At 39.4% G+C, this 60,948-nt stretch overlaps 2 protein-coding genes across 5 annotated transcripts; one reads left to right on the plus strand and one right to left on the minus strand.

Moving 5' to 3' along the window:
* Window positions 1-42,186: 42,186 nt before the first annotated feature.
* Window positions 42,187-44,908, plus strand: LOC112750378 (uncharacterized). 4 transcript variants are annotated; one of them, XM_025799085.3, is made up of 6 exons: window positions 42,533-42,779; window positions 42,985-43,100; window positions 43,339-43,469; window positions 43,633-43,721; window positions 44,195-44,344; window positions 44,481-44,908. In XM_025799085.3, exons 3-6 carry the CDS (start codon window positions 43,358-43,360, stop codon window positions 44,634-44,636), a joined length of 507 nt encoding a protein of 168 aa, XP_025654870.1. In that variant the 5' UTR covers window positions 42,533-42,779; window positions 42,985-43,100; window positions 43,339-43,357; the 3' UTR covers window positions 44,637-44,908. The 4 variants fall into 4 exon arrangements, with proteins under 4 accessions (XP_072072423.1, XP_072072424.1, XP_025654870.1 ...); XM_025799084.3 differs by having other exon boundaries at window positions 42,676-42,779; window positions 43,323-43,469; XM_072216322.1 differs by having other exon boundaries at window positions 42,187-43,100; window positions 43,323-43,469.
* Window positions 44,909-48,044: 3,136 nt separating this feature from the next.
* LOC112750375 (beta-1,3-galactosyltransferase GALT1) lies at window positions 48,045-53,716 on the minus strand. The gene is made up of 9 exons (XM_025799081.3): window positions 53,368-53,716; window positions 52,275-52,490; window positions 51,396-52,197; window positions 50,368-50,603; window positions 50,000-50,281; window positions 49,643-49,771; window positions 49,394-49,573; window positions 48,859-48,966; window positions 48,045-48,749 (listed from the first exon to the last, which is right to left on the minus strand). Exons 2-9 carry the CDS (start codon window positions 52,305-52,307, stop codon window positions 48,537-48,539), a joined length of 1,983 nt encoding a protein of 660 aa, XP_025654866.1. The 5' UTR covers window positions 52,308-52,490; window positions 53,368-53,716; the 3' UTR covers window positions 48,045-48,536.
* Between the last annotated feature and the right edge of the window lie 7,232 nt (window positions 53,717-60,948).

The raw sequence follows: 60,948 nt of genomic DNA on the forward strand, positions 1-60,948 counted from the left end.
CATGCCAGCCTTTAGGCGTGGCACGCTGGTATAAGTTTCCAGAGAGGATGAAGGAGGCCAATTACATGGGGCGTGCCACTTGGTATCGAAGGCGTGGCATGACATTCACCATTCTTCACTTAGGCGTGCCACTTGAGTAGCCAGGTGTGGCACGCCAGTGTCATTCAGAAGAGAAGCATTGGGGCGTGCCACTTGAGTTCGTGGCGTGGCACGCCAAACAGAGCAACCACTCACTCACAAGAGGGGCGTGGCACGTTAGACCCTGGGCATGCCACGCTAGTTCAACTTTCCAGAGAAGCCTAGCCAAGCATAAAGCAAGGGCGTGGCACGCCAGACCTTGGGCATGGCACGCCAGTACAAGTTTCCAGAGGCAAAGAGAAGTGAGAAAGGCAAGGGGCGTGCCACTTGAGTTCGAAGGCGTGGCATGCCAACACAAGAAATCTACTATGGCGTGCCACTTGAGCTCGAAGGCGTGGCACGCCAAGGTTGAAAGAGGGACGAGTGTGCCACTTGAAGGATTAGGCGTGGCACGCCAAACTGGAAATGAGGAGCACGTGACACGCCAGCCACACGCCAGCTGAGAAGTCATGCTTATTGAGTGTTTTCTTTTCCCTCGAAAATGTAATTTTCTTTTTTCACTTTTGTGATTCCTTTATTTTAATAGGAGCAGTATAAATACCCCCAAGGAGTACTGAAGAAGGGGGTTAAGCAATCAGTTTTAGATCCACTTTTACACTTCACTTTTGAGTACCTTTTGAGCTATGAGTAGCTAACTTCCCTCTCATTGAGGGAGGGAGCTCTCTTGTACTTGATGGATGAATGATAGTGAAATCCTTCTTCTCTTCATCTTCTCTTTGATTTGCTAGAAGGAATTTCGTTCTTAATGCTTAGTGTTCAATTATCTTGGGAAAGAGATTGAATGCAATTGGGTTTCATGGGAACCTTGGGAAAGAAAACATGAAACCATGCTTGAAATCCCTTCTCACACTTGAGTAAAATCTGGGTTTTGGTGTTTGGATATGTGATATATAATCCTCCCTCTACATGGACCTATGATGGTATGTGGTATAATCAGGGACCAAGCATATCTCTCTTCATGAGCAATTAGACCAAGGAATTGGCTATTGATCAAGATCTGAGAGATTGAGTCACCAAGTGATTGGGGCTCAATCAATCATGATTGCCAAGAAGTCAATGAGTTGCATGATTGAAGAGGATATAAGCTAGATTTGATCCAAAGAGACAACATCTCCCAATCTCAATGAATTTCCCCATTCTTATCTATCCATTTTTTATAGCTTAATTTTACATTCAGTAATTCCCCATTCCCATTTACATTCAAGTCATTTATGATTCTGCACTTTACTTTCTGCCATTTATATTTCTACACTTTATTGCTTTTCTTTATATTCTAGTCATTTTCATTTATGTCATTTACAATTCTGCACTCTATAATTCTATTGATCCGCTTGACTAATTCATCAATCAATTAAAACTGGTCGAATTTGCCAATCTCTGTGGATACAATCCCACTCTACTGTGGGTTATTACTTGACGATAATTTTGGTGCGCTTGCCAAAAAACGGATTCACCAATTTTGAATGGGTGTGAATTCCAGTAATCAAGTTTTATGGCGCCGTTGCCGGGGATTGGCTTAAATTTGACAGTGATTAAATCAATTGGAGAGCTAGATTAAGCAATTTAAATTCCTTGTTATTTTATCTTTTTTTTAGCATTTTTTATTTTTCTTTGAGTTCTATCTCTTTCTTCTTTGATTATTCTTATCATTCGTATTTTCACTCTTCTAACTATTTGATTAATTGCATCACTCTCGCTAACATTCACTCTAACAAGAGTAACTTCCTTACTCAATTTTTTTTCTTTCTTCTCTTGTTTTGCCTTGCTGATTGTATGACAGGTAGAAGAAGCGGGGCTTCTTCTTCCTTTGATTCTGAACCTGAGAGGACCTTCCTTAGATTAAGGAGGGAAGCAAGAAGGAAAAGAGTTGTTGGTGCTGAGGAAGAGGAAGAGTATTTTGAAACAAACATGAATGAGAACATGGAGAACCATCATGAAGAAGAAGCACACAACCATGCCAAAGAAGGTCCAGTAAATCATGATGGGCAAGAGAGGAGAGTCTTAGGCTCTTATATCAACCCAAATCCAGGAAATTGTGGCAGCAGCATCTTAAAGCCAACAATTCATGCCAGGAATTTTGAGCTGAAACCTCAGCTCATCACACTCGTTCAGAACAATTGCTCGTATGGAGGAAGTGCCCAAGAAGACCCTAATCAACATCTCAGCACATTCTTGAGGATATGTGATACTGTAAAGTCCAACGGGGTACACCCCGACATCTACAAACTACTCTTGTTCCCTTTCTCACTCATAGATAAGGCAGCAAAGTGGTTGGAATCATTCCCCAAGGATAGCCTAACTACATGGGAGGAGGTCGTGAACAGATTCCTTGCAAGATTTTACCCTCCACAAAGAATCATTAGGCTGAGAGCTGATGTACAAACTTCAGACAACAAGATGGAGAAATACTCTATGAGGCCTGGGAGAGATTCAAAGATCTGACAAGAAGATGCCCACCAGAAATGTTCAATGAATGGGTACAACTACACATCTTTTATGAGGGACTATCCTATGAAGCAAAGAAGGCTGTGGATCATTCTTCAGGAGGATCACTCAACAAGAAGAAAACCATTGAAGAAGCCATAGATGTCATTAAAACTGTAGCTAAAAATGAGTATTTCTATGCTTCAGAAAGGACTCATTAAAAGGGAGTGCTAGAGCTCAACACTGTAAACGCTTTGTTAGCTCAGAACAAAGCAATTGCAGCTCAAATAGCAGCTCTAACAAAAAGGATGGAGGCTAACCAAGCCTCAATTATTCAGGACCAAACTCCCCAACAAGAAGGGAATGCACCAGGATCTGAAGGTGACTGAGAACAAGCAAATTATGTGAACAATTCATCCAGACCACCATATGACCCACACTCTAAGACATACAACCCAGGTTGGAAGAATCACCCAAATTTTGGGTGAAGAAATCAACAAAACCACAACCAAGACCACAACAAGCCTTATTCATCAAATCAGCATTTCAACCACAATCCCAACCATCAAACAGGGAACCATAGACCCTACCATAACTCACAAAACACATCATACCATAGTAACCAGCCCATACACAACAACCTCAACTAAGATGCACCATCCTCAACTATGAAACCATGCGAAATCAAGAGCAACTTTGAGAAGATGGAAGCTGCAATAGCACAACTATCCTCACAAATTATAGGAGCAGTCTCTACCCTCATGGACAGACAAGCACAAACTGACAGAAGGATAGATGCTAATCAAGAGGAATACAGGTCAAATCTAAAAAATCAAGGCACAGCAATCTCAAAGTTGGAAGCACAAGTGGGGATTTTATCCAAGCAAATCCCACTTTCCACACACACGTTTCCTAGTGATACTATGGCCAACCCAAGAGGGGAATGCAAAGCCATTACTCTAAAAAGTGGGAAGGTTGTAGAAGAAGGAACCCCAAGCAAAGACAAGCATGAAGAAGTTGCAGCAAAGCATGGGAACAAGGATGAAGAAAAAATCCCTGCTCCACCTCCACCAAAACCAGTCTTGAAGCCTTATGTGCCAAAGGCACCATACCCACAAAGACTGGGAAAAGATGGGAAGGATGGCCAGTTTTCTAAGTTCCTAAAGATCTTCAAGAGGCTCCAAATCAACATACCATTTGTTGAGGCATTAGAACAAATGCCACTCTATGCTAAATTTTTGAAGGAGCTTATAACCAAAAAGAGGAACTGGAAAGCAAAAGAAACCATAATATTGACTGAAGAATGCAGTGCCATCATACAGAAGAAGCTGCCTCAAAAGCTGAAGGACTCAGGGAGTTTCCAAATTCCCTGCATCATAGGAGACATCACCATTGAGAAGGCTTTGTGTGATTTGGGAGCTAGCATAAATCTTATGTCCATGACCATGATGAGAAGGATGAAGATTGAGGAAGCCAAGCCAACAAGAATGGCACTCCAATTGGCTGACAGAAGATTTAAGTTTCTACATGGAGTGGTGGAAGACTTGCTAGTGAAAGTAGGAGAGTTTATCTTTTCTGCTGATTTTGTTGTGCTGGACATGGAAGAAGAGGTCAACACCTCGATTATCCTAGGAAGACCATTCCTAGTTACCGCTGGAGCCATCATGGATGTGCAAAAAGGGGAACTAGTCTTGAGGTTGCATGAAGAGAAAATGGTCTTCAATGTCTTCAAAGCAATGAGTTACCCCAAGGAATCCATAGGAGAATACATGCTGGTAGACACCATGGAACAAATAGTTCAAGAAGTCTTGGAAGAAGAACAATGTGGAGAGGCCATTGAGCTGGAACAAACACCAGATGGAGAATCACCACAAGCAACCATGAGAAACTCAATCATGCCAACCATTACAAGCAACAAAGATGCAGAGCCACCAAAACTAGAACTGAAAGCACTACCACCCAGCTTGAAGTATGCATATCTGGATGCTAACAACACCCAATCAATGATCATAAATTCAAGTCTGAGTAAGGAACAAGAAGAGGAGCTCATCCAAGTGCTGAGACAACACAAGGATGCCATAGGCTGGACACTTGCAGATTTAAAAGGGATCAGTCCTTCAATGTGTATGCATAAGATCTTGCTTGAAGAAGATGCCAAACCCTCAAGACAACAACAAAGGAGGCTGAACCCAACTATGAATGAAGTGGTTCAGAAAGAAGTGTTGAAACTATGGCAAGCAGGGATGATATACCCTATCTCAGACAGTCCTTGGGTAAGCCCGGTGCAAGTAGTCCCTAAGAAGGAAGGGATCACTGTTGTGACAAATGAGAAGAATGAATTGATACCCACAAGAACAGTGACCGGATAGCGTATGTGCATTGACTACCGAAAACTTAATGAAGCCACACGGAAGGACCACTTTCCCTTACCTTTCATGGACCAGATGCTTGAAAGATTGGCAGGACATGAGTACTATTGCTTCCTAGATGGGTATTCGGGCTACAACCAAATTGTTGTAGACCCCAAGGACCAGGAAAAAACTTCATTTACCTGCCCATATGGTGTTTTTGCCTATAGGAGAATGCCCTTTGGATTGTGCAATGCACCTGCAACATTCCAAAGGTGCATGCTCTCCATTTTTTCAGACATGATTGAGAAGTTCATAGAAGTATTCATGGATGACTTCTCTGTATTTGGGAACTCATATTCTGATTGCCTACACCATCTTGCTCTTGTGCTAAAAAGGTGTCAAGAAACCAACCTAGTTTTAAACTGGGAGAAGTGCCATTTTTTGGTGACCGAAGGGGTGGTTCTTGGTCACAAGATTTCAAAAGATGGTCTAGAAGTGGACAAGGCAAAAGTGGAAGTAATTGAAAAATTACCTCCACCTTGCAATGTCAAAATAATCAGAAGCTTTTTGGGACATGCTGGGTTCTATAGGAGATTTATCAAAGATTTTTCAAAAATTGTAAAACCCCTTAGTAACCTACTTGTCTCAAATACTCCCTTTGTTTTTGATAGAGAGTGCATGATAGCCTTTGATGAACTTAAGAAGAAACTCTCCTCTGTACCTATTATAGCACCACCAAGCTGGGATCTTCCATTTGAACTAATGTGTGATGCATCTGACTTTGCTGTTGGTGCTGTTCTAGGACAGAGGAAAGACAAGCTAGTACATGTTGTTTACTATGCTAGCAAGGTTCTCAATGAGAATCAAAGAAACTATACCACCACAGAGAAAGAACTTTTAGCCATAATTTTTGCTTTTGACAAGTTTAGATCATATCTTATTGGCTCAAAAATAATTGTGTTTACTGATCATGCAGCACTCAAATACTTGCTTACCAAACAAGAATCTAAGCCCAGACTAATAAGGTGGATATTGTTGCTCCAAGAATTTGATATTGAGATTAAAGATAGGAGTGGAGCAAAGAACAAGGTAGCTGACCACCTCTCAAGGATCCCACAAGAAGAAAAGATACAGCAAGTAGCAGTCAATGAAAGCTTTCCTGATGAACAATTAATGATGATTCGAGTAGCTCCTTGGTTAGCAAACATAGCCAACTTCAAGGCTATTGGGGAGCTACCTACTAACATCAATAGGCACATGAGGAGGAAGCTAATCAAGGATGTCAAACACTACATCTGGGATGATCCTTATTTGTTCAAAAAGTGTGCTGACGGAATCCTAAGAAAGTGTATACCCCATGAAGAAGGGCAGGAAGTACTATGGCAGTACCATGGATCTGCATATGGAGGTCACTTTAGTGGAGAAAGGACAGCAGCAAAGGTACTTCAATCTAGATTCTACTGGCCAACATTGTTTAAGGATGCCAAGGAAATGGTGTCAAGATGTGATGAATGCCAAAGAGCTGGTAATCAAACCAAGAGAAATGAGATGCCACAGCAATTCATACTAGAGTTGGAGCTGTTTGATGTATGGGGGATTGATTTCATGGGACCCTTCCCAACCTCCTACTCAAATAGCTACAGATTGGTGGCTGTTGATTATGTCTCAAGATGGGTAGAAGCCATAGCCACTGCAACAAATGACAATAAGGTTGTGATAAGCTTCTTGAGAAGAAACATTTTTAGTAGATTTGGAGTCCCAAGAACTCTCATTAGTGATGGAGGGACACACTTCTGCAACAAACAACTCGAGGCACTCCTTCTCAGATATGGAGTGAAGCACAAAGTGGCAACTCCATACCACCCACAGACCAACGGGCAAGCTGAAATTTTCAACAGAGAGCTAAAAAGAATCCTTGAAAAGACTGTTGGAAGCTCAAGAAAAGATTGGTCTAAGAAGCTGGATGATGCACTATGGGCCTACAGGACAGCCTATAAAACTCCCATTGGGATGTCTCCATACCAACTGGTATATGGCAAGGCTTGTCACTTGCCAGTTGAACTTGAACATAGAGCCTTTTGGGATCTAAAGATGCTAAACTATGATGAGCAAGATGCTGGAGAAAAGAGATTAATGCAACTCAATGAGCTGGAGGAGTTTAGGAATCAAGCATATGAGAATGCAAAAATCTACAAAGAGAACACAAAAAGGTGGCATGACCAAAAGATAGCAATAAGGGAGTTCACTGAAGGACAGAAAGTGTTACTCTACAACTCAAGACTCAAGTTTTTCCCTGGAAAACTGAAGTCTAGATGCTCAGGACCTTTCACCATACTCAAGGTGTTTTCCTATGATCATGTGGAGCTCATGGAGAACAAGACTCAGAGAACTTTTACTGTCAATGGCCATAGACTCAAACACTACTTGGGAGGCTCCTTAGAGGAGCAGGGAGAGAGCTACAAGCTCAGCTGAAGATGAAGAAATGTCAAGCTAATGACAATAAAGAAGCGCTAGTTGAGAGGCACCCCAACACTTTATCCTTTTTTGATTTAGTTACTTTTCTTAGAAGTAGTTTAAAAATTTGTTGCATTAGGTAGTTTAATTTTCAATCTTACATTGCCATATTGTAGAACCTATGCACAATTACTCAAGAGGGGGGGTGAATTGAGTATTGCAACAACAATGAATGTTTTTGTGAAAGTTAAAGACAATATACAAAAGTGTTATTGTACTAGTATTTTTCCAAGAGCTTAACTCAATTGCTAAGCATTTATAAGGAGCTTTTACTTTCCAATAGACACCAACTCAAATAAATTGATCAAGCTTTTCACCAATCGGACTTAAGCTATTCCTTAAGTACTTACGAAGCTACTTTTCGATCACAATTTATTTGCTCAAAGGTAAAAGACAATAATATTGAAGAGATGAGTTTGGAGAGATGCAAACGCTATTTAGAGTGGTTCGGCACAATCCTTGTCCTACGTCCACTTTCTTTCTCAATCGCTATTGAGAAGTTCCACTATTGCCAAGCTTCAAGGTGCTCGCGCAAAACCTTTTACAATCCGAGTCCTTAGTTTCTAACACCTCACGGTATATGATCACCACTCGTATACTAACCCACTCCACTTAAAGATACCTTCTCTAAGATTTGCCTTGAGTACTTAGTATACTTCTTTGGTATCCTCACCGACTATAGTGTTTATAACTCTTGACTCAACCTTGGAGATCACACTCCAATTTACAAAGTGTACAAGAAAATAATTCTCAAAGAATTGTTGAGATGAAATGAGTACTCTCTAGAAGAGTGTATGATTACAAGTTTAGCACTATTGAACCAATTGATATTGCTCTCTCAAATTGTGTATTATAACACCTTAAAAATGTGTAGAATGAAAGAATATGAACAAGATAGTTTGCAAATACTCACGTATATGAAATAAGGCTTCAATCCATCTATTTATAGACTCCCCAAACCTTAGAAACGTTGGGGAGTTAATGGGATGGAGCCTTTTTGTCAAAACTAGCCGTTTTTTATGTTTTTGAATCATTTGCATCGATGCATAACACTTTGCATCGATGCAAATGTGTCTTTGAAGCTGAAATTTGAATTTTCAGCTAGGTTGCATCGATGCAAACATCTTTGCATCGATGCAACAAGTCGTCGCATGCTTTGTATCGATGCAAGATGAGTGTGCATTGATGCAAACCTTAAAGAATGGCTTAAAATCACTTCAAAATACTTAGGATTGATCTCAAACTTGTTGGAGTCAATTCCTATGCTTTTGTACCTTTGAAAACAAGTTTTAAACCATTTGGCTAGCATCGAATTGCAAGATGTGCATATGATATGATAATCAAAACATTTTGTGAGTGTGTGTTGAGAGATTTAGCAATTGGTTCTTAACAAGAAGTTACCTAAGTTCTAAGACACTATACTTGTCTTCAAATGTTGTGGACTTGAGTTTCTTGTTGTTGTTGTGTTGCTTTCAACTCTTCATTCCTCAACGTTGAATGTTGGTTGATCTTTCAACATGCTTGTTCATTCAAGTTGTTTGTTGGTTTGTCTTTCATGTCGTTTGTTGGTTTGTCATTCATCAAAACCTACGAATACAAACTTCGCATACAAGCAACATGATTTACAATTTCCCCCTTTTTGATAATGACAAACCAATTTTGAGGATATGCATTTATTTTGAAAGCAACAATAATGCACTTTGTTTTATAGAAAGCTTTGGAGAAGACTTCAAAAAAAAATTTGCAGGAGTTCCCCCTAGATATGTGCATTTGTTCCCTTAAAGGGCGTTTATCAAAGAAAACGATTTAGATATCAAAGTTTTTGCTTAGCGGAAGTCTTTTTGAAATCATTGTTTCGCAAACTTATTTCTTCTTTTCAAATCCTCAAACTTCTTCTTTTTCAAAAGTTCAAAATTTCAAATATCCTCAAACTTTTCTTCCCCCTTTTGACATTATCAAAAAGAAAGGAGTTTGAAATGTGTCATAGAAGCATGCATAAAACAATGAATTTTTTTAAGTTCAATATCTCTATTAATCTCAAGGATGAGATATTCCCCCTTTAAAAAAGAATTTGATTTCCTCTTTTTATATATAACAAGCATGCATAATTCCCCTAAAGAAGTGAAATATATCAAGGCATGCACATTAACTTAAAATAGGGGTACCAAGCCTATTTTGAGTTATTCACCAAATAAGCATACAAGCATTAATCACTAAACAAAATTATGAAGGAAATATCAAAGTATTTAAACCATAATAGAAATCCTTAGCTTACTAGGAGTTAGTTTAACAATCCATATAATCAAATAAACATAAAGCAATAAAAAGTGACTTGATGAAGAGGAGACAATCAATCTTGGTCTTCATCATCATCATTATCCTCTTCATACGGTAGGTGGATGCCGAAATGCTCATATAAGTCATCAATACGATGATCCAAGCGACCCGTGCGATGATCTACACGAGACACACGACGATTAAGTACTTCAAGTTGCCTACCATGCTCTACTTCAATCCTTTGGATGTTTTGGTTGATGGATTGTAATTCTCTCATTACATCAACCAAGGAGGGTGGTTCTTGAGCTTGAGGTGCTTGTGGAGGAGCTTGCTCTTGAGGACCTTGTTCATCAACATTTCTTCTTCCCATTTTGTTGAGAATATGAGTGTTGATACAAGATTGAGGTGGTACTTCCTTGGCAATCTCATTTGATATATTAATACCAACATAATCAAAGACTTTAGACCATAGGCAAAGGAATCCTAATCCACCATTCCTATCCTTCATCTTGAGCCTAATCATATGTTGTACTATAAAGTATGGCCAATTAATCTTAATCCCATTCATCATAGCCCACATGACAATCAAATCTTCATCATTTACATTCGCATGCCTGGATATTCTAGGTTGCAATACATAGGTGACTAGATATAACAAAGTTCTATGTTCCGCACTCATTGAATTGCAACTAATTTTGGAGTGAGCTCCTTGTACAAGGTTGAACAAATGCATGGCATTGTCCTTTGAATAACCCCATTCATCAATTGGGGTTTTACCACCTTGAAACAAGTCACCTTGATTTGGCAACTCCCAAATGGTGGCTAACTCATCACCATCTAGCCTATAATCCTTTCTTCATATCTTGAAGAATAATGTGAAATTTGATTCATCTTCCTCATTAATCTCAAGCATGAGTGTACTATAGGCTATGGCAACTAAATCCGGATAATATTTACTCTTAATTTGAACAAAATCCATGAGGCCTTGATGAACTAGAATAGCCTTAAGAGTATCAAACTTATGAATGACAAGAAGGGTCGGATCCAAATACCTCGGAGGAATTTCCTTTCTTCCGGCGAGCCTTGCCTCATAGAATTGAAGATCTTCATTAGAAGCAAAGTACCTTGCCAAAGGATGATCATTTGGAGGTGGAACCACACTTGAAGAGCCTTTTGACTTCTTGATGGTTCTCTTGATTCTAGGCATTGTGGATGATTTTGTTTTATGGGTTTTGTAGAGGAGAATGTGGGGACTTCAAATATGTAATTTGTTTGTAGTGGGTATCTAAGTTTTGTGAGTTGTATGAAGCTATATGTGAGCTTGTTTTGGAGGTTATGGAGGTTTGAATGTGGGGATATGAGTTGTGAGGTTGAAGATGATGAAAAAGTGGGATTTTGTTGCTCAAAAATGCCAAATTCACGTGTTTTTGTGCAATTTGGTCGTGTTTGCATCGATGCAAAGCTTGGTTGCATCGATGCAACATGCATCATTTTGCCCAAAATCACCAAATTTTCATCCTTTGGTGGTTCTTTCTTCAATCCTTTGAGTTCCATCATGTATATACTCACTTAAACTATTATAAACTTTAATTTGTTGATCCTCCATTGTTTATAATCTTCAAATTCTTCAATCTACCTCAAGATTAATCACTCATTCATCAACTCATAAACCTACAAAACAATGGCTAATTGGATATCTCCAATGCTTAAGTTAGTAAGAGATACAAAAATAGCAATATAAATACAATGAATTCAAACAAATCATATTAGATTAGAATCCAAGATACCAAGTTCATTTTGGATGTTAAAAAAACTTTCTTTACATAAAGGTTTAGTGAAGATGTCCGCTAGTTGTTTACTAGTTTCGACAAATTCAATAACCACATCACCCTTTTCAACATGGTCTCTTATGAAGTGATGTCTAATCTCAATATGCTTGGTTCTTGAATGTTGAACCGGATTCTTGGTTAAATTTATTGCACTAGTATTATCACATTTGATAGGAATGTGATCAAGCATGAGTCCATAGTCCACAAGTTGTTGTTTCATCCATAAAATTTGGGCGCAACAACTACCGGCGGCTACATACTCGGCTTCGGCGGTAGACAAGGCTACACTTACTTGTTTCTTACTATGCCATGAAACAAGAGAGTTTCCTAGCAAGTGACAAGTGCCGCTAGTGCTTTTCCTATCCAATTTACAACCGGCAAAATCGGAATCGGAATAAACAATCAAATCACAAGTGGATCCTTTCGGATACCACAATCCAACATTTAATGTTCCTATGAGATACTTCATAATCCTTTTCACCGCACTTAAGTGAGATTCCTTAGGATTAGCTTGGTATCTCGCACACATGCATACACTAAACATGATATCTGGCCTACTTGCCGTTAGATAAAGTAATGATCCTATCATGCCTCTATACTTCTTTACATCTATGTTTTTACCTTGTTCATCTTTGTCAAGGTAGCAAGTAGTGCTCATTGGTGTGTCCATTGCCTTAGCATTGTCCATTCCAAATCTTTTGAGCAATTCCTTGCAATATTTGGTTTGGCTAACGAAAGTTCCTTCTTTTCCTTGTTTGATTTGAAGACCAAGGAAGAAGTTGAGTTCGCCCATCATGGACATTTCAAATTCACTTTGCATGAGGTTTGAGAAAAACTTGCAAAGTGATTCGTTAGTTGACCCAAATATTATGTCATCGACGTAAACTTGTACCAAAAGGATATTTTTGTTTTCAATCATGATAAATAAAGTTGTATCAACCTTCCCTCTTCTAAAACCCTTTTCTATTAAAAACTTGCTCAAACGTTCATACCAAGCTCTTGGAGCTTGTTTAAGACCATAAAGAGCTTTCTTGAGTTTAAAAACATGATTAGGATTTTCATAATCCTCAAAACCGGGAGGTTGTTCAACATATACTTCTTCTTGAATGAAACCATTAAGAAAGGCACTCTTAACATCCATTTGATAAAGTTTGAAGTTATAAGAGGATGCAAAAGCAAGTAACATCCTAATAGCTTCCAATCTAGCTACGGGAGCATAAGTTTCGTCATAATCAATGCCTTCCTCTTGATTATAACCTTTAGCTACCAATCTAGCTTTGTTTCTAACAATTGTACCATTTTCATCGAGTTTATTTCTAAAAACCCATTTTGTTCCTACAATTGTTTGATTACTTGGTTTAGGCACCAATTCCCAAACGTCATTTTGTTTGAATTGGTTAAGCTCCTCTTGCATTGCCATAGCCCAATGTTCATCATCAATTGCTGACTCAATGGTAGATGGTTCAATTTGAGAAACAAAAGCACTATATGTAAATAAATTTCTAAAAGTGGATCGAGTTGTTACCCCTTTCGAAACATCACCAATGACGTTGTCTAGAGGATGATCCTTTGAAGTACGCCAGTCCTTTGGAAGTGCATTTATTTGTGCTTGTGATGGTTCAATTTCTTCAACTTGAACACTATCCTTTGTTGAGCTTGTAGAGGCTTCATTTAAATCTTTTTCTTTGTCTTCACCATTCAAATTTAGTGAATCAAAGTTTTCTACATTTTCATCAAAATCTTTTCTAGCACAACAACGGTTAGTTTCATCAAAAGCGACATGAATACTTTCTTCCATAGTCATGATGCGTTTATTATATACTCTAAAAGCTTTGCTAGTTAAAGAGTAGCCTAAGAAGATTCCTTCATCATCCTTAGCATCAAATTTGCCTAAGTTATCTTTTCCATTATTTAGAATAAAGCATTTACAGCCAAAGACGTGAAGGTGGGAAATATTTGGCTTTCTTCCTTTGTACAATTCGTACGGTATTTTCTTAAGAATAGGTCGAATGATAATCCTATTCATAACATAACACGCGGTACTAACCGCATCCGCCCAAAAGTACTTAGGAATATTAGCCTCATTGAGCATAGTTCTCGCCATTTCTTCTAAATGACGATTTTTCCTTTCAACCACACCATTTTGTTGTGGTGTTCTAGGAGAGGAAAAATTATGCTCAATGCCATTTTCTTCACAAAAAGTTTCAAAAAGATTGTTTTCAAATTCTCCACCATGATCACTTCTAATAGATGATATATGCAAATTCTTTTCATTTTGAATAACTTTGGCTAATCTTTTGAATGCTCGAAATGCATCACTCTTGTTTGCTAGGAACAAGGTCCATGTAAATCGAGAGTAATCATCAACAATAACTAAAGCATAGTAATTGCCACCAAAGCTCATAGTCCTAGAAGGACCAAATAAATCCATGTGCAAAAGTTGTAATGGCCTTGTTGTTGAAACAATGTTTTTGGATTTAAAAGAGGCCTTTACTTGTTTTCCCTTTTGACATGCGTCGCAAAGGACGTCTTTTTCAAAACGTAGCTTTGGTAAGCCAATTACTAACTCTTTAGAGACCAACTTGCTAAGATGGTCCATGTTAGCATGAGCTACTCTACGATGCCATAACCAAGTTTCATCATTTTTACTAACAAGGCATTTCACATCATTTGAGGAAACTTCATCTAGATTAATCATGTATACATTGTCAACACGGTGCCCAATTAGCACAATTTCATTAGTGTCTTGCCTTTTTATCAAACAACATTTTGAATCAAAGGTGACTAAGTTTCCTTTGTCACAAAGTTGGCTAACACTAATGAGATTATGTTTGAGACCTTTGACAAGTATAACATTATCTATGGAGGTAGAAGAATTTTTACCAACTTTTCCAACGCCGATTACTTTGCCGGTGTTGTTGTCTCCATAGATCACGTTTCCTCCATTTGTAGGCTCTATTGCGGTGAACTTTGATTCATCGCCGGTCATGTGTTTGGAGCATCCACTATCAACATACCAATTTGTATCCTTAGCTCCAACACGTACCTACAAAACAATTAAAATTGGGATTTAGGTACCCAAGTGAATTTGGGTCCTTGATGGTTAGTATGAGCATAATGCCCATAAGGTGCCCATCTCGTATCTTGACTACGAAAGTTTATATGTTTAATTCTAGTAAAGCATATGGGGTGCTATATGACCTACTTTATTACAATAATGACATATGACATTTGGATTATGCATCCTATGCATGTTTCTAAATGGTTGCCTAGGTTGTTTCCTAAATGCAACATCTTTTGATCTATATGCATTGTGATTATAATTTCTAAATGAAGCATGTTGAGGAGGATGTTTAAAGGCTTCATTCCTTTTAGGCATGCTTGCCTTTTGGGCTTGCGGTTGCCTAATAGGAGTTTTAGTATTTTTAAATTTTCCTTTTTCAAAACCTAAACCTTCCTTATTATGAACATGCTTTTGGTTTTTCAACATTTTATCTAAGTTCTTTGAAGATTCATTGAACTTAGCTAAAGTGTTCTTAAGATTTGTAATTTCATTTTCATGCATTTTACAAGATTTGTATGGATCACTACTTGTGCTACACTTATCTTTTCCAAGATTGATATTCTCGTTTTTCAACGTCTCATTTTGTTTTAAAAGATCCATATTCTTTTTCTTTAGGAGAGAATAATCTTGGGTAAGTTTTGTGTACACCTCAAGTAAGGCATCATATTCATCTTGTAAATTAAAAGAAGTGGAGTTGTCATCACTAACCTTTTCTTCGCTTGCCATTAAGCAAAGATTTGCAACCTCGTCATCATCGGAGTCGGATTCATCCTCGTTCTCCCATGATATGTATGCTTTCTCCTTCTTCTTAAATTTCTTGTTTTTGTCCTCCTTTTGAAGTTTTGGACAATTGGGTTTAATGTGTCCAACTTCTCCACACTCATAGCATTTTGGTACCTTTGTTTTGCTCTTGAAGTTTTTCTTCATTGCAAACTTATTGAATCTTTTTAATAAGAGTGCAAATTCTTCATCTCCTTCTTCTTCATTATCATCACTCTCTTCTTGTAGTGATGTTGTTTTAAGGGCGAGACTTTTCTTCTTGCTTTCTTCACCTTTTTGTCTATTTAGCATAGTCATTTCATAGGTGAGAAGATTACCTCGTAGTTGATCAAATGTAAGTTGATCATAGAGCCTTCCTTCCACAATGGCGTTCACTTTGGAGTTCCATTTTGGTGTAAGGCTTGTAAGCACCTTGGTCACAATTTGTTTATCATTGTATTTTGTGCCAAGCATGCTTAGGTTGTTGAAGATCTTGGAGAGTCTTTCAAGAGCTTCTTCAATGCTCTCTTCATCTTTCATTTTAAAATTTTCCCATTCATGAACCAACATAAATACCTTTAATTCTTTAACGTGGTCGGTTCCTTCGTAAGTGATTTGGAGTTTATCCCAAATCTCTTTAGTGGTTTCACATGTAGAGATCTTCATATAATCATGCTCGTTCAGTGCACAATGAATGAAGTTGATGGCTTTATCATTCATTGCCACTTTCTTCCAATCATCGTCACTATATTCATCTTCTCCTTTCGGTACTTGCTTTGAGACGGAGACTTCTCCTTCTTTAGCGCTTGTTGTCTTTGTTGGAATGTGATTTCCATTCTCAATCACTTTCCAAATTCTCACATCTTGAGAACGGATCCAAATTCTCATCTTATTTTTCCAATAAGAGTAATTTGTTCCGCTAAAAAGAGGAGGTCTAGCGGTTGAGTTACCTTCACTAGTGTTGTTGTTGTTAAAGCTTGTGCTTGCCATGATCTTTTCCCTTAAACGGTTAAGTCTTTCAAAGGGTTAAGCTCTGATGCCACTTGTAGAACCTATGCACAATTACTCAAGAGGGGGGGTGAATTGAGTATTGCAACAACAATGAATCTTTTTGCGAAAGTTAAAGACAATATACAAAAGTGTTATTGTACTAGTATTTTTCCAAGAGCTTAACTCAATTGCTAAGCATTTATAAGGAGCTTTTACTTTCCAATAGACACCAACTCAAATAAATTGATCAAGCTTTTCACCAATCGGACTTAAGCTATTCCTTAAGTACTTACGAAGCTACTTTTCGATCACAATTTATTTGCTCAAAGGTAAAAGACAATAATATTGAAGAGATGAGTTTGGAGAGATGCAAACGCTATTTAGAGTGGTTCGGCACAATCCTTGTCCTACGTCCACTTTCTTTCTCAATCGCTATTGAGAAGTTCCACTATTGCCAAGCTTCAAGGTGCTCGCGCAAAACCTTTTACAATCCGAGTCCTTAGTTTCTAACACCTCACGGTATATGATCACCACTCGTATACTAACCCACTCCACTTAAAGATACCTTCTCTAAGATTTGCCTTGAGTACTTAGTATACTTCTTTGGTATCCTCACCGACTATAGTGTTTATAACTCTTGACTCAACCTTGGAGATCACACTCCAATTTACAAAGTGTACAAGAAAACAATTCTCAAAGAATTGTTGAGATGAAATGAGTACTCTCTAGAAGAGTGTATGATTACAAGTTTAGCACTATTGAACCAATTGATATTGCTCTCTCAAATTGTGTATTATAACACCTTAAAAATGTGTAGAATGAAAGAATATGAACAAGATAGTTTGCAAATACTCACGTATATGAAATAAGGCTTCAATCCATCTATTTATAGACTCCCCAAACCTTAGAAACGTTGGGGAGTTAATGGGATGGAGCCTTTTTGTCAAAACTAGCCGTTTTTTATGTTTTTGAATCATTTGCATCGATGCATAACACTTTGCATCGATGCAAATGTGTCTTTGAAGCTGAAATTTGAATTTTCAGCTAGGTTGCATCGATGCAAACATCTTTGCATCGATGCAACAAGTCGTCGCATGCTTTGCATCGATGCAAGATGAGTGTGCATCGATGCAAACCTTAAAGAATGGCTTAAAATCACTTCAAAATACTTAGGATTGATCTCAAACTTGTTGGAGTCAATTCCTATGCTTTTGTACCTTTGAAAACAAGTTTTAAACCATTTGGCTAGCATCGAATTGCAAGATGTGCATATGATATGATAATCAAAACATTTTGTGAGTGTGTGTTGAGAGATTTAGCAATTGGTTCTTAACAAGAAGTTACCTAAGTTCTAAGACACTATACTTGTCTTCAAATGTTGTGGACTTGAGTTTCTTGTTGTTGTTGTGTTGCTTTCAACTCTTCATTCCTCAACGTTGAATGTTGGTTGATCTTCCAACATGCTTGTTCATTCAAGTTGTTTGTTGGTTTGTCTTTCATGTCGTTTGTTGGTTTGTCATTCATCAAAACCTACGAATACAAACTTCGCATACAAGCAACATGATTTACACATATTAGGTAGTTTACAATTGCAGATTAGAACGTTGATTTTAGCTTTGGTAGCTAGATTTTCTTTACATTTTTTTTCTATTCCGGAATTGCAACTTGATGAAGGCATTGATCATGATGAGTGATTGGGCTGAAGACTAGCTAAAGTGCTAAGTTTGGTGTAGCCTCTCACCCACTTAATCTAGGCTTACAGACAATTTATATCTTAATTTGAAGAGTAAGCCCAAAGATTAAGTTTGGTGTGGCCACCACCAAGAATCATCTAGCAGCCCAAGTCACCCAATTTGAAAGCACTTAATGCTTTGGGTAAAAACATGAATGTGGTTTAATGAGTTCAGAGGAATTGGAATCAAAAGAGAATGAAAAGATTTATGTTATTCCACTCTTATGAACACATTAAATACACAATGATAAAACCAATTTATTAAGATGCCAAAGAATTAAGTTTGGTGTCCCAAGGGACACCTATCAGTTGCAATCCAATTCACTTTTGATGAGAAGGAATGTGAAAGGGTTCTTTTGTCATTACTAATGGGTTCAGTTTTATTTTAGGAGAGAAGATAGGGCCCACATGGTAAACAACTCACAAAGCAAGGAAGTCAAAGTGTACTTACACTTTGGAACTCAACACACGCAGAAGACACGGTGAGAAAAGAGTTGGCGCCTCTTCCCACGCTAGGCGCCACTCCCCAAGTGGGAAAACATTTACTTTTTTTATTTCCCTCCCTTCCCACCACAACATTCACCCATTATAAAAGCCTCACCTCACCATCTTCTATCCCACTTCAACAACCCCAATCACAAACGAAGAGCATACAACCCCTTCCTTTCTCTTTTCATCCTTTACCATCTCCTTCCCTACTTTCTTTCTTTCTTTTTTTTCTTGATTGGGACAATCAAGTCCTAAGTTTGGTATTGGAGAAAAACCTTGTTTTGCTTGTTCTTTCTTGCAACTCCATTTCACTTTCAAACACACTCTCTCAAACTCATGGCACCACCAAAAAGCTCAGCCTCAAAGAAAAGAAAAGTCAAAGAACCAACCTCTGGGTCCTCAAGCTCCTTCAATGACTACAAGTTCCTCTCCACGTTCAACCAAAACCAATTCTATGGTTGGGTAAATGAGAGGGAGATCATTCCAGAAGTTGGGTTCCAATTAGGGAGGAACGAGCACATTGAAATCAACATTGAGATCAACAATAGAGGTTGGTCACTTCTATGCAACCCACCAAGGAAAGTGGTAGAGAGCTTGGTGAGGGAATTCTATGCCAACGCAGTGCCTCAACCAGGGAAACAATATGGCTACATTAGCTATGTAAGGGGAAAGTCCATTGACTACAGTCCCTCTAGCATAGAAAGGATGCTAATGGTAAAGAAGACAAGCTCCACTCGGAGCTATGAAGAAAGAATGAAGCAGCAAGACCCTGGGTTTGATGAGATCCTAAATGAGATTTGTGTGATGCATGTGCGTTGGATCAATGACAAAGATGGGGTACCTAATCAATTGAGGAGAAAAGATTTGAGCCCCCAAGCTAGAGGGTGGCTAGAATTTGTGAGGAGGTCCCTAATCCCCACATCCAACACTTCAGAGGTGACCAAGGAGAGAGCTGTACTCATCTACTGCATCATGAAAGGAGAGAACATCAACGTGGGGGAGATGATTGCCAACAACATCAACAAAGTGCTGAAGAGCACCAGTGACAACACAAGGTTGGCATTCCCCAGCATTATACAAAGGCGATGTGATGAGGCTGGAGTTGAAAAGATTATTGATGAAGTGCTTGTGAAGCAAGACAAGTTCATAACTGCCAAAAAGATGGCAAAGGTGGTAGCTGTGCACCCACTCCACAGGGACAGAGAACAAAGAGCTTAGGCCCATGGACAACAACAACAACAAGAAGAAGAGGAGGTAGAAGAGCAACCTCAATTCCTGGCACTTCCACCACCACCACAATATCAATATCAGCAATTTTTAGAGGGATTCAACTGGGAGCAACTGCAAGGAGGTCTACACCACACCACTTGAGGGAAGATGTCAATCAATTCAAGGAAACTCAACAACAACAATGGAGCCAAGTCAACCACAACATCCAACAACTCCAAGGGAATTGGGAGCATATAAGGAAGGAGCAGCAAGAACAATTTGACTGGGGAGAGGTGCAAAGTGCACTAGACAAAATAGTGGAGCAAGGCAAATGGAAACAGAGGAACCTGGCTGAATTCAGACATCTCTATGATGCCAGAACCATATCCAGGAGGCAGTATGACATTAACACACAAGCGAAGCTGAATCACTTATGTAACGCCGTGGCCGCTCTGAACCCAGGATACCCAACCTTCATGCAAGGAATGGAAGAACTAAGTTCAAGACAAGAAGAAATCCTAGCCAAACATAAGGAGGATGAAAGGAAATGCATGAGGAGGGCAGGATTTTGGAAACCCAAGGATGCCAAAACACAAGAAGGTTCCTCCAAGCCAGATGAAGGTGGCTCTTCCCCTCCAAGAAGAAAGACAAAGGGAAGAGGCCAATGAACTAAAGATGAAGCTACTCAAGGTTGTTGAGTCCCATGGTTGACACTTTCCAATTTCTGAATTCTTGTTTAAGTTTTTGCTTTATTTACTTTTTGAATGAATAATCATGCTAGGATAGTTTATGTTTTATGCATAGTTTTTAATTCCTATTTGAAAACGTTATGAGTTCTTCTTTTCAAGAAAGAAAATGCCATGTATTTCAAGTCTTCATTCCAACCAAAATAAAAAGAAGAGTTTGTCTCCATAAGAGTCACTGTGAGTTGTGCAAAAAAATGAGAAAGACCAAGGCCAAGATGGATTATGAAACAAACTAAGATATAAGTGACCAAGTGTAAGATCTTGAATGAACTAAAAAAGAAAATGAGTCATGAAAAAGCAACTAGTCCTAGAAGGTATAACTAGGGGAAGGTTAAGGGGTGTTCCTTGAATATCCATAGAACCAAGAGGTAGTAGGCAATAAAGACCCAAGGCTTTGAGCATCAACTACTGAGATAGAAAAAGAAACATTAAAAAGCTCAAAAAAAAAAAGAATTAAAGGTCTTAGTAGATGCTTGTGGTGAAGATGTGTCAAGAAGAGACGTGGGCAAGTAAATTCTTAGGGGTGTCTCAACACCTAGTACCCTAAAACCAACTGGTTTGGGAGTTCTAATTGAAAGCTTAAATAAAGGGTTGTCTTGAGACAAAACACTTAGAGTCGTGGTCAAGAAAGTAAAGCAACCCTTACTACCTCAAGGTGACAATCAATAGATAAGACCCCTAAAGCCTATACCTGAAAGAACCCTCAAGGATCCAAGAGTTTTTCATGACATAAAAATATTCATGCATGTGTTGAACACTTAGCCTTACTCTTGGTTGTATTGCAATCACTCAAAGCCAAGGACTCAAGTTATAAAGGTTTACTCACATTGATTTGCTTGGGACAAGCAAAACTTAAGTTTGGTGTTGTGATGACTTGCATCATCTACCCTTCTTTCTTGCATAAAGAAGACCATAAAAGATCATAAATCTCATTTGATCAATACAATTCATGCATTATTTGATGAATATTATGGTACACTACTTTGAGATGAGTTGTGCTGAATTTCAGGTGAAAAAAACATCAAAAATGGGATAAAAGACAAACAAGAAGCTGGGGATGTGAAACTGGCATGACACTTGAAGCAAATGCCACAAAAACGCACTGGCGTGGCACGCCAGGAGCTGGGCGTGGCACGCCAGTAATAAAGTCCAGAGAAGAAGTCCAAGCATACATGTGGGCGTGGCACGCTAGAGACTGGTCGTAGCACGCTGATACAAAATTCCAGAGAGCTACAATGGAGGACACAAAAGGGGCGTGGCACGCCAACTCTCCACCCCAAGAAGAATCTTCACTATGGCGTGCCACTTGGTGTCGAAGGCGTGGCATGCAAGCCCAAAGAAGTCACTTGGGCGTGCCACTTGAGAACCCAGGCGTGGCACGCCAAGCTTGAAGAGTTCACAAGATCATGGGAGTGCCGCTTGAGCAACCAGGCGTGGCACGCCAATGCACAAAGGACTAAAAGCAAGGACTGGGCGTGCCACTTGGTATCGAAGGAGTGGCACGCCAACCTTGGCATTTCACTATGGCTTGCCACTTGAAGTCTGAGGCGTGGCACGCCAACTACTGGAACCAAGACAAGATCGTGGGTGTGGCACGCCAGCCTTTAGGCGTGGCATGCTGGTATAAGTTTCCAGAGAGGATGAAGAAGGCCAATTACATGGATCGTGCCACTTGGTATCGAAGGCGTGGCACGCCATTCACCATTCTTCACTTAGGCGTGCCACTTGAGTAGCCAGGCGTAGCATGCCAGTGTCATTCAGAAGAGAAGCATTGGGGCGTGCCACTTGAGTTTGTGGCGTGTGATAAACCCATATTTTATGATATATTTTGTGCTTAATCTTAGTGATTTATTCAATCCTTCACCCACTTATTCATATTAATTGTATGGTTTTACTTTCCCTTCCATATTATGTGATGTATGTGAAAAACATGTTTCCTATGCTTAAAAATAATTATTTTGATTACCCTTTATTTCCATTCGATGCCGTGATTCGTTTGTTGAGTAGTTTCAGATCTTCTAAGGCAGGAATGACCTAAAGGATGGAAAGAAAACATACAAAATTGGAAGGAAAGCATAAAACAGAGTTTTTGAAGAAACTGGCAGCCACGCGATCCCATGGGCGACGCGGCTGCATGCCAGCGCGAAAAAGACATTAATGCGGCCGCATGACTAACGTGACCGCGCGCCTTGAGCGAAACGCATATGACGCGAATGCATGACTGACGCGACCGCGCGCCTTGAGCGAAACGCATATGACGCGGACGCATGACTGACGCGACCGCGTGACAAGGAAAAACTCCCAATGACGCGACCGCGTGACACACGCGGACGCGTGACAGAGACCACGCACCAGAAATTGCAGAAAACGCTCATAGCGAATTCTGAAGCCCTTTTTGGCCCAAATCCAAGTCCAGAAGGCATAGGCCAGAGGTTATGAAGTGGGGGAATGCATCCATTCAGGGGGACTCTCCAATTAGTTAGTATTCATGAATTAGATGTAGCTTTGAGGGAGGTTCTCTCCTCTCTCTTTAGGATTAGGATTTAGATTTAGGATTTTATTCGCTTTCCGGATTATCTCTTTACCAGGTTCAATATTCCTTTTTATTATGTTCTCAATTTAATTATGAATTCTTCTATGTTACAGATTACTCTTTGAATTAATGTTATTTGAGGTATTTCAGTTTAATATTGCTTTCTTTTATTTATGTTACTTTTATCCCCAATCTGAAGACATTTTTATTCCAGTAGATTTACTTTTCCCCTTTCGGGCTTGGTTAAGAAATCAGTAACTCAGGAGTTATCAAACTCAAACATGATTGATAATCGTTATCTTTGCTAATTGAATTGAACTTTAATAATCCCAATCTTTCCTTAGGGATTAACTAGGATTTGAGGATCTAACTAATTAGTCACTTGACCTTCCCTTGCTCTAGCAAAGGTTAACTAAGTAGAATTAAGATTCAATTTTCATCATCATTGATAAGGATAACTAGGATAGGACTTCTAATTTCTCATACCTTGCCAAAAGTGTGTTTTACAGTTATTTATTTAAATTACAGTCTTTTACTTACTTTAATTGCAATTTAAATTACTTGTTCCTCACCTTCGAAACCCCAATTTACAATCTTCATAACCAATAATAAGAACATACTTCCCTGCAGTTCCTTGAGAAGACGACCCGAGGTTTGAATACTTCGGTTATCAATTTATTTAGGGGTTTGTTACTTGTGACAACCAAAACGTTTGTAAGAAAGGTTGATTGCTTGGTTTAGTAACTATACTTGCAACGAGAGTTAACTATAACTTCTAAACCATCAATCTTCGGTTCTTTCAAAATGGCGCCGTTGCTGGGGAATCGCAATCGTATGCCTTATTATTGGTTATTGTAAATATTTTTCTCTTACGTGTTTATTTGTTTTTATTTTCTTCTTTTATCTTCATTAGCTACTATGAATTCTCACCCCTCTCGCTTTGAGTTTGGTTCTAATATTGTTGAAAGGAATGAAAGTTATAACAGGAACATGCATCAAGGTCAGAGCAATCAAAGATGGATGGAGCCAAGAGGATCTGATCAACCCTTTAGGCAGTAAGACCCTCCAAGATATCATGGCCAAAGACCATTCTGCAATGCATACCAAGGCAATAGACATGGTGGACAACCTCGTAGTTACGAACAAGCCCCACCCTATGCTTATAGGCCATCCTCTCAACACAACTTTGAACCACCACACTCACAAGCTCCTCTTCACCATTCGCCACCATATCATCCTCATTTATCCCGATTCCAATCCAATTACTCCCAAACACCACCATTTCCCAATGTACCACGTCCAAATCCATCACCCCGAGAATCAGAAGTTCGCCTCAAGGAAACAGTAGATCAATTTCAAACAACCCTTCATCAACTGGAGCAAGAAATAAGTCAATTATCTTCTAGACGTTCGAACATTCAAGGACCCTCCACAGCCCCATGTGGACAATCTAACGAAGAGCGTAGCATGAAGGAGATACTAGAAACTCCAGTGGACAAGACAGAGCATGGCTTCATACTAGAACAAGTAGAGGAAGCTGTCATTATACAAGAAGAAGAGTTGGTTGAAGACTTAGGAGACGCTGAACTTCCATGGGAATCCAGAGTTGTGGAGAACTCTGTCAAGGACGTTACAACTGATGCTAAGGAGGATAGTACACAACCCCCAGAGCAAGTCTTTTATGAAGAACTAGACGGAATAATCCAAGAAGCAAGTTTCCTTGATGATGACAGTCACAAGTCAAGTTCTCCTAGTAATGAACTTGCATCCGCAAGTGAATTCTCTGAGATCGAAGAACCTTCCCCAAGTGAATACGAAGATGATACGGAGGTAGATTTCTCCCAACCTCCTGCTTATGATTTGAGTGATGAGGAAGACATAGAAGACTTTGATCAGGAAGAAGTTGTATTTGAAGAATTCTGCAAAGAAGTGGAGAAATTCACAGAAGAGCACAAGGGAATAGAGCTCACAGAACCACTGGAAACACCTATCCCAAGGCCATTACCACCCAATACAAGCTTCAAGTGGGTACAATCCTTAACCTTTAGCTTTATTTTTCCAATTGAATACGGTTTGCTTGAAACAGATGGCCAGCTTAGAGCTATCTGTGGCTTTAAGAGTAAAAGGGAAATGGCTCGTACTCAGAGCTGGTGCACAAGGTTCAATAAGGTTCCACGCTTCAACTTGAAGTGCACGGATTGGCATCATAATCAATCGAATGGATCTCAGAAAATTTTTGGTTATTCTGGTGAGAATCTAATTTCTAAACCGCCCAGATGGAAAAATATAGATCAAGACAAAGGCGGATTTAAAAGCCAAGTTTGGGATCCTGGAATCTATTCTGACACTCGTCACCCCGGGAGCCTGAGAATCTATTTGAAGCTGCTCAGAAGCTTTACATGCCTAGTTTGGGACCCGGAGGCTATTGGCATTCCAAGCATTGGTGGAGATTTCTGGATGAATTTAAGCATAAGCCACCATAACAGGAAGCTCATCCAATGTCCAACTTAAGGACTTTAACTAAAAGTGCTAGGTGGGAGACAACCCACCATGGTATGATCGTTCCTTTTTCATTTTTTATTTAGTTTTACTTGTTTTCAAGTTTTCTTTTATTTTATTATATTAAACCTGGACTTTTGCATAGCCTTCATATTAAGCATTGCATTCTGCATACTGCAACAAAAAAAAAGGGTTTGCGACGTGACCGCATCATTCATGCGATCGCGTCAAGTTGCGAAAACACTCCCCACGCGTCCGCATCATTCATACGGCCGCGTGATCTGGAGATCGGTGTAAACATCCAATGTCCAGAAAGTTAAGCTGGAATCGTGCGGCTACTGTGCATTTCGCACAAACGACCCACGCGGTCGCGTCCCTGACGCGATCGCGTCGCATGGATTGCACAACACCCCAAAAGGAGACAGAGAGTTGCGCTGAAACGACGCTGGAATCGTGCGTTTAGCACAATTTCCAGTGACGGGATCGCATGCCTCAGGCGATCGCGTCATTCACTCCTCGATCCATTCCATGCGACCGCGTGCCCCACGCGATCGCGTCAACCACCATTTCAGCCCAACCACGCGACCGCGTACCCCACGCGATCGCGTGGATTCAAATTCCATAACCCCCCCAGTCACGCGAACCCTACCATTCGCGCCCCCCCCCCCCCAACCCCTTCCTCCTTCCCCTTCTTTCTTCTTCTTCCTTCTTCCTCCTCCCTCCACCGCCACTGCCCCCTCCGCGATCACCACCCCACCGCGCCGCCATCACCGCCGCGCCCCCATCCGCCACCCACGCCCCCTTCCCTTCCTTCCCTTTCCCCCTACCCCATTACCCTTCCTGAAGCCCCTGCCTCCAACAGTACCCGCCGCCGCCGCGCCGGACGCCGCCACCACCATCCCCAGCCACCTCTCTACCCCACTTTTCTTTCCTGCACTTCCCAGGTTCCGCTTAACGCCACCCTTCTATCATTCGTAGTTAACTCTATATTTTTTCTGATTTTGTTCATCATTAGCCTAGTTAGAGATGCATGTTGTAGTGGATTTTAGGTTGTTAGGTAGCCTAGGATGTGGTTAGTGGATTTAGGCCTGATTAATTGCGCTGTTCGTGTTTCTTGTTTTCTACTTTTCGTAATTCTGCTGTTACTATTAGTATTGTTCATATGCTGTAATTTCTTGTTTCATGCTGCTCTTTACACTGCTTTTCCATGTTCATATTCCTTATATGTAACTGCAGCTATATTTTTAACTCATATGAACTCTTATGACTACTGTTTATTTTCCGGGACAATCCAATTTTAGTCGGAATGTTGCCCAATTTTCTGTAAAACTGTTCTGCTTTCATTCATGTTTTGGTTTTAGCACTTTTAAATTCTGCTTCACTCTTCTTTTACCAAACCAATTCATGAATGCCAGGGCAAGCTTTCTTATCCTTTTTGATTTCCTGGTTCTTAATCTGCATTTTTGATGTTTAGATTCCAATTTTTGCTATTTCTATATCTATCTGAATCATCATCAACTTAATTTCCTTGTTTGGATATGAGTTACCTATAACTTCTATTTGTGAATGCCTATTACTTGGAATATTATCATTATGCCACTTACTTTACACCACTTTTTACTACCTCACTATTTTAACTTCCTAAACTCTTTTTCAATTCTAACCAACCTAACCTTTCCAAACATCTCTTCTGTTTTTTCACTTTCTTTTAACTTTCTAACCTAGGCTTTATGATAATGTTTTTTTTAATTAACATGAATTCAATTACATTTTGGGTTGTGCCATTTTTCGTCTCAGTATTCTAAATCTTATACAATCCTTAATGCAAATTTACTTAACTCATTTTCCTAATTCTATTCCTCCTTTGCAACTTTGTGTTTCTTTTGCTTATTTGCCTATTTGTTTTCCTGTTTTTATTATATCCTAGTTTTCTGTTTTTCAGGATATCTGCCAGCCAAAGAAAAGGAAAAGCAAAGGCAACTACTGGCAAACGTAAAAGAGGAGAATCCTCCATGTCCATCCTGGATATCATGCACGATGACTCCTGGCGGGAGAAAAACTTTACCCCGCAGGAGAAGGCCGACCAGCTACTCCCTGCTACTGATCCAGTAAAGTTTGCAAACCGATACTGTGAGCTAAAATATCCGGTGTTTGCAACCTCCAGGAACCTGTACCTGGAGAGGACTTTGAAAATCCCAGAAGAACTCCAGCGATACACCTCTGATCAAATCAAACAAAGAGGCTGGTTCTTCTTGGAAAGAAACCTGACTAAAGTCAATGCATCTTGGGTAAGGAAATTTTACTGCAATTACTTCAAGACTTCTCTAGATGCAGTGAACCTAAGAGGGAAGCAGATTCTGGTCACTAAAGAGGCCATAGAGGATGCTCTGAAGCTTCTGCCTAAAACCGATCAGCTGGATGGTTATCAAAAGGCTGAGGAGGACATGCGCTTCATGAGATTTGACTGGGATGCAGTCAAGGCCAGGATAGCACTTGACCCGACCGTTCCATGGATCATGGGTCAGAACACCACCATGCCTAAGGGAATCAAACGGATTTACTTAAATGATGAGGCTCGGCTATGGCACTAGATCCTGAGCAATTTTGTCATGCCGAGTACCCATGAGACAGAGATCCCTGCCGCTATGATCACCCTCCTATGGTGTGTGATGGAGGGTAAGGACCTGTACTTGCCACGCTTTATCCGATACTATATAGCCAGGGTCCACGTCCGAGGCACTCTACCCTTTCCTTATCTGATTACACAGCTAGGCCGTCGAGCTGACGTGCCTTGGGAGGATGCTGATGAGAAGCCACCTACTGCAGAATGCAAGAAGATTATCCCTCACAGTAGGAACTTTTTGGCTTTGGGCTACAGACCTCCATTCCTCACTGCTACTGCTGAGACAGCCACACCATCTGTCGGCCCCTCTTCCTCCACAGCTACCCCAGCCACCCCTGCTACCACTACTGCACCTCCACCTGCCTCAGAGCCAGTTTATCACCTAGTGCACCGCCTGTTTCGGCGGCTCGACCAGATGGAGCGTCACAACAAGCGACGCTATGAGCACCTGAAGCTGATGATCCGATCTGGCGGCGACATTCCCTCAGAGCCTGACACACCATCTGAGGAGGAGGCGGATGATCACGAGGCAGAGACCCATCCACAAAGCGAGGCTGCGCAGGCAAGCACAGAGCAGGCTACATCACATCAGGAGGCTCCGCCTCAGATTCAGGCTGTAGACCTAGAGATCCCTATCCAATCAGCACCTCCTCTGCAGCAGGCAGATCCTCAGACCACCACCACAGAGACTCCTGCTACCCACCCTTCCAGTGATGACACCCCTTCACACCCTGCTTGAGTGAGCATCAGGGATGATGCTTCATTTTAAGTGTGGGGAGATCGCCATCTCTGGCGTATTTTTTTGGTGAACCACTACAGACTCTTTCATTTTATTTTGCTATTTTTCTATATTTTTCTCTTTATTTTTATTTTTATTTTCTCAATACTTATACATTGCTATTTTCATGTATTTCTACTCTATTTCTGCATTTTGCATTTTTAGTTCATATTTTAACCATTTAGTTTAGTTGCAATTCTAACTTATTAGTTATAGAAATTGTGGATTAATTAGTATAGTTTACCCTTTTTAGCATAAGATAGCTTAGTTTAAATTGAAAATATAAAAAGGAAGTAAACTAGAAACTTGGACATAATAGAAATAACCCACACCTTGTATATATAGCATTCCATGTTAGTTAGTTAACAATATTTCATCAAGGAGAAACACAAACTTTAAAGCCATTCAAAATAAATTTTACATTGAGAATAATGGGAACTTTTAATTTTACTTGCATGACATACATAACTGATATATGATTTTTGAATTAGAGAACACACAGCCTGTGAGTTTTGAGCTTAATTGTATGGTTACATTCAAACCATAATATTTTATTCATGTGTGTTCCGCCCTTCTTATTTATTTTGATGTTCTTTACTTTGTTTTAATCTATATGTCCAATTATAGAATAGAAATATATACCAAGAGAGTGATTGAGGCCATTGTTTGATTTTAGCTCACTTATCCCAAATTAGCCTACTGGTGCACGAAATTGTGATCCCTGGTAATGGCTCCAAAAACTTGGTGCTCTAATCTTAATTCATAATTTGTCACAACTTCGATACAACTAACCAGCAAGTGCACTGGGTCCTCTAAGTAATAAAACCTTACGTGAGTAAGGGTCGATCCCAAGGATATTGTTGGTATGAAGCAAGCTATGGTCATCTTGTAAATCTCAGTCAGGCGGATATCAAATGGTTATGGAGTTTTCGAATAATAATAATAAATAAATAGAAAATAAAGATAGAAAAACTTATGTAAATCATTGGTGAGAATTTCAGATAAGCGTATAGAGATGCTTTCGTTCCTCTGAACCTCTGCTTTCCTGCTGTCTTCACCCAATCATTCCTACTCCTTTCCATGGCAAGCTTTCTGTAAGGCATCACCGTTGTCAATGGCTACATCCCATCCTCTCTGTGAAAAAGGTCCAAATGCTCTGTCCCGGCACGGCTAATCATCTGGAGGTTCTCGATCATACTGGAATAGGATTCACCATCCTTTTGCGTCTGTCACTATGCCCAGCACTCGCGAGTTTGAGGTTCGTCACAGCCATCCCTTCCTAGATCCTACTCGGAATACCACAGACAAGGTTTAGACTTTTCGGATCTCAGGAATGGCCATCCATGGGTTCTAACTTATACCACGAAGATTCTAATATCTCGGACTCGGTCCTCTGTATTAGATATCTAAGAGATACTCATTCTAGCTTGTTTGCATGTAGAACGGAAGTGTTTGTCAGGCACGCGTTCATAAGTGAGAATGATGATGAGCGTCACATAATCATCACATTCATCATGTTCTTGGGTGCGAATGGATATCTTAGAAGCGGAATAAGTTGAATTGAATATAAAACAGTAGTACTTTGCATTAAATCATGAGGAACAGCAGAGCTCCACACCTTAATCTATGGAGTGCAGAAACTCTACCGTTGAAAATACATAAGTGATGAAGGTCCAGGCATGCCCAAATGGCCAGCCTCAATGATCTAAGAACTAAACATCCCAAGATGATCTAATACAATAGTAAAAAGTCCTATTTATACTAAACTAGTTACTAGGGTTTACAGAATTGAGTAAATGATGTAGAAATCCACTTCCGGGGCCCACTTGGTGTGTGCTTGGGCTGAGCTTGAAGTTTACACGTGGAGAGATCATTCTTGGAGTTGAACGCCAAGTTGTAACGTGTTTTGGCATTCAACTCTGGTTCGTGACGTGTTTCTGGCGTTTAACTCCAGACTGCAGCGTAGAACTGGCGTTCAACGCCCTTTTGCGTCATCTAAACTCGGTTAAAGTATGGACTATTATGTATTTCTGGAAAGCCCTGGATGTCTACTTTCCAACGCCGTTGAGAGCGCGCCATTTGGAGTTCTATAGCTCCAGAAAATCCACTTTGAGTGCAGGGAGGTCAGAATCCAACAGCATCAGCAGTCCTTCTTCAACCTCTGAATCTGATTTTTGCTCAAGTCTCTCAATTTCAGCCAGAAAATACTTGAAATCACAGAAAAACACACAAACTCATAGTAAAGTCCAGAAATGTGAATTTAACATAAAAACTAATAAAAACATCCTAAAAGTAACTAGATCCTACTAAAAACATACTAAAAACAATGCCAAAAAGTGTATAAATTATTCGCTCATCACCTACCTTTTACATCACCCTTGTCAGCCCCCTTGAACCTTTAAACCCCCTCTTATTCTATAAACCACAATACTAGCCTTAAGCAGAAAAACAAAATAAAAATCCCAAGTTGAATCCTTGGTTAGCTTAAGATAGAAAGTGTGTAATTGTTTAAGTGTGGGAAACCTATTGGGAACATAGATGATAAAAACAAAAGGTAGAAAAGTTGAAAAGAATAAAATTACTCAAATAAAAATTTTGGGAAGCATGCTCATGTAAAATCAAATAATTGAATTACCATGTGCAATAAAAAAAATATAAAAAAATATTATTTTTCAGTATTTGAATAAAGGGGATACAAAAGAATTCTCCAAATGCAAAATAAATGCACATGGGACAAAAGTTAAAGTATGAGCATGTAACATCAAAAGTGGGAAAAAGTGGGAAAATAGGTAAAAAAGTTTTGCTTTACAAAGTATGTATGTTAGGTGAGATCTTAGACTAATCAAGGATTCACTTAATTAGCTCACTTAGCCTTATACATATACCTTTACCTTTACCTTGGCCCCATTACAACCTTAATTAAAGACCTCATGACTTTTGCATGCCTATATTCTATAATTGTTAATTGGTTAGATGAAGAACAAAGTTATAGAAAGGAAGGATGAAAAGAAGAATAGAGTGATTAACCCAATAAACACTGAGTGATTAGAGAGTAAACACAAAATCCAGTGAGGGTTCAATAGCTCATTAACATATATCTCTGCTTGAATTATTAATTGTCTTGCAAGTTTATAAAATGTTTTTCTCTCCCATCTCAACTGTAAAAGTGCTTTATCATTATCTAAGGTTTGGCTATATATATATATATATGACAACTTGAGAATGTAAATTAATTCAACTACATGTAAGCTTTATATACAAGTGAATAACAATTAAGAATTGCATGATGCATGTAGGTAGTTGCATTTAGAATAGATTGTATTGCATGAGATTCCACCACTTTAACCTTAACTTACTCTTTATCTTGGACTTAGCATGAGGACATGTTATTGTTTAAGTGTGGGGAGGTTGATAAACCCATATTTTATGATATATTTTGTGCTTAATCTGAGTGATTTATTCAATCCTTCACCCACTTATTCATATTAATTACATGGTTTTACTTTCCCTTCCTTATTATGTGATGTATGTGAAAAACATGTTTTCTATGCTTAAAAATAATTATTTTGATAACCCTTTATTTCCATTCGATGCCGTGATTCGTGTGTTGAGTAGTTTCAGATCTTCTAAGGCAGGAATGACTTAAAGGATGGAAAGGAAACATACAAAATTGGAAGGAAAGCATAAAACGGAGTTTTTGAAGAAACTGGCAGCCACGCGATCGCATGGGCGACGCGGCCACATGCCAGCGCGAAAAGACACTAACGCGGCCGCATGACTGACGCGACCGCGTGACAAGGAAAAACTCCCAATGACACGACCGTGTGACCCACGCGGACGCGTGACAGAGGCCACGCACCAGAAATTATAGAAAACGCTCATAGCAAATTCTGAAGCCCTTTTTGGCCCAAATCCAAGTCTAGAAGGCATAGACCAGAGGTTATGAAGTGGGGGAATGCATCCATTCAGGGAGACTCTCCAATTAGTTAGTATTCATGAATTAGATGTAGCTTTGAGGGAGGTTCTCTCCTCTCTCTTTAGGATTAGGATTTAGATTTAGGATTTTATTCGCTTTCCGGATTATCTCTTTACCAGGTTCAATATTCCTTTTTATTATGTTCTCAATTTAATTATGAATTCTTCTATGTTACAGATTACTCTTTGAATTAATGTTATTTGAGGTATTTCAGTTTAATATTGCTTTCTTTTATTTATGTTACTTTTATCCCCAATCTGAAGACATTTTTATTCCAGTAGATTTACTTTTTCCCTTTCGGTCTTGGTTAAGAAATCAGTAACTCAGGAGTTATCAAACTCAAACATGATTGATAATCGTTATCTTTGCTAATTGAATTGAACTTCAATAATCCCAATCTTTCCTTAGGGATTAACTAGGATTTGAGGATCTAACTAATTAGTCACTTGACCTTCCCTTGCTCTAGCAAAGGTTAACTAAGTGGAATTAAGATTCAATTTTCATCATCATTGATAAGGATAACTAGGATAGGACTTCTAATTTCTCATACCTTGCCGAAAATGTGTTTTACAGTTATTTATTTAAATTACAGTCTTTTACTTACTTTAATTGCAATTTAAATTACTTGTTCCTCACCTTCGAAACCCCAATTTACAATCTTCATAACCAATAATAAGAACATACTTCCATGCAGTTCCTTGAGAAGACGACCCGAGGTTTGAATACTTCGGTTATCAATTTATTTAGGAGTTTGTTACTTGTGACAACCAAAACGTTTGTAAGAAAGGTTGATTGCTTGGTTTAGTAACTATACTTGCAACGAGAGTTAACTATAACTTCTAAACCATCAATCTTCAGTTCTTTCAGCGTGGCACGCCAAACAGAGCAACCACTCACTCACAAGAGGGGCGTGGCACGCCAGACCCTGGGCGTGCCATGCTAGTTCAACTTTCCAGAGAAGCCTAGCCAAGCATAAAGCAAGGGCGTGGCACGCCAGACCTTGGGCGTGGCACGCCAGTACAAGTTTCCAGAGGCAAAGAGAAGTGAGAAAGGCAAGGGGCGTGCCACTTGAGTTCGAAGGCATGGCACGGCAACACAAGAAATCTACTATGGCGTGCCACTTGAGCTCGAAGGCGTGGCACGCCAAGGTTGAAAGAGGGACGAGCGTGCCACTTGAAGGATTAGGCGTGGCACGCCAAACTGGAAATGAGGAGCACGTGACACGTCAGAGGCACGCCAGCCACACGCCAGCTGAGAAGTCATGCTTATTGAGTGTTTTCTTTTCCCTCCAAAATGTAATTTTCCTTTTTCACTTTTGTAATTCTTTTATTTTACTAGGAGTAGTATAAATACCCCCAAGGAGTACTGAAGAAGGGGGTTAAGCAGTCAGTTTTAGATCCACTTTTACACTTCACTTTTGAGTACCTTTTGAGGTATTAGTAGCTAACTTCCCTCTCATTGAGGGAGGGAGCTCTCTTGTACTTGATGGATGAATGATAGTGAAATCCTTCTTCTCTTCATCTTCTCTTTGATTTTCTAGAAGGAATTTCGTTCTTAATGCTTAGTGTTCAATTATCTTGAGAAAGAGATTGAATGCAATTGGGTTTCATGGGAACCTTGGGAAAGGAAACATGAAACCATGCTTGAAATCCCTTCTCACACTTGAGTAGAATCTGGGTTTTGGTGTTTGGATATGTGACATATAATCCTCCCTCTACTTGGACCTATGATGGTGTGTGGTATAATCAGGGACCAAGCATATCTCTCTTCATGAGCAATTAGACCAAGGAATTGGCTATTGACCAAGATCTGAGAGATTGAGTCACCAAGAGATTGGGGCTCAATCAATCATGATTGCCAAGAGGTCAATGAGTTGCATGATTGAAGAGGATATAAGCTAGATTTGATCCAAAGAGACAACATCTCCCAATCTCAATGAATTTCTCCATTCTTATCTATCCATTTCTTTATAGCTTAATTTTACATTCAGTAATTCCCCATTCCCATTTACATTCAAGTCATTTATGATTCTGCACTTTACTTTCTGCCATTTATATTTCTGCACTTTATTGCTTTTCTTTATATTCTAATCATTTCCATTTATGTCATTTACAATTCTGCACTCTATAATTCTATTGATCCGCTTGACTAATTCATCAATCGATTAAAACTGCTCGAATTTGCCAATCTCTGTGGATACGATCCCACTCCACTGTAGGTTATTACTTGACGTTAATTTTGTTGCGCTTGCCAAAGAACGGATTCACCAATTTTGAATGGGGTGTGAATTCCAGTCATCACTACCTTAAGCACTGGTACGCATTCTTATGAAAACTTTTCACAAAAAATACATTTTCCTACTCAGAAAAAATTCATTGAATTTAAATTTCACCTTTTTATTTTCAAAATATCATTTCTATATTTTCAAACCTATTCTGGGCAGTTAAATTATTATTTTATTAAAGCGATTATTTCAGTTCTTACAATCTCCCCTCCTAATTAGGAATTTTGTCTCCAAAATTTGAATCGCGTGATATATCCTCCATGAAGTGTTCTACCACCAACGTTGTCAAATCAAATAAGTCGTCAAATCCTCTCGTCCACCATAGTTCTACCGTGTCGATGTTCCCTCTCACCTTCCTCTACGTCATTCTGATTATTTGTCACTAATAACTTGAATTACTCCACTACATTGAACAGAAATTTTTTCTTTAAACCAAATACTGCTTTTGTAACATTTTCCAAAACCATTAAAACAAGTTCAATCTAAACCAATTCAATGTCTAGACTTTCTCAAAAGACTCAAAAATCATTTATTCTTAAATCAATTACTTTAAATCATGATTTTTCTTAAATTCATTAAAATCCTTAAATCATAGCTTTTCAATTTGAATCCCTTTCGATGAGTTAAATTACAAACCAAATTCACAAATTAACAAAATCATAGAACTCACTTTTTTTGTAAACCATATCATTTAATCTATGAGTTTCAACCTAATTTCAAAACCAAATCATTTAAACCAAAAGTTCCAAACCAAATTTGAAAATCATTCTAGGACTTCACATCAATACAAATATTCAAGTTTAACAAAATATATAACTTAAACCATAAATCGTAAACTTAGAGAATTTCTAACTAATACCAATCACACCGTTGTATCCCACAGCCTTTGCTAACCTACCCTCCACGCGATCTGTATTTTTAAAATAATAATTATTATTAATTTTCTTATTGCTAACATAATTTAGGCATTGCTAATTTTTTTGGAAAGTACGAAAGAAGCAGCCTTTTTCCTGGGTCTGTTTGTTGCAAATGATACATATTGCTCATGAAGGTTCACATTTCTCAAAGAGGGGCTATTCAGCAATTAGTTGTATGCTTAAGTCTTCAGATTCACAGTTTTAGGAAATGTCAGCTTTTACTCTTGGGAGGTTGGCATTGGTAGTTTATACAGTCGAAACATATTTTTCTGAATAAAGACTATGAATTTCATGTCAAAGTACAGCTTTGATTGCTCATTCATCTTAAGTTTAAATTTGTATTCGAATCAAAATAATGTTACACTATAAATTTTTGCATCGTGTGTTGGTGACCTTTTGTCTTGTATATTATTTGTACCAAATGACACTGACATTATTTAAAGCTGGTGGTTTCACAAACTTTAGGACAAAAATTTCAAAGCTCCAGTATGTTGATTTGCTTTTTAACTTATTTATAATGTTCTTTAATCCTTTATGATACTTTAGTTGCTTGTTTTTTTTTTTGAAACAAAGGAAACTCAACACATTAAAGTGGAGCAAATAAAAGAAAGAAGAAGACACATAACCAGCTACCAACAAATAAACCAACCCCTACTATCCCCAGTACTCTCATCCTCCCCTAGGATCACCACCACTCCATTCCGTGTAGCTCATCAACGTCCTTGTGTGTATGACCTCCAGGCTTGCTCTTGCATTCTTGAAGATTCGTGCATTCCGTTCCAACCAGATGTTCCAAATCACTGCAAAGAACACTGACATCCACATCTTCTTCCCCTGTTGTCTATTATGCATTCCATGCCAACTCTCAAACATTTCTTTAACAGTTCCGGGAATCACCCACTCCCTTCCTAGTAACCTCAGCCACTTACACCACACCTGCCATGTTACCTCACACCTAAGGAATAAATGCTCAACAGATTCTAATTTCTTGGTACACAGTACACACATACTATCCCCCAGAATGTTGACTCCTAGTTTAGTCAGCCGCTCCTTGGTGTTAACTCTACCCACTAGCACAAACCACCCAAAGAGCTCAATTCTCGGAGGGACGAAACCTTTCCAAATGGAACTCGTGAAGCTATAACTCGTTATCTCAGCTGATAATGTCTCCGCTTGTATAGCCTGGATCACAGAACTAGTAGAGAAAATACCTTTATTTTCAAACTTCCACACCACATTGTCCTCCCTACCTGATGACAACCTCACTGGCCTTAACCTCTCATGCAGTTGATTGACAAGCTCCAGCTCCCATTGGAACAGTGCCCTCCTCCATTGAAAATTCCAAATCCAATCAAGCCCATCCCAAAAACCACACTCCCCGATGACAAGTCCTTGCTGACTGGAAATAGAGTAGAGTCTCGGATGACTTCCTTTCAGAGTACCACCTTGAACCCAGTTATCTTCCCAAAATCGAGTCTGCATACCATTGCCTACTTCCATTGCCAGTCCACTTACCACTTTATCACGAATCCGCGGTTCTTTTATATTCAGCTGACATATGTCCTTCCAAGGGCCACCCTTTACTGGTAAAGGCTGAGTTGCTAACATGACATCCGGGTTCAACTTATTACACGAACACACAATCTTCTTCCACAGCGGGCAATCCTCCTTTGAAAACCTCCACCACCACTTAAACAGAAGCGTTGTGTTTCTCAGCACTGCATCACCAGCCCCCAATCCCCCAACCTTTTTTGGAGCCTGAACTATCTCCCACTTTACCATAGGTATACCATAGTTCCCGTTCTCCCTGCACCACATAAAGTTCCGTTGTAAAGTAATCAGCTTGTCTGCTACCGCCTTCGGCATCTTGTATAGACTAAGGTAGTAGATGGGGAGACTATTCAGCACCGATTTGATAAGGACCAGCTTACCTGATTTATTCAAAACCTTGGCTTTCCACAAACTCAGCTTCTGTTCCACCTTATCAATGATTGGTTTCCAAGTCTTCACCAAGCGCGGATTCGCACCTAGAGAAACTCCCAAGTATCTAACCGGTAGAGAAGCTTGTTGGCATCCCAGCAGTCCACATGCCTGATCAATCCATCCTTGCTCACAGTTCACCGATATCAGATTCGATTTATCAAAGTTAATGCTCAGCCCAGACATCAACTCAAAGCACCGTAACAGTCTCTTATAGTTTACAATTGTTTCAGTCTCCGGCGGGCAGAATAAAATAGTGTCATCTGCAAATTGTAGGTGTGACAGTTCAATAAGATCTCCCCCTACCAGCAGTGGAGCAATGCGGCCATTCCTCACAGCCTCCCCCAACATCCTATGCAACACATCTACAACTAATACGAATAGCAATGGAGAAAGTGGGTCCCCTTGTCTTAGTCCCCTCTCCATCTTGAATGGCTTGGAAGGTGCCCCGTTTACCAAGACTGCCATGGTGGCCGTAGTAACACACTCCTTCACCCAGCTCCTCCATTTTTGGCCGAAGCCCATTTTCTGTAGCACAATGTCAACAAAATCCCATCTCACTCTGTCATAGGCCTTCTGAAAATCCAGTTTGATAATGACTGCTGACTTTTTCCGAGTCTTCAGCCAATGAACCGTCTCGCAGGCTATGAGTGCACCATCATGAATTTTCCTTCCCTTTACAAACGCAGTCTGAGTCTCTCCAACCAGTCCCGACATCACAGATCGCATCCTGTGCACCAACACTTTCGAAATCACTTTGTACACACACCCCACCATACTAATCGGCCTAAAATCCTTCACCTCCTTTGCACCTTCAAACTTTGGAGCTAGTGTTACCCACGTTACATTGACATCCTTTGGCAATTTCGCACTTTGAAAGAACCCCATTACCGCAGCAGTGAATTCCGGCCCAATGTCATCCCAGCATTTCTTTATGAAGTTCATGTTAAACCCATCACTCCCTGGGGCCTTGGAAGATTCGCAGTCCCACACAGCCTCCTTAATTTCCTCATCCGTCGGCATCACTTCTAAAGCTTCAGCCTCATCCCTATGGATACACTTTACTAACCCATCTCTGATTCCAATCCTCGGAACATATTCCTGTCGATATAAATCCTTGTAGAACCCTCTAATCGCACCTTTTATTCTCGCCTGATTCCGCACAAGTCTTCCATGTAACATCAGAGCATCAATCCTGTTATTCCGTCTTCTGGCCGAAGCAATGTTATGAAAGTATCTGGTATTCCTATCCATGTTTGCAGCATGCTTAGACCGAGATATCTGTTTCCAGTGCTTTTCCTTTCTAATATACCATTTTGAACAAAAGCTCACAAGCGCCTTCCTTCTAGCCTCCGTTGTACCATCATAAACTCCATCACTGACTGAATTGTCCAGCTTGGTGAGCTCCTCCTCAAACCTCATGAGTCTCTTATCCATGTCCCGAAAGTTATCCTTGTGCCATTGCCGCAGTTGTATTGCTAGAGCCCTCAGCTTGCACAGGAACTGCGTTTCTCCGAGGCTTCGCCACTCATCCTTCACCATTCTCAGAAATCCCTCATGCGTAAACCAGGCGTCTAAACTTCTGAATGGTCTAGGGGGCCCCGTTACTCTTGTTAGTTCCATGATCACTGGGCAGTGATCAGACAATCCCCTTGGGCCACCCTTAATCCTAATATCCGGAAACACCTCAGTCCATTCAACATTAACCATCACCCTATCAATCCGACTACAGGAACGACCCCTAAACCATGTATACTTCCTATCAGTAAGAGGCAAATCTATCAACTGCATGTCTCGCACCCATTCCTTAAATTCCTCCGATGACGCCATCAAGCTAGTAGCTCTTTTACGATCCTCTACTTGTAAAATTTCATTAAAGTCTCCGAGAAAACAGAAAGGAATCTGACACAACCCCGCCACATAGCTCAGTTCCTCCCACACCCCCCTCTTTGCCTCCCTCCCATGCGCCCCGTACACCAAACAGAAAGCACATCGGAAGTTGGTCTTTGTTAAAACGCCTTCAACACACAGCCACCTCTCACCTTTATACCTTTGATCTACTTGAAACACTCCTTCATCCCAAATTAATAGCAGACCCCCTGCCATTCCTGCAGATTCCACAAACTCCCAACCAGCAGTACTAGATCCCCAAAGCCTTGCAACCTCATATTTAGTAATCACTTCTTTTTTTGTTTCAAGCAATCCCAACATGTTCAAATTATATTTATTTTTCAAAGATTTCAGCATGCTTAATTTACCGTCCCCCCTCCACCCCCTAATATTCCAACAGCTCACAATCATTTAAATAAAGATTTGCTCACCTTATTTTTATTTTTTGGTCGACTCCTTCTCGCCTTTTCCTTTTGCTTCGCCAGTTTTCTCTTAGCTGCTATTTCTTCATTTTGTGCTTGCAAAATCGCCATAATATCTTCTTCCTCATCGCATAAAACCGCTCCTGATTCCACAGCCAATGCCCAGGTTGCTTGATTCTCCTGGCGCTGCTCTTCCTGTGTCCCCTCGCCTTCTAAATGGCTAACTGTGCCCAGCCTAGCCCCTGCTCCTGCCCCCCGGGCATTGCCACAGGCAGCCACCTTCGGGACGTCCCTCACTGCGTTTCCCTGTGCTCCCGAGGTACCATCCTTCCCCATTAGGCAGCTCAATCCCGCTTGGGATCCCTCATCGTGCAAGCCGGCCTCACTTATCCCATCCTGCGCCCCTTGCTCCTGCCGGTGGACTGCCGCCCTGATTCCCGTCCCCTCCTGCGCAACCCTTCCCCCATCAAGCTCAACTCCCACCCCATCGATCGGTCCTCCGCCCCCCACCATCTCCTCTAGTTCCGGGTTCTTATCCACCGACGGGTCCCCGAGTTTAAGCGGCAACCCTCTCGCCTCAGGATCCTTCTCCGTTGGTGAGCACCCCAGCCCTCGCAAACCTTCCATCGGCGCCGCTTCAAACAGCTCCCGTGGATCCCTCCGGATCCTCAGGCCGCCCGACCCGTCGTGGCCTCCAATGGAAAGAAAACCATACGCCGTTTTAGTTAGGAGGCCATCCTGGCCCAGCCCAACAACAGGCTCCCTCTCAATACTCATGTCCCTTACGGTCAGCCTCCCCCCTCCGTTCTTAGTTGGTGTTGGGCCAATTGAATGCAAGCCCATACTGTTACAATACTCCAACCGTGTCCCAGCTTGGTCCCAATCCGGATGGGCCTCTTTAGTCATACCAAATGGATCAGCCCACTTTGCATGAACTCCTCCCACCCCTCCCCATACTTGCGTGACTGTATTCTCCGACTCCCCCTCATGAACTATCTCACATCCCTTCAAACCCGCTACTTCACCGTCCTTGGTACTAGCTGAATCCGGTACAACCGTATCCTTTTTGAATTTCAAAAAGGCAACGTCCACATCATTCAATAACACATCAGAGATTACTATTCTGTCCTCACCGTGCTCAGCCTCCGTAGGCCTACCAGTAACCAATTCCGCCGCCGGGTCCCAACTACCCTCCCCCTTCTTCATGGCCGTGCCAGCGGTGCCAGAAACTTCATTCTCCGCATAGACACTTCTGCTTCTCCCCATGCTGACCGCACCGCCCTCCTGTGGTTCTACCTCCTTCACAAAGATCTCAAACACCGTCTTCCCAACAACAATTTGCATCCATTCTCGGATTACATCGAATACCCCCGTCTCAACTTGAATCCTCCCTGCTTCAAACGATGCTCCTTCCCCCGTCATTACATCACACTAGACCACGTTGCCCCACTGCCCTCCTATTCTCTTGAACGTTTCCGGCGCCCATGCATGTAAAGGAATTCCGTAGCACTCCAGCCACGCTCGTCGAGTAATACACCGTTCCGCTTCCTCCCAACGCGAGATCCTATGGAATACTTGCAACAAATTATCCATCTTGAATGTAAACACTCCCTCCGCATGCTGCACAGTATCAAATATTACCAGCACTTTGCACGGCCCGATCTCCCTAACATCCACAATGTTGGGCAGATTTTTAGACACCACCGTCTTCACTGATCTGAGGTCCACTGGGTGTAACGTGTGCCCCACTAAACTCCTCGCCAACCATTCCATATTTGCTTCGACTACCGGCACATCAATTCTTTTCACAGGTCCACTCCCCTCTGTGGCATTCTTATGGTCTCGCACTGGCTGTTCCTTCATAGCTTTGGCCGCATCCACCCCATTCCCCTGATAAGAATCCACTGCTTCACCGCCAATGGGACTTGTTATTTCCTTCGGCACTGTGCCACCCATCTGAAATTGTCTTCGATACTTAGCTTCCCCGACGGTAATTACCTTCCCCCGTAATCTCCACTGGTTCATTTCTGCAATCGCCTTGAGAGCGCCCCCTTTTGTCGTGTACCGAACAAAGGCAAATAAATAGATCACACCACTCTTTCGTTTCCGGCCAAGATATATGTCGTTAATTCTTCCCGTCCAACAAAATAAGTGATACAGCTCCCTCCTTGAGATATCAGCCGGTAGATTATCCACAAACACAGAGAATGAATCATTTTCCAAACGATGATATGCCTCCCGATTCCAAATTCTAGGATCCTTTGGTGTTAATTGTACTCCTCTCGTACTACCCCTGGAGTACTCACCTCTCACAGCCCCTCTGCCTCCCATTTCAGTTATTAGTTGCTTGTTAAGGTTTATAGATAGAACTATTTCTCTGTTCTCTCCATTTATAATGTATAATTTCAACGAAAAAGGGTGTTCTATAGCTCTTGCTCTTGCTCATTTTACGTTCTATTGATGATTTTGGAACTATCTTCATTGACAACAATGGTATAATAAGCTTCCATCTAGCAGTGCTTTGAAACATTTTCACTCAACTTGCTGATAAATCTTATAGGATTAGAATTATTGTTGGAGCTTCTTGAATGTACAACCCATAAGGAGATACGTGTGTTTCTCTGGCACAATTTCTTGTAACACCTTGTTTTGGATGTTACACTACCAAAGCCTACGGTACAATTTGTTCTCTTGCTACTTTAAAGATTGAATTGAAATAGCATTGTTTGTATTTAATTGCCATTTTGATGTTTGAATTCAAATATAGGGCTGTCTACTGTTATCGTGAATGGCAAACATACTAATAATAAAACTTTCTTATCTAACGAAACCTGCACACTTAGTGTTTGTTAAAATGCCTCTAAGAAATTCACCCTTGCTTATGTATCTGTAACACAGGTTTTGATTTTCACAGTGCCTAAGACTTGTACAACATGGATCAATTGAATGTGCCAGTGCTACAGTTCAAGAATTCTTCTGTCTTCGGAATCCATCCAACGACACAGTTTATTTGCTTCCAGACACAAAGTAGAAGTAATTCCTCACGTAAGTTCTTCTGAACCGAGTTTTTGTTTCCTTCTTAAATATGTTGTGTCTTATTTTAGTGTCTTGCTCAGTGGAATATAATCGTCTCTGGTATCTTAACATTTATACTATATTTCATGTAACTTTGGATATTAACTGATGTGAGCTTTGACTTTTCTTTCAGGGTTAACTAAGAAGCCATTAGTGGTTGAAGCTAGAGCAAATGCTAGAACAGAAAGTCCAAAACTTCGGAACAGAAGGATTCAGAAAAAGGTCTAACTTATATTCATGCTGAGAAAAAATAGCTTTCTTGATTGCACTTTCTGTTTGTGATATCTCCACCCTTTACTATACCTTATTATCTGTTTACTCCTTGTGCCTTTGGCATGATTTTAAGGTTTTCTGTAAACTCATTTATATTTTCATCGGATCTGCAGATTTGATATTTCCTTTACCTTATTCTACTTAGACTCTTGGCAAATCTTGTTATTCCTTTTTTCATTCCCCCACTTATAGTCGAAGATTTTTGGTAAATTTGCAGTATAAATTCCATTCCTTTTCCATTAGTACTATCATTTTGTCTATAGATTTAAATACTATATATGTTATGTTTTACTTGCATGGTTACAGGTAACAAAATGCTGCATCATTGTTTCTTCAGTCACATGGCACTTTAATGCTAACGGCTGACTGCTATCCCTTGCCTTCTTTACTACTAATACGATCCTATTTTTCTCCCTTCTCAGTTCAATGGAACTGCTAGAAATCCAAGGCTTTCAGTATTTTGCTCAGATAAGCAATTGTATGCAATGCTTGTAGATGACAAGAATAAGAAGTGTTTGTTCTATGCAAGTACACTGCAGAAATCGATTCGAAATCCCCCATGCAGCACTTCTGTAAGTAGTCCACCACTTCTTATCGACATGTGTTGGTAAGCTTCCACCTTTCTAAAATAATCTTGAGTTTTTGCTCACCTGCTTTTCTTTGGATGGTTTCTTTTCCCCCTTTTATTATGGTGTAACATACTTATAGGAAGCTGCTAAACGTGTTGGGGAGGCACTTGTCAAAGCCTGTACAGACCTCAACATAAATGAAATATCGTCCTATGATCGCAATGGACTTTACCGTGGACAAAGGTTGGAAGCCTTTGAGATTGCCATTTCCAGTTATGGATTCTTGCGGGGATAGGTCTGCCTCTGAAAGCTTGATCCCTTGTCAAATTTACAATCCACTGGAGTCAATGCTTTTCTATGTAGACATTATCACTTTTTCAGAGTAGTAGGTTGTAATCTCATCAGGTGATTAGTCATTAGTGAAAAGTAGAAGGAACTTAAAAGTCATTTTCATTTCTGATTCACATTGTTTTACATTATGTAATGCACGTCCACCGCCTGGACAAGATAGCTCAGTGTTAAACACTCAAACTAACCACCTCAAGATACACTCAGCTAGGACCTCAATCTTTGTTCATGTCGCTCATCAATGTTTCAAATCGAGGGCTTAAAGCAGAGACTAAGCTACCGACCACAAAAAACATAACAGACACACTAAGCACGAATGGCCACCAAACCGACGTTGCCAAAACTCACATTATGCACCTTATAAATTACAAGGGCAGACTGAAAGATCATCAAATCTTTGAAGGCAAACTGCACATTATAAATATCAAAGCTAACTGTCAATTTAGTACTTGAAAGATTGAAACACTGACAAAAAGTTTCTGGAAGATTTGAAAATACCACAAAAATATCAATAAATATTATATTTTTATAAATGACGAAAAACTTTTATATTTAGCAAATAACTTATTCATTTGATCAGAATTTTTGTGGCAATATTTGAATAAATATTTAAAAAGTACATAAAAAAATAAAAAAAATTGATCTCTAATTTTTTTTTTCAAACCAATGTGATCATCCACAATAAATTTTGTTTTAAAAAAGTTTACTTAACATAAAATTATTAAAATTTAAGGATAAAAAAAATCTTATTTTGCTAATAACATTTGCAAAAATTTGTACTGAATTCTAATATCAGAAGTTATTTTAGAACATATATTTAATATCTAGTTTTTTTAATCGTATTTTTAAATTTTTCAAAAATTTATTTATTATTAAAATTTTTGGGAATTATTTTTGTTAATGATGTAAATTTTCAAATACTATTTGGATGGTTTACTTTAAACAAAATCTTATGGTGTGCTTGTTTGGAAGTAAAAACAGAGTGCAAATTTTATAGATAAGCTACAACAACAACAACAAAGTCTTGTCCCACTAAGTGGGGTCAGCTACATGAATCAAATGACGCCATTGTGCTCTGTCATGTATTATGTCTACAGAGAGACCGTTTACATGTAGATCTCATTTGACTACCTCATGGATGGTTTTCTTATGTCTTCCTCTGCCTTTCGCCCCTTGTCCATCTTCCATCTCATCCACCCTCCTGACTGGATGTTCTATCGGTCTTCTTCTCACATGTCCAAATCACCTGAAATGTGATTCAACCATCTTTTCCACAATGAGTGCTACTCCAACTCTCTCCCTTATATCTTCGTTCCTTATTTTATCCAATCGCGTATGACCACTAATCCATCTCAACATCTTCATCTCTGCCACACTCAGCTTATGTTCGTGCTCCCCTTTAGCCGCCCAACACTCCGTACCATAAAGCATAACCGGTCTTATAGCGGTGCGATAGAATTTACCTTTAAATTTTAAAGGCACTTTTTTGTCGCATATAAAACCAGATGCACTCCGCCATTTTGACCAACCTGCTTGGATTCTATGATTTATATCCTGTTCAATCTCTCCATTATCCTGTATGCACCCAAGATACTTAAAACTTTTAACTTTTCGTAGGCTGTTTTCTCCAATCTTCACCTCTATATTAGGGTTTTCCCTTTTCAAACTGAACTTATATTCCATATATTCCGTCTTGCTACGGCTTATGCGCAGACCATACACTTCTAGAGTTTCTCTCCATAACTCCAACTTCTTATTTAGGTCTTCCATTGACTCTCCCATAAGGACGATATCATCGGCAAAAAGCATGCACCATGTCACAGGCTCTTGGATGTGCTCTGTGAGTACTTCCAAGACTAATGTGAAAATGTATGGACTTAAGGATGATCCCTAGTGTAATCCTATACCAATAGAAAATTCCTCTGTCACACCACCTTGAATCTTCACACTAGTTGTGGCCCCATCATACATGTCTTTAATTGCACGAATATATACGATCCTTACTCTCCTTTTTTAAAACCTTCCATAAAACCCCCCTTAGTACTCAATCGAACATACTTTATGGCATAATTATTTTCTTCCTTTCCCCTCCTTAAAACGAGAGGTTGGAAAAAAAATTGTTTGAATAGTTTTAGTAAATAATTCATAATGTTTTACAAAAAGAATCTAAATCAAAACAGTAATGTACAAATAGCCTAGAACAAGCCTCATGTCTACTTAGATTAAAATATTAAACATTATTGACAATATATTTTATCGACTAAATCTCCATAATGGTCCCAGATTCAGTCCGTGCACCGATTTAGCCCCTAAGATTTCAATTGCACTATTTATGTCCTCCAGATTGTGCTCCGGGCAACATAATGGTCTTTTGGTGAATTTCTGGCGTGACTCAGCGACAGCGTTGCTTATGTGGCACAGCCACTACCACGTTGGATTGTATTGTAAAATTTTCCAATGTAATCCCTATCTTCATTTTTAAACCCTAAAACTTCGTTGGCCTCCCCTCAATCTGGTTCTCTCCATTAACGTCTCCTTCTGCTTCAACGTCTTCATTGAATTGATGTTTTTTATTCTAAAAATCATTTCAAACATGAATCATTATCATAAAAACAGGAATGAGTAGTCAGAAAGAAGTATTAGCTCTAATCAAAACCACTGAGCTGGTTCATAGCAAAAGCATACATAGTTGTTATTCCTGTTTTTATGATAATGATTCATGTTTGAAAGGATTTTTAGAATAAAAAACATCAATTCAATAAAGACGTTGATGCAGAAGGAGACGTTGATGGAGAGAACCAAATTGAGGGGAGGCCAACGAAATTTTAGGATTTAAAAATGAAGACAGGAACTATATTGGGGAATTTTACAATACAATCCACGTCATCTGTACACTCTGACGTCCAACGTGGCAGTGGTTGTGCCACGTAAGCAATGCTATCGCTGAGTCACGCTGAAAATTCACCAAAGGACCATTATGTTGTCCGGAACGTAATCTGAAGGACATAAATAGTGCAATTAGAATCTCGGGATAAATCGGTACACGAGCTGAATCTGGAGAACCATTACGAGGATTTAGTTATATTTTATCATGTCATATGGTGTCATTAATAAGTATTACCGTATTCCAAAGAATGTTGTGAACCTGGTAACTAGTAGCGTTAGTTTATATAACATTAATTAATGTCACAGATATACTCAGATGCTATCAAAAGATGAGCATTCCTTTTTTATATTAAAATCTTTGCTGGGTTAGAGCAACGTGTTACTCGGACAAGATTATCCACTTACTTCATATGTAAGATTGCCTGACCAAAAAATAAAAATAAAAAAATAAAGATGTAAGATTGCTACATGGCACGACGACTTCCAGTAAGATTAAAAAATAGGAGTTTCTTTCTACAATGAGGTGTAACCGTTAAAAAAATTGATTCTAATGCGAAGAAACCTAATTTACCTATTTTTGATTTGGCGCTTCTATACAAACCTCTTCCTACAGGTAACAAACAAAGATCACATCTAAAATGAACAAATCTATGACTAAAAAGATAAACCCTAATATTGACCATTTTCAGTAATTTCGAGCTAGACTAACTACACTAATTAGTAATTATCATACAAACTCGTCGCCTATGCCATCCAAAGTGGGAAAAACAAAATGGATTCTCTCAATTAGAATCATCATTTAACCATATTAAGCGTAAATTTCGACCATTGACTTAGGTCAATTCTGGTGTGATCCCATGAGACAACTAAATCAATGGCGAAAATCTACACTTAACATCGTCAAGTGAATTTTCCAATTGAGATTATAAACTCCGGGGAAAAAATTCATTCGTGCAAGCAGTCATCTATCACCACAACATTTGGCACCTTTTCCTTCCTGAAGTTTCTGCCACAAACATAGCAGCTCCCTAGGACCTTGGTAATGAGCAACCACATAACCCTCCTTGCAACCTTCATTATAGACTCTGCCTTCATTCTCATACCGAACTTCTAGACCTTCCTTCTTCATGTCTGCAATCCATATTCCCATTGCAACGTCTTCTAGTTTAAACATCTGCCACACAATGATGAAATTTAGTGTTCACATATGTCACCAATACGTTTGAAATCAAACACAATTTTCATGTAGCTTTTAACAAGTTATAGATTTAATTATATACTACCTTTAAATGACCATCTCTGTATTTCTTGTACACTGTCCTTGCTATATCATTTGAGATAACGTAGCCAGGACCGTGTGCCCAAGAAGGATAAGTTGCTTCACTCCACTCCTTTAGCACAACAGCCAACAAGATAGATACTTAGATGAAAGTAAACAAAATAGACAACAAGTATTCTCATAATCAGGCCAGGAAAAAGGCAATGAATAGCATATATTTTTTTTTTAATTTCTAAGCAAATATTAAGTTTCTTCGAGTTTGAGAACTCAACCAAGTATTCCGATAATCACTTTCTGAACACCAAGCATATGATAAGTGACAAACATCTATCTATCAATGCTAAATGAAATATATACTTGCACATAGTCATAGACAATTACATCCAACAAAGATCTATGTATAAAGAAAGCCATGTCATTAAGGTACTGCATATTACATCAGTAATAATAACCATCGATACGAGATAGAATGTTATGATCAGAAACTGATAGCGAAAAACAACACAGACGTGATATGCAATTTTTCAGGGAGAACATACCTCTGGGCTGATGTACCATTTGCTATCAGTACTTCGGTGTGGTCTAGAATCTGAATTAATAAGTCCATATAGTAAACCATGAGCCACATTGATCCTTTTCAAAGATGCCAGCACTTCATCTACTCGAACAAATGCATCGTCGTCTGTCTTCATGACAAACTTTGCTGAAACAACCTCCGTCTGTTGAAGAGATCATGTCAATGAAGTTGGGGAGACTCTCCAACTTAAAAGAAAAATATTAGACGTTACCCCAAAAATGCAAATAGCTAAAGACTTCCAGGTTATAAGACTGTAGTAGTCAACAAATGGCATCAGCTGTATGTCTCCATAGGTTTGTGCTTCTTTCCATAGTTCTTCATTTACTATTTGGCTCTTGTGCTGTGCATCAAACCAAACAGGAGAAATTATGGAAAAAATTCACATGCTTGAATAGAAACAATAGCAAGAAGACATGCTTGAATAGAAACAACTTCCAAATGGCATATGCTTATTAAATAGGCAACTTTGAAGTTTGACGATCAATTCACAATAGATGAGAAACCTTAATTTTTATATACTGAAATGATTCTCCACAATTTTTGTGAGAAAATGACAACGAACACCCACCAAACCAACAAAGAAGCGCACGGCTGATTTGTTTGTTCGAACTGCATTGTATTGCATCCAGGTTCTTCTAACAGCCATCCGACGCTTGAAATTGTTCGCAGTAGAGAAGACACCAATGAAGAGATCTAATGGGGTCTGTGCTGATACAGGACTTGCTTTTAGTGATTCTAGATCGACAATATGCTCTGAATCCTCTGATGTGGGCAGACCACTGGCAAGAACAGAAATTAACTTGATGTCCCCTGAAATTCGTATCTCATTGACAACCCATGGCTCCAAAGTCTGGAATGTAACCAGATAAGTCAGTTAACATATTAATACTGGTATTCGGTAAGTTAGGATTCAGAAGGAAGAGTGAAAGAAAGTACTTCACGGAAAGCGAATGAAGTTATGTGCTTTCCATCAACTGTCATCTGAATTCCCTCTGATCCCACTCGAAGAGTTGCAACAAAAGGTAAACCTTGCTTAAAAGGAAAGTATTTACTCTGTTTTGAGTGTTCTTCTGTTGCTAAAGATTGCCTTGAAGTGTAGGAATGCATGCCAGCCATGTAATGTTGGCTTATGTTCTTCCCTACAATCTTATTGCACTCTTCCAAGTCATCAACTGCCAAATGAAATAGCAACAACAAACCATGGAAGTTAATAATAGAAATGCAAAATCTTGTGAAATTCAATAGGTCGTCAGGCCAAGTATATACTACAATAAGGATGGGCCATGTAGGGATGGGCTAGTGGGCAACATCATTATGAAAGGTGAAACATGTTTAATGATTAAAGGAACTATATTAGCAGCAGAGAAAAGGAAAATGATTGTGAAGACTGAAGAAACATCCAGGACAGGTTGCAGTGTCTAGGTGAAGAAAAGCAGGACAAGGTATTGCCAAAATGCAAGGGAAGCATGAAATTAATGTGGAGGGCAAGGAAGGATCTAGGCAAGAATGAGAAATGCTTGAGCATAATTAATGTATGTTCATGTGCAAAACACAGACCATTATGCTAGTCCCCGGTATCTATACATCAACACCAAATTCCCATCAAATTAAAAAAAAAAAAGTGGAAAACAAAAATGATAATTACAAATTATTTTCCATACATAATTCTTACATTAGCAAAAACCAAGCAGACAATAAAGAACTAATTAATAAGCAAAAGACTGGGAAAATAAAATAGATAGATCTTTTAACATACTATGATATCAATTTTTTTGAGAAAATGGTGTGTCACTTTAGACATGGATATCACTTTCTCCATCACTGGACAAACATTTGCTATTACTTATTAGCTATGGGGATCAAATATTAAGAAAATTGTCAGAATCTTGACAAGAACTTTACTTCAATTACAATGAAATGAATTCATATGGATGATGAAACAATGGTGAGAGCAGAATTTTCACCTTTCTTAACCTTTTCAGGAGTGGGTGATGGGCAACGCTCCTCTCCTCCCCAATCATGAGCTGCTGTCCAGGAGTTTTGGACAATTACAGGATCTTCAGTGATTTTGTCACCATGAAGCCTAACATTATAGTGCAAAATTATAGGGGGGTCAGGCTCCCCAGGAAGTGGTTCTCCAGTCAAGTCAATCCGAAAATTGCCAAGAAGACCATTTGGAATGCCAATTACAGTAATGGAAGAACCCTGTGTCAGTCCACAGGGTACTTGCAGTTCATAACTACCGTTACCGAGTTCAGGGGAACTCATATTGTTAAGAAAATGGGGACACTGTTTCTCTTTTGTTCTAGAACTATCATTTGCATAACCTTGTCTTTGCTCTTCAACTGAAGAAATAAGACTATTCCATACACCCGCAGCTTCCTTGATAGCTTCTACTGCATTAGGTAAACCCTGAGCATGATCAAGTAAGTGTTTCAAGTGGTTCCGTGTCTGCAGAGCTTGCTGCTCTTCTTTCGAAAAGTTGCTCCCCAAAAAGAGGCTAGATACTAAAATATCAGCAGAAATAACTTGAGATGTAACAGCTGGATTGCGAACAGCAGGAGGAGCCATAGGTTTTATCCATTCTAGAGGATTAGTACCATTAACATTAAGGGAGACAGGTATTGTTGGATAAGCTTCACTGATAGGATTTTTCATGACCCCATATCGCAGGATCATAAGCATAAACAGCATAAACAATGAAGCAATTAAGACTCCTCCATACAATTTCTTCATTTTGATGATGTTATGAATGAAGCAACAGCCCTGCACCAACACGGTATTAGTCATAAGGACAGCAAACCACTGTTGACTTAATCACTATCCTTTGCATAATTTCTTGCCTTAGTAGTGAAGCACAAATAGGCAGAAACCATAAATGATTGAAGATACTTGATGCGAACACAGCAAGATCTGCTTCTTTGTTTCAATCTACTACCTAACTGATATCAAGTACCAACCACCAGGCCTTGGATTGGAAGCATGTTTTGAAAGTTGATCATGACTTCGGTTGTTTATTGGCTAGCAACCCTTAAAGAAAAAGTTTTCATATTTTCTATCTGCAATTTACAAAAGAAAAATGTTCTTACTTCAAACCAAAAATGAAAATAACAAATAAGTATTCAGTAGTCAATGCCCTCCCCAGCCCACCACCATTTCATTTGGTCAAATATAGCAATGTAATATTTTGTGTTTATAATAAGGTGGTCAATGATATTAAAAAGTCATAATTAGTAGGAATCAAAGTCGAAATCAGAATACTTAATATGTAACAAGGCTACATTTAATAGTTCATTACCAACAAAATCATATAAATAAAAATTCAATCGAAAATACCAAATGATGAAATGATGCGATATTTAGAGTTAAATAACCACTAAAATTAAGCGGTGAACCGTTCCCACAATCAATGAATACCGATTTTTAAATCCGATCTTACTCAATGCAACTTTTTCCTATTATGCTCGATAATTAACTTTACGGACACCAAAAGAACAAAAATAAAAATAATACAAAGAAATAGAAAAGGTGAAGAGCTCTAAATGCGTCTGTGCGGAAGCATGAACTATAACATAAATGTACAAAAAGGTTTAAAAAAACATAATATTCAAAAAACAAATTATAAATAACTAATAATTCGGACGAAAATATTGCAAAAAATAAAAAATCTTTACATGATCTCAGAACAAACTCAACAGTTTCAGAGGTAAGCAACAAAAGCATCACACAGATTGAACAGCGCAAGAAATCAACAAAGAATCTCGAAAACGAAAGGCTCAAAACTAAGGAGAAAAAGTGAAAAAGTAGGAATCGAGTGGAATTCCGGTGGAAAATAGGGCGACTAGAGTGAAGATAAAAAAATATTGCAATGTTGAGTATTAACAAGTAGCGACCGGCACTAGTCAAGTAGAACTAGAAGTGAGAAAATCGGTTTACCTGAACGAAATTTTCTCGGTAAAGTGGCAGAAAATGGAGAGAGAAAGAGAGAGAGAGAGCGCGCATTGAAGTTGCCGTGAAAAGAAAAAAGATGAAAGGGCGAAGAAGAAGGAAGTGTTTTTGTGTTTGTGAAGTTTGAAGCTTCAGTGTTTCATCTTCATAGTCTCTCCAAACTTACAGCACCACGCGCAAGAAGCCAGCAAAGATAGAGAAATACAGGAATTTAAAGAATAATATTAATAAGAAAGGTAAATAAATAATTTTTTGTTTAGTTCACAAAAAGAACATAGAAAGAAAAGTAGAAGACACCAAGACATTGGTTCATTCACCGACCGTGTTCTCCGGTGTTATTAGACTCTCAGACTTATTTTTTTATTATATTTTTTAAGAAATTGAATTTAATCAATTTATAAATAAACTGCTAGAAGGATTTTTGTTTTAAAACTTAAGAATTTGTACATATCTAATATCTATTATCTATTATATATTTATCTATCATTTATTATTAATTATATTATATTAAAATTAAATTTTTACACTTAATAATAAAATTGATATAATATATTTTTAAAAATATTTTTTAGTTTATTAAATTAATTCAATTATAAATAATTAATTATATTAATTTATTAATTTATTAATTTAATTAAATACTTAAATATCATACCATTTAATATAATTTAATTATATTAAAATTATTGGTAATATAAATTGATATATAAATAAGATTATTTAATTTAATGTATTTAATATTAATTAAATAATTAATAACCGAATACATATATGACATGAATATGATTGTAAATATCGTACCTTTTATATCATTTTACTTCTATTGTTTTGTAGCATTCATGTGTACTTAACTGAGTCGGAAGTCCTAAAAAGAGAAGCTGAATTCAAGTCGGAGCATGTAGATTTAAGTTGTTTTAGTAATTTGTGCTACTTTTTTTGAATGATGAAGTTTGTTGTAGTCTCATAGCACCAGTTATTCTAGAAGAAGTTAAGTCAGCTATTTTCAGTATGTATTCTTTTAAGGCATTAGGTCCTGATGGGTTTTAGATTTTTTTTTCTTTAAAAAATACTGGGAGATTGTTGATTTTGATGTTTGGACTATAGTTCATCATGCGTTCTCTGGTTTGGATATGGATCCAAAGATGATGAAAACTCTTGTGGTTCTTATTCCGAAGGTAGAAAATTCGGTTTTCATAAAAGATTTCCGACCTATCAGTCTCTGTAATGTGGTTTACAAAGTTATAACGAAGGTCTTGGTCAATAGACTTCGTCCCCATCTCAAAGAGATTATTGGGCCCCTTCAAGGAGGGTTTATCCTAGGGAGAGAAACGTCAGACAACATTATTGTAGCACAAGAGGTTCTCCATTTCATGAATAAGACAAAGTAAAAAAAAGGCACCCTAGCCTTTAAGATTGATCTGGAGAAAGCGTACGATAGAGTGGACTGGGGGTTTCTGAAACAAACTCTTATGAGTTTTGGCTTTCCTCCTCCGACAGTCAATCTGATTATGCATTGTGTCACTGCTTCTTCATTGTCTATCCTCTGGAATTGGGATAGATTAAATAGCTTCACTTCGAGCAGGGGTCTTAGGCAAAGAGATCCTATATCACCGTATCTATTTGTGTTGTGTATGGAGAGATTGTCCTGTTCTATTAATCAACAAGTTGATAGGGCTTGTGGAAGCCGATTGCGATTTTTAGAGGGGGTCCAAGAATTTCTCATTTGATGTTTGCCGATGATTTGCTTCTTTTCTGTAAAGCCGAAAAATAGCAAGTTCAAACTGTGATGGTAGCTTTGGAGAATTTCCGCAGAGCCTCTGGGATGAAGGTTAAGCGCTATACTCCAGGAATGTTTCGGCGACAAAAAAAGAGATTTTCACTGGAGTGTCCTCCATCAAATTCGTCCAGAACTTGGGCAAGTATTTAGGGGTGAACCATAATCACTCTCGGGTGACACGCGCAACTTTCAACGATGTTCTGGACAAGATTTGGGGAAGGCTAGCCAACTGGAAAGGGAGATTACTTAATAAGGCGGGCAGACTCTGTTTGCTCAATTCGGTAGTGACTGCGATTCCTACTTACCACATGCAAGTATCCCTCTTCCCTAAAGGGGTAACTAATAAGATAGAATTCATTATGCGAAACCTTCTATGGAAGAGTCAAGCTTATGGTAGAGGCTTGAATCTAGTTAACTGGAAGGTGTTGGTCACCCTTAAGAAGTTTAGGAGTCTGGGAATTAGAGATCCTTTTTGTGCTAATATTGCTCTTCTTGGAAAGCTAGTTTGGCAACTTTTTCACCATCCTGACAAGTTATGGGTTCAACTGTTGACGGAAAAATACCATTCTTTTAAAGATCATTGTTTTAGTCGTCTCGAGGAAGGGGATCTTATGTTTGGAAGAGTATATGTCGAGTTTGGGATATCCTAAAGGAAGGTTTTATTTGGTGCATTGGGGATTTGGAATAGAACTTTTGGTTTTCTAAATGGAGAAGAGAGGGGCGACTGTGTCATGAGATGGATTATGTTCACATTTCTTATTCGGATCTCAGGATCTTGGACCTTTGGTCATTTGGACAGTGGAACCTTGAGAATATATATTCTCCTCTAGATCAGTCTCTGCGGAGCAACATTAACTCTTACAACCCGGATGTTCAAGCTGGTACAGAGGTCGATTGGTGTTGGACTGGTGCGGCTTCAAATGTTTATGATACTCGTAGTGGTTATTTGTGACTCAATAAGAAGATGTTTAGTTGGGAGGATAGGGGTAATGGGCTTTAGCTTTGGCGTCAACATGTTCCGGAAAAGCACAAATTTTTGGCCTGGCTATGTCTTCGGGAGGCTCTTCCTACTGCTGCATTTCGTTTTAGGAGGGACATTTCGCACACGGATAGCTGTCCACAATGTTTCTCAGGTCATGAATTGGTTTTAAATTGCATTCGGGATTGTCCAAAAGCCCAACTAGTTTGGCAAGCTTTGGGGATCTCCGGTCAACCAGTGGATTTGATGAGTTGGTTCGTACATAATAGCAAACAGGGCCCCTTTAGATTATTTCTAGTCTTTGGTGGATTTAGTGTTCGAGGAATAACGAGATCTTTCATCCTCACGAACATTGGACCACAGACAAGGTGACTGGTATGCCTGATAAACCACTATTTCATGGTTTATCTTGTGCTAATTTGAGTGGTTTTTATCAACTCTTTACTCACTTATTCATATGATTTGCATGATTTTACAATTCCTTCCCAATTTTATCCTATGGTTGAAAACTTGCTTCGTAACCCTTTAAATTGTATATTTTTAATTTCCTTTATACCATTTGATGTCGTGATCTGTGTGTTCAGTGTTTTCAGGCTTTACAGGGCAGGAATGGCTTAAAGGATGGAAAGGAAGCTTGCAAAAATGGAAGAAACACAAGAAACAAAGGAGACAACCAACGAGCATCGACGCACACGCATGGCTCACGCGTGCGCGTGACACGCGAAGATGGCCAGCGACGCGTACGCGTGACATGCGCGACCTGCAGAAATCGCAGAAAATGCTTCTTTTTGTGACTTCTCTATATTCGCTTGCTCCCAAGCTTTCACATCTTCATGCCTTCTATCTTCCTGCTTTCCAAAGTGATTTGTTGGTGTGGGCTTGTCATCCCTTCATTCTACGAGCAGTTTTTCGTCTCCTTCTTCTACAGGTTAGTTTTCATCTTTTACTTCGCATATTTGTCTTTTTATGCTTGCCTATGAGAAAGTTTTGATTTTTTCTTGAATTCTTGTTGGAAAGTTTGAATCTTTTCTGCCTTTATCGTGAATCTGATCAAATGTGTGATCTGAGGGTTTATTTGATGTGTATGACTTTTCGTGTTTCCCGCTAGTTAAAGTTTTGAATGTTGGTATTTGTTTCTGATTGCCTCTTCTTGATTTGCACCTTTAATGATTTTCCTTTTGAAATGCTAAACGTTTGACCTTGAGAAAGCTTGCGCCCTTGATGATTACCCCTTTGCATGCTTTGATGTTTGATTTTTCTGATAGGCTGAAAAAGGTGATGACTTTGATAGATTATTTTGTGTTTTTATGGGATGTTGCTGTCGAAGGAGGGTTGCTTCCTTGTTTTGTGGGATGTAGGTCGTAGATTTTTCCTGAAACCTTACTCTGTTACTGCCTCCAAAGGATGCCCCTGGACCTTGGTGTGAGTCCTGGGGTCTCCTTTTACTGTTTGTATGCTTTATCCCGAGTTGTATCCATATTTGTCCGAGATGTTTTTTGATTTGTCCGAGCTGTTTAGTAACCCCTTTTTTCCTTTTCTTACTGTAGGACTAGTTGACCCATGTCTTCTTGAAAAAATATTGTCGAGACTTCTTCCAAAGTCCCTGAAGGCATGTCGGACTGGCTGGACTCCCTCGTGTTGATGTGTGTCTCTGTGGTAAATACTGAGTACTTTGTAGAGCTGAGGAAACATCACAGGATTTGTAGTAGTCGGGAACAGGAAAAAGAATATGAGCTAGTAGCGCCTGATTCTGATGAGAGAGTTTGTTTTCCAACCTCGGTCCAGGGGGAGCGTCCCTTCTTTGATGCCTATGACTATCTTTTCAGCCAGCTGAACATTACTTCTCCTTTTACTTCTTTTCAGACCAATTTATTGTGGTCGTGCAATGTATCTCCTTCCCAGGTTCACCTGAATTCGTGGGGCTTCCTTAAGATCTTTCAATTACTGTGTCAAGAGTTGGATGTTAAACCATCTCAAACCCTTTTTCTTTACCTCTTTGTTTTGACTAAGTCCGGGGTGGCTAAGAAGAAGGCTACTTGGGTATCTTTCCATGCTGCCCAGGGAAAGAAAGTTTTTTTCAATGTATGATGAATCTTTTCACGATTTCAAGAACTATTTCTTCAAGATCCGAGCTGTTGAAGGAGCCCGGCCTTTCTTTTTGGATGAGAATGGCGAGCCCAGCTTTCCTTTAGAATGGCAAAAGAATGTAGTGGTGTCTAGGTATACTTGGGAGATGTTGGATGAGATTGAGCAAGCCTTTGTGACTGTGCTGAAAGAGAACTGGGGGCAACCTCTCTATCTTGATACAAAGAAATTCCTAGGAGATCCCTCTCTTCTCCGAGCTGAGCTGAGTAGTGGTCGACTTCTTTTGTATTTGTTGTGTTTATTTATTTTGTCGAGTTCATTCCTTTTCTTTCCGATTTATAACTTGGTTTCTTGCTGTATATTTTCAGAGATGATTAAAAATAATGACTCCATGAGGGCCATTAAGAAGGCGAGAAAGGCTACAGCTGCCCAGAACATATCGGCCAAGGCGGCTGGGGAAGGATCTTCTCATGTTCCTCCAAAACAGCCGATATCGAGCTCTTCTGGGCCGAGGAAGATGATTCCTACTCCTCAGGTCCACTTGATTGATCCTCCCCAGGCTTCTGCTGCTACCTCTTCTCCTACTGTCGTCCCTCCTCCGGAAAGACAGAGGACTGTCAAGCCTTTCAATCTGGATGCCCCCGACTTTGACGCTGTCGGGTTTGTTGATCAACAAATTGTTCCTTATGGTGTTGTTCCTACTAACGATGTATCCATTCTTCGTCATTTGGACTTCATTACTCGGAGCAGTATAAAAATGGCACACATGGGGGCAGCGTTATTTCGGACTGCCCAGGATGTTCCAGTTCACGCGACAAAGGCCTTTATGCAGGAGGCCAAGTCAGAATATGACAGAATCAAGGGATTAAAGGAGGAGCTCGAGGTGAAGATGGCGAAGTTGGAAAAAGAGTTGGAGGGTGAGAAGACTCGGGCTACCGCTACGACGGCTTCTGCGAACTTGGCTGAGGAGATGGCGCATAAGCATAAGGAGAGCTATGTCCTGGCCTATGGTGAGATGATAGAGCTTAGGGAGAGGTTGAAATCTGCCCAGGCCGACTATGCCGAGCTCCAGGGTCATCTTGTAGGTAGCGTGAATGCTGCTTATGAGAATTTGAAGGCTCAGGTTCGGGTTCTTGCGCCTGAACTCGATCTCACCCTATTCAGCTTGGACAACATTGTAGTAGATGGTAAGATTGTCCCTGATAGCTCGGATGATGATGATGTAGATGTAGACCCTCCTCCTGTGCCATCTGCCAAAGCCTCTGCTGCCCCGGCTTCTTCAACTCCTACTACTGAGGTTGGCCAGCCCGGGTCCGACCCTGATGTCCAGATCTTGAACTGGAATGATGGGACTGTAGATGCGATTCCTACGAGGATCATCTATCCTTCATCGACTTAGGATGCTGCTCCCGATGGGAACCTGGATCTTTTTATTTGATGTTTGTACAGCCCGGTCTGTGGGCTTTTGAACTCTTTATTTTTTGTAACTTGTGGTTTTGACTTTGATATTTTGGTTGCTTTTCTATAACAACTCTATGTAGAAAAACAAAGTAGCTTCTTGAGCTCTCTGAGGTCGACTCTTGGGTGGCCTCTTGAGCCTTTTGTCATAGTAGCTTTGTTCCTTTGCGATATGCTTGTCTGCAGCGTTGTTTAGCATTTTTCAGGAATATTTAGAGTGTTGGAATCTTGTTGTCCAACCTATTTCGATGGCTTTTACTTTCTGCGTTAGTCGAACAAGGTTTCTGAGGCTAGTTTTATTCGACTTATTCTTTATTAGTACTCCCATAGAATACTTGCGAGTTTGGTGAGGTCGTGGCTCTCTGTAGGTCGAGCTTTTGTCCCTTTTAGTGCACGCCTTCTGTCGCGTTGGCTCCTTTGTTGAGTCTTTCGAGTTATTCTTAGTAATCCATTTTATTTGGACCATGTTAGGTCCCTTTTATGGATAACTTTTTATAACTTTGTAGCTTTTTAGGCCGATATCATCATGTCAGTTCTTTCTAAGTTATTTTTAGTAATCCATCTTATTTAGACCTTGTTAGGTCTCTTTTATGGATGACTTTTTATAACTTTGTAGCTTTTTAGGCCGACTTCATCATGTCGGTCCTTTCTAAGTTATTTTTAGTAATCCATTTTCAAGGCTGGCCAGCCCTCTTTCCTATGGATTTACTTTTTTATAACTTTTGCTGTTTGACTGGTCCGACTTCTTCGTGTCGGTCCGTCTTTAAGTTATTTTTAGCAACCCATTTTTATTAAGACCTCGTCAGGTCTTTTCCTATGGATCACTTCTGATAACTTCTTGCATTATTCTGTTTTGTCGCTTTTCATCTTGCTGATTTTGATCCTTACTTGGCTGACTTTTGATGAATTCGATTTTCATTTTTGTCGACTTCATCGTGATCGAGCAGTGAATTTGATTTTCACTTTGTCGATCTGTAGCTTTATAATCGGGCGATAAATTTTTGCGTTTCAGATTAATGCGTCTTGATAAAGAGAGTTTGTAGAAAATCTGAAAAAACTTTATTCAAGATAGAAAATATGCAAATATATACATGTGGGTGCTCACCCTTCTTAAGTTAGGTAATTTGTAGGTCTTGGCTTGGTTCCTCATTAAAAATACCTTTTCAGGAAAAAGAGTGAACCTTTGTCGTAAGATCTTTTATTACCTTTTAGCTATAATACCTTCTTAGGTTACAGGCGTGCCATGACCTTGGTAGCACTCGCCCCTCGT

The sequence above is a fragment of the Arachis hypogaea genome, chromosome 15 (assembly GCF_003086295.3).
Source record: "Arachis hypogaea cultivar Tifrunner chromosome 15, arahy.Tifrunner.gnm2.J5K5, whole genome shotgun sequence".
In the NCBI taxonomy this organism is placed as follows: domain Eukaryota; kingdom Viridiplantae; phylum Streptophyta; class Magnoliopsida; order Fabales; family Fabaceae; genus Arachis; species Arachis hypogaea.

Excerpts from the sequence above, each read along its gene's own strand:
- LOC112750378 (XM_072216322.1), top strand. The coding sequence starts at position 43,358 with ATGGATCAATTGAATGTGCCAGTGCTACAGTTCAAGAATTCTTCTGTC. Across the intron at positions 43,470-43,632 it reads AAGTAGAAGTAATTCCTCAC|GGTTAACTAAGAAGCCATTA; the intron begins GTAAGTTCTTCT and ends CTTTTCTTTCAG. Across the intron at positions 43,722-44,194 it reads ACAGAAGGATTCAGAAAAAG|TTCAATGGAACTGCTAGAAA; the intron begins GTCTAACTTATA and ends CTCCCTTCTCAG.
- LOC112750375 (XM_025799081.3), bottom strand. The coding sequence starts at position 52,307 with ATGGTTTCTGCCTATTTGTGCTTCACTACTAAG. Across the intron at positions 52,198-52,274 it reads ATTTGTGCTTCACTACTAAG|GGCTGTTGCTTCATTCATAA; the intron begins GCAAGAAATTAT and ends GTGTTGGTGCAG. Across the intron at positions 50,282-50,367 it reads CTTCATTCGCTTTCCGTGAA|ACTTTGGAGCCATGGGTTGT; the intron begins GTACTTTCTTTC and ends GTTACATTCCAG.